At 49.5% G+C, this 55,491-nt stretch overlaps 2 protein-coding genes and 1 non-coding gene across 5 annotated transcripts; 2 read left to right on the forward strand and 1 right to left on the reverse strand.

Annotated features, from left to right (window-relative positions):
• The first annotated feature begins 1,271 nt into the window (after nucleotides 1-1,271).
• On the forward strand, nucleotides 1,272-18,198 carry LOC142856820 (protein CutA homolog). Of its 2 annotated transcripts, XM_075984466.1 has the most exons (7): nucleotides 1,272-1,538; nucleotides 8,555-8,669; nucleotides 9,618-9,763; nucleotides 11,546-11,605; nucleotides 12,930-12,975; nucleotides 13,241-13,290; nucleotides 17,752-18,198. In XM_075984466.1, the coding sequence occupies exons 2-7, from the start codon at nucleotides 8,667-8,669 to the stop codon at nucleotides 17,852-17,854; spliced, it is 408 nt and encodes a 135-aa protein (XP_075840581.1). In that variant the 5' UTR covers nucleotides 1,272-1,538; nucleotides 8,555-8,666; the 3' UTR covers nucleotides 17,855-18,198. The 2 variants fall into 2 exon arrangements, with proteins under 2 accessions (XP_075840581.1, XP_075840580.1); XM_075984465.1 differs by lacking the exons at nucleotides 1,272-1,538; nucleotides 8,555-8,669 and adding an exon at nucleotides 1,603-1,724.
• A 3,158-nt stretch (nucleotides 18,199-21,356) lies between these two features.
• On the reverse strand, nucleotides 21,357-40,623 carry Phf19 (PHD finger protein 19). 2 transcript variants are annotated; one of them, XM_075985972.1, is made up of 15 exons: nucleotides 40,445-40,541; nucleotides 38,431-38,622; nucleotides 37,969-38,050; nucleotides 33,477-33,572; nucleotides 33,008-33,108; nucleotides 32,384-32,532; nucleotides 30,741-30,836; nucleotides 29,980-30,048; nucleotides 29,779-29,899; nucleotides 27,806-27,873; nucleotides 27,196-27,357; nucleotides 26,570-26,657; nucleotides 25,783-25,868; nucleotides 24,817-24,912; nucleotides 21,357-23,634 (listed from the first exon to the last, which is right to left on the reverse strand). In XM_075985972.1, exons 1-15 carry the CDS (start codon nucleotides 40,457-40,459, stop codon nucleotides 23,292-23,294), a joined length of 1,764 nt encoding a protein of 587 aa, XP_075842087.1. In that variant the 5' UTR covers nucleotides 40,460-40,541; the 3' UTR covers nucleotides 21,357-23,291. The 2 variants fall into 2 exon arrangements, with proteins under 2 accessions (XP_075842087.1, XP_075842088.1); XM_075985973.1 differs by having other exon boundaries at nucleotides 23,198-23,634; nucleotides 38,431-38,625; nucleotides 40,445-40,623.
• A 2,120-nt stretch (nucleotides 40,624-42,743) lies between these two features.
• Nucleotides 42,744-42,849, forward strand: LOC142858099 (U6 spliceosomal RNA). The gene has a single exon (XR_012911978.1). It is a non-coding gene; the product is annotated as a U6 spliceosomal RNA (small nuclear RNA).
• The last annotated feature ends 12,642 nt before the right edge of the window (nucleotides 42,850-55,491 follow it).

Genomic DNA, 55,491 nt, shown 5'->3' on the forward strand with positions numbered 1-55,491 from the left:
TCTATTGTTAAACCACTGGAGGCTGTGAACTGCTCTCATGACCAGATTTGGTTAATGGTATGTTTTTCTGCAGTCTGAAACAATTTTTGGTTTGTTTTCCATATTCCCTCATTTTTGTTTGACAGTTTCATTTTTGTTTGACAGTTTGTTATATTATTTGAAATATAACAAAATTTATCAGTTTGTTTTTTAACTTACTGTTTGACTATTTATTGTATGTGTCTGTGGGTGTGAGTGTGTGTCACAACAACTGTGTGGAGGGCAGAGGGACTCCCTTTCCGTCATCTGGGTTCTGGGATTGAACTCAGTTCATCAGGTTTGGTGGCAAGCACCATTACTCTGGCTCAAAACTCGCCAGTTCAAGTGTCTATTTTGTTGAACTCCCCCCACCACAGAGTCATCTAGATATGAATCAGTTCCTTAGCCAGTCTATTCTGGTCCCTGTATAGCTAAGCTCTTTCCCTGGGCCGGGAGATGCCAAGTTAGGATGGTCCACACTGAAAAGCTCAGCTTGGCAGGTGAGTGCACTTGCTGCCAGCTTGGTTCCTAGGACAAACCACCTGATTGACAAGAGAGAATGGACTCATGCAGAGTTGTCCTCTGACTCCCATAGGTGCAGCGTGTTACCTGTGCCAGAACTGCACAGATACACCACAGAAGAAAATGGACAAGATGTAGTAACGTTCTTTTAAAAAGATCCAAAGATCAAAAGGAATATATATTTTTAGATTTGTTCATTTTTAAGCGTGTAAGTGTGAGTGGTGCCCGTGGAGGTCAGAAGAGGGTGTCGGGTCCCCTGGAACTGCAGTTATGGGCGGTTGAGAGCTGCTATGTGGGTTCTGAGAGTCGAACCCATGCCCTCTGGAAGAGCAATAAATGCTCTTGAACACTTAGCTATTCCTCCAACCACAGAACAAAATAATTTTTTAAAAAGTTGGAAAGCATAGCAACTGAAGACTCTGCACTCCTGCAGGACAGTGCTCAGCCGCGGGCTTACTGCTTTTCTCCAGTCTGCGCCCTCGGCGGTGCTTCTGAGTGTCTGATGTATGTACATAGGATGGTGCTGGGCTTAATCCTAGGAACGGACAACTGGCCTGGGAAGGGAGGGGTCAGTTCACTGGGGAGAGAATTAGGGAGCAAAAGTTAAGGTACAGGTAAGGAGAGAGGGAGGGAGGGACGGGGAGGAAGGAAGGACATGTGACAGAGAAGCAGTTCTGTGTGTACCTACCTCATTTGTTTGTCTTTGTGGGTGGCTTTGGCCAGTTGACAGAAGGGTTTTATCTGTGTTTTGCGTCTTCGTGTGCTGTGGTTTGTGAAGGTTTTGTTTCCTAAGGAAGATTTGCTTTATCTGTATATCTATGATTTTATATTTTGCTTGAAGATTAAGAAAGGTAGCATTCTTTTTGCCTGAGGAGAAGCTCTGGAAAGTAAGCTCAAAGAAGTGAGACCAGTGGTGGAAAAACACCCTAGTTCCCTCCAGGCCGGTCTCCTGGCCAGCCAGGCTGGGAGGGGCAGAGTGGACGTTGTCCTGGAAAAAGGTATGTGGGGGTGGAGGAGGCTGCAGTTTGGGCCCTGGGTTCCGCCTACAGCTGGCACCCTACCTAGACTGCAGATCGCAGTTACTGCCTAGAGCTACATCCCCAGCAACGGGCACCATGGACAAGCAGGAGTCATGGTGCCCTCGGCCGGGCCCCCTCAGGCTATTTGTCCTTACTTGCCTCCTGGTGAGTGCCCCCCAAACAGTCCTCTGCCTGAAGGTATTTCTCTCTTCACTGCTCTTGTGGTTTTGACGTGTGAGCAGCTTGTGGGAGAAGAATTGAGATCTTTGGAAGTCCTCAATGTCCTGGAAGCTGTCTGGTGTCTCAGGGTTACCAGCTCCCTTTCATGTCTGCCCTGTGGGGTAAGTGGGGCTGGTGTCTCAGGGTTACCAGCTCCCTTTCATGTCTGCCCTGTGGGGTAAGTGGGGCTGTCTTCTGCGAGGGCAGGACACATGAGAATGTCTGGGACATTCCCTCCTAAGCCTTTTGCTAGGATCTTTGGCTGTCCCGCTGACCATTGTGCTTTCCTGCCCTTTTCTCGGGCTGCTTTCTCATCTCTGAAATGCCCTAGGAAGTAATGTCAGAGGACAGGACTGGAGGAGAGGCTCAGGCCCAAGGTTCTCTCCATCCCGGGGTGCTCATTTGGGGGGATTGCTCCCCTTCTCTGGACATTATTTCCTCATTTGCAGAAACTGCTGTAAATCTCTTTGACGATTTTTGTTTGTTTTGTTAAGTTCTGAATTTGTAGCCAGGAAAACATAGAAACCGAATGTTGTGTTGATGTCAAGGTATCTACAAATTCCTTTAAAGTAGGTTGGTTAACAGGTTAAACCACTGGGTTAGGTGAGGCTTCCTCTGCCTCCCCGCAAGCTTGCAAAGCCAACTAGCCTCTTAAAGGCCAGGCAGATACTCCAGGACACTGAGGAAGAAGCCTAGCATGCTGGCGCACTCCTGTTATCCCACCATTCAGGAGGCTGAGGTGCAGGGATCTCTGCAAGTTTGAGGTTTACCTGGTCTACACAATGAGTTCAGTTCATCCCAGGCTACATAGCAAGACCCTGTCTCAACAAAAGGAGAATGGCTGGATCAAATAGGAATAACTGAACAGATACATAAAGTATTTTCTATAAGTGTAAAATTAGCAAAGACACATAGCAAAGACATAAAAGATATAAAGTATCCAAACTTTATCATGTAGAGACATTTCTTTAAAACAAGTTTGGGGAGGTGCTTTAGTCAGTAGGACGCTTGCCATGAACCTCATTCGGATCCCCTGCACCTATGTAAAGAAGAGCCAGGCACAGCAGCACACATCTGGGACCTCAGCACTAGGGATGCTGGGGACAGGTAGACCTCTGGAGCAGTTTGACCAGCCAGCCTAGCTGAATCACTGAACTCTAAGTTCAGTGAGAGACCCTCCTGTCTCAAAACCAAACTGGACCCTGGACAAAGAACTACCGGCAATGGAGGAATTCTGAGAACAGGAAAACTAGTCTTCCCTAGGGAGGAGCCCCTAATTGGATGGCCATTACCAAGTGGTCAGTCCTGAAACTGATCTGTCTGTCTGTCCCTCCGTTCGTCCGTCCGTCCGTCCGTCCGTCCGTCCGTCCGTCCATCCATCCATCCATCCATCCATCCATCCATGTGTAACACTAGATAGATTGAACAGGTTGTATTTATATATTTATGTGTTTATATATATGTGTGTAATAATAACAAAGAAAAGGAGGGGAAATGGGAAGGATTGGAGGGAAGAAAGGGAAGAGGAATGACATAATTATATTTTAGTTTCCAAAGAATAATTTTGTTTTTTGAGACAGGGTTTCTCTGTAGCTTTGGAGCCTGTCCTGGAACTAGCTCTTATAGACCAGCCTGGCCTTGAACTCACAGAGATCCGCCTGCTTCTGCCTCCTGAGTGCTGAGATTAAAGGTGTGCACCACCACCACCCGACAAGAATAATTTTTTTTAAAGGAAGAAGATGCCCTACTCTGACCTCCGACCTTCACAAGCGCAGTGCATCTGCACATCTATGCACGTGTGCACACACAACACACAAATTATAGCCAGGGCTTTTCCCGTTAAATTGAATGGTGACTTTGACAGTGGTCAGTATAGCCGCCTTCAGTTGTAGCAAATGTTTCTGTCAGGGAATGCATTCATTCATTTTCTAAACTGCCACTCATCATTGGGTGCACACTGACCTTATGTGCTTATGGTCCTTTGTTAGTGTTCATGAATAATTTTCACTATCCAGAGTGCTAAGGGTCTTGTCCAATGGGGTAGGTGATAGCAACTGCAGTGTATTTCAGTGTGACAGCAGTTCTGATCCCTACCTGCTAGATGACAATAGTGTCCCCTCCCAGCCGTGAGTCAGAATTGTCTTCAGACATTGCTAAGTCCCCTGGAGGACAGAAATCACCCTGACTTGAGTCTGGGCCCCCTGCCTCTAGTTACTTTGAGCTGAGGGCTGCCTTAGGTAACACGGGGTGGTCTCCTGCCTCTTAGTATGTTGCTGTGAGCTCACCTCACGCTCCCAGGGCAGTTAGTGTGAGTTTGTATTCAGCACGTGTCCCCTTTCCCCCACGCCTGCTGCCTGAAATGCCCCAGATCTTAGCTATTTCAGCAGAGGAACAGGCAGGCTGCCTCCCCCCTTTCCAGTAACATTAGTATCTTGATTCCTTTTTTTGTGGGTCAACCTTCCCTTGGTAAGTGCTCCTTTTGCTTACAGCTCTGCTCAGGACTCATGTTAGGGAACTCAGGGGTCACCAATCTCTGCCCTGGCTGCCATTGAGATGTCAATTCAAACAGCCGAATAGTGAAAAGATTGAGCCACACTGGGAAGAGGAAGAAGACCCAGGATCCCCTAAGTCCGTTCTCACTGTGTTCGGATCTGCACATGTAGGCTGTCCAGGTCAGGGTGGCTCACGCACTACTGACCCATCAGTGTCTAGGGTCTGGTCTCCAACAAGGTGATTCAACAAATGTCAGCAGTATGTGAAATCTGTTTCTGGGAGGCGTCAAGTACAGCCTTTTTCTTCTCCCAGCATGAGCATCCTGGGCAGAAGGAGAATTCTCGTGCCTTGGGTCCACTGTTTCAACAATTGTATGGTCCATTGAGGGATCCATGTAATTCTTAGAGTGGATGGTCCCCAAACCTTGCTTCCTTCACCACATTAGCTATCTTGACACCGCCATCTGACTTGCATTCCGATAGTTCATTTTACTAGCCTGCAAGTATTTATGCAGAGTCATGTGTCAAGAGGTGAACTGGGGCTATGGCCATAAAGCACAGCCCTTCCCTTGTGTTGGGGATCCCAGGCTGTGTGTCTCTTCTCATGAGAACCCGGGCACCTCGGAGTCAGGCAGTGGGGCAGCAGGGGTCCCCATCTCCACCTCTGGCACCTCAGAGTCAGGCAGTGGTGTGGGGGATTCCCCACCTCCACCTCTGGTACCTCCTAGTCAGGCAGCACGGGGTGGGGAGGGGTTCATTAAAGAAGCACAGTGATAGCTCCTTGAAAAGGCTGGTTCATTTTTGCTGCCTGGCTGTGGGGTCAGTTCTGAAGGGTAGGATGCTGTGTTGAAATGGAGGTTCTAGTGGAAACTGTAGGAGGCAAGAAGAATTCAACCAGAACATTAACATCTAACTCAGGGCATTAAAAACATTGCCTAGGGGCCTGGAGGGACAGTTCAGTGGTTAAGAGCACTGGTTGCTCTTGCAGAGGACCTGGGTTTGGTTCCCAGTGCCCACATGATAATTCACAACCATCTGTAACTCCAGTACCAGGGGAATCCTCTGGCCTTTGCAGGCATCAGATACGCACATGGTACCTGGACATACATGCACGCAAAACACCCATTGTAGCTGGCTTTTTTACTCTTTGGGGCCCACCATCCTACTCCCAAATAAATAGAAATTTATTCTTACTTATGAACGACTGGCTTTATCTTGGCTTATTTCTAGCCAGCTTCTCTAGCTTAAATTATCCCATTTCTCTTTAACTATGTTTTGCCTCTGGACTTTTTGTCTTTATTCTTATCTTTTTCTTTTTTCTTACCCCGTGGCTGGCTGTGTGACTGGGTGTCTGGCCCCTGGTGCCCTCCTCTCCTTCGCTTTTTCTCTCTCCTTGCTTGCTCTCTCTCCACCCCCAGCCTACATTTCTCCTCCTCTTTATTCTCTCTGCCCACCAGCCCCACCTATCCTTTCTCTGGCCTCGCTATTGGCCATTCAGCTCTTTATTAGACCAATCAGGTGTTTTAGATAGGCAAAGAATCACAGCTTCACAGAGTTAAACAAATGCAGCATAAAAGAATGCAACACATCTTTGCATCATTAAACAGATGTTCCACAGCACAGACAAATGTAACACATCTTAAACCAATATTCCATAACAACCCATTCATATGGAAAATGTTTTTAAGAAAGTAAAACGACAACAAAACATTCAGGGCCCATCAAGAGCTAGAGTCAAAAGCCATGTGGTAATATAACATGGAGGGAGGACAGAGGTGCTCTACAAGAAAGCATGAGTCCAGGCTGGGAAACAGGAGGGGCAGCCTTGCTCAGTCTGGCTGGGTCACAGCCTGACCTAGACGGCCTCTGTCCTTTGAATGACTCTATACTGATGCTGGAATGGAAGGTACTTCAGCTCTTCCTCCCAAGCATTGTCATGAAGATAATAAGAAAATGATAACTCAGCTTTTTTCTCCCACAGCTGCTGACACGTTGCTCAGGATCTGAGCCAGTGAGTGACTTCCTAAACAGACTGCTTTCTGGCCGGTCTCCACTCCTCACCGGCCCATTCTTCTGCTCTGATGGCCACTCTGTCCCCCCCCCCCCCCACTTCAGACCTCCACCACACCTGCACCTGACGCCCCGGTTTGACCCCTTTCTTTGTAATTCCTTCCCTTCATTCATTGTCTTCTGATCTTCTCCCTATCCATAGAAACAGGGCACTCCATACTCCATACCACTCCATACTCTAAAGGTGGTTTAGTGCCTTGGTGCCCCCATCAATAATCTGACTTACTATTTCAGATCTTATTCAAATGGCGTTTTGGTTTAAAAGTTTGCCCACAGGCTCATGTAAAAGTTGAATACTTGGTCCCCAGCTTGGGGTATGGTTTGAAGGGACATAGACTCTCTGGAGAAGGTAGGTCATTGGAGGTGGGCCTTGATGCTTACGATTTGGCTTCTCCAATTTTTGCTTCCTGGTATAGCAAAATGTGAACAACCAGCTTTCACACATTGCCTTCACCATATGTGGCTACCATTGTGTGTGTGTGTGTGTGTGTGTGTGTCCCTGCATGTGTTTGTGCAGCTGCACACACATCTGTGAAAGTCAGTGTTGAGTGTCTTCCACTCTTGCTCTCTATTTATTTGAAGTAGGGTCTCTCACTGCACCTGGAGCTGATTGCCTGGCTAGACTCTGTCCACCGGGCCCCTGTGAGTCTCTTGTCTGCCTCCTAGCACTGAGATTACAAGCGTGTGCTGTCATGCCCAGAGTTTTGCCTGGGTGCTGGGCATCCAAGTTCAAGTCTTCATGCTTGCCCAGCCAGCACATTAGCCAGTGAGCACCTCCCTGGCCTGACTGGATTCCCTTAAACTAAGTCCAAATCAATTTGGCCTCTGTTAATTTGCTTCTTGTCAGGTATCCAGTGGGAACAACGGCAAGAGAGACTAGCATGGGAAACTGGTGTGAGAAGCAACCTGTTGGTGTGCTGAGCTCGACTCTCCTGTTTGCTACGCCTCTGGAAGTGATTTGTGGGAGGAATCTGAAATGGTTTGGAGTTGTGGGCTAGAGAACCCCTGGACTGCTGTAAATAGAGCCTGTGGATCATTGTGGTGGCCGTTAAGAGGACCAGAACGACTGTGAATGTGGGTGGCAAGGATTCTACAGAGAAGCTCTTTGAACCTGAAGTTCAGGGTGGAGCCCAGCAAGGGGAAAGCAGCTATTGGCCCTCAGGAGAAATGAACCTTAGCTGCTGGGGCATTAGGAAAAGTGCCTTAGGGCAAAATCCTGCGCGTGGAAAACTTCATTGCGAATTCTTTTGAAGAGAGTGCCCAGCTGGAACAGGCTACCCAGGGTCGTGGCTTTCCAGGCTTAACCTTAAAGGCACACAGAGTACACTGCATCTGTGGTCTAAGTGGGACAGGCTACATCTGAGCTGGCAATGGAACTTGGATACTGGAGTTACAGGGTCTGTGTCTGCCCTGCTGGGTCTGTATCTACCCTGCTAGGTTTTGCTCATGCGTTGGCTCAGTTTTCCACACTGAGCCCCTATTCTTCCCTTTGTGAACAAGAATGCTCGCATTAGGGTACTGCATGCATTTTGAATTATAGGGGCACACAGACAGGAGACTGCCTTGAGTCTCCTGACTTTGAACTTCTGTAGACCTGTAAGGCTCTGAGGACTTTTCAAGATAAACTGAATATAATGAATGTTTGAATTGTGAGGTCACCATGAACTGATGGGGACAGGTATAGAATGTTCTGGGCTGATTGTGAAGTGTCCATGGTGGGCGCGTGCGTTTGAACATGTTTCCTAGCTGATGATGTGACTTCAGACACAGTGAAACTTTCAGGTAGAGGCTGTTTACTGGAGGAAGTTGGCTGCTAGGAAGGGGCCTTGTGATTTAGCTCCCAGCCAGCTTCTGTCTGGTCTCTATTTCTTGGCAAGATAACTACCACATGCCACAACTCTGCCTCTTGCTCTGCTTCCCCAGCCACACAGACCACGTGTAAGTCAAGTTGCTTCTCATCACGACAACGAGAAAAGTAACCAATAGAGAGAGAGCACCTTCTCAGCAAAGCCTGCTTGTGCTCCGCCTCCACGGAGAATCTACTTCTTGGTCATACTAATGCTTAGTCCCAGCAGCGTGTGTTGCAGGATTTTAAAACTGGTATGTTCACACTCAAGCATGCACCAACCTGGAGCAGTTAGATGGATGCAAGTAAAACTATTCACTAAAGCATTCGGAGAGATGAGTGCTTACCATTAAAAATAATCTTCACAGATGTTTCAGTGAGCGGCAGCCACAAGTACCTGCAGTAACAGTTTCGTGCAATAGAAATGGATTTGAAACCATCCAGACTTGAGTCCAAATTCCGGCTTCAACATTTAAAGCTATGGTTTGAGAAAGTTTTTTGCCTTATTGATTTGTGGTCCTCCATTTTTTTTTCCCTTAGCTATAAAACTCAGAGGAAAACATCTAGGCATGCGTACTTTGTATATGTGTGGGTAGATTGTGTGTATGGGTGCCAGAGGTCAGCGTTGGCGTATCATTTTCCAGGAGCCTTTCATCTTGTTATTTATTTATTCAGTGTGTATGGGTGTTCTGCTTGCACCATGTATGTACCTCTCCCCTGGGAGCCAGAAGAGGATATCAGATGCCCTGGAACTTGGGTTCTGAGCCACCATGTTGGGAATTGAATTCAAGTCCTCTGGAGAGATGACTCAGCAGTTAAGAGCAGCTGCCTGCTCTTCCAAAGGTCCTGATTCAATGCCCAGCAAACACATGGTGGCTCACAACCATCTGTAATGAGGTCTGGTACCTTCTTGAGGAAGAGACCTGGTCAGTTGTCCTCATCAATTTAAACCACGGAACCCAATATGGACAAGTTCAACAGAACCACCATATACGGGCTGCCATGCATGCTTCAGCATTGCCAGGGCATAATTTTCCATATTTCCAGCTTTTCCTCTGAAACAGCATTCAGTGCTCTTAACCTTGGCTTGCTTATTTATTTATTTATTGTTGGGGGTGGATAGGGTCTGCCATTGGTCTAGAACTTGATGAGTAGGTGCCAGGAATATTCTGGTCATCTCGTTAGCCCCAGGGATCTCCCAGTCTCTGCATCTTCAGTGCTCAGATTACAAGCGTGGGCCACCAAATTCAGGGTGGCGTGTGGCAATCTCATTTAACTGAGCTAGTTTCCCAGGACCCTGGGCATGAACACTCTAAGTAGTAAAACAAGATACAGACCTCAGGAATTATTTTGTGAATGGAGATGACGAGATGATTCCAGTCTGGTGGAGCCAGGAGTCACTGACCCGTGCTTTTCTTTTGTACCATACAGGTCCTGGCGGTCATCCTGACGTATCCTATGCTCAGGACCTTCACCCTCTGGTTCCACTCCTCCCTCAGCAGGAACCATGTCTCTGGCACTTACTCCATTGTTTTTGTCAACTGTCCCAATGAGCAAATTGCCAAAGATGTTGCCAGGTATAGTGCGGGACTAGGTGATGCCCCTACGTGAACGGGAAGCTACCAGGGTGCTCCTAGGGGCCACGTTGTGCCCTTCTCTTGCTTTTGGCAACCCTTTCTGTCCAAAGATGAACTCCATACTTTCTGCTTGGGGTGGGATGAGGAACCCATTGGATGTCCCTGCTCGGAATGACTTAGGGCTGATCTTCTGCTGTGCTAGGGAATGTTAAGTCATTGATGGGGCAGAAGAGGTGAGACCCATAGAGATAGGCGACTTGATGGAGGTCTTAAAGGAACTGTGAAGGCCTCCATGGGACAATTTACCCCCTCCCCCAACTGCTAGTCTAACTCCTTTTCTCATCCCCTTAGCTCAGTTCCCAAGGTCTCATGATAAGTAAGAAAGTAGAGGGCTCAAGGGAGGAACAGGGAGACCAGCCACTCCTTGGAACAGGGGAGGAAATCTACAACCCAGCCTGGGAGTAGGGTTCTGATAAGGCGTTTGTCAGAAACCTTTAAAACAAAAACAAACAAACAAACACCAACAAACAAGGGTATCACGTGGCAGTGGAGGGCAAGCATGCTGACCCCCTTTCTCTTCCTTTCCGTTTTGAAGTCACTGATGCCACCCTGGGGCCCCACCCTCCTAACTTCACTAATCACCCTCTAAAAGCTCTCTCTCCAAACTCATTAACATGATTTGTGGGGTTAGTTCTCAGCACAGGAATTCCAGGGACACACTTAAACCCTAGCATTCTGCCTTTGTGCCCCAGCATTCCTGACATTACATATAAAACACTGCCCTTCCATCCCCATAGCCCTAACGCTGAACCAGCTATAGCACTAGCTTGTGAAGCCAAACAAGCTGCCTGCTTCTAAAGGACAATGGTGAAGCAGGCATTTCCCTGGCTAAATAAGCAAGCAGTAAGGAAAGCCGGTCACGGGTGTCTTGGGGTTATCACTGCTGTGAGAAAGCACCATGGCCAAGAAGCAAGTTGGGAGGAAAGGGTTTAGTTGGCTTATGCTTCCACATCACTGTTCATCATTGAAGGCAGTCAGGACAGGAGCTCAAGCAGGGCAGGAACCTGGAGGCAGGAGCTGATGCAGAGGCCGTGGAGGGGTGCTGCTTACTGACTTGCTCATTGTGCTTGCTCAACTTGCTTCCTTATAGAATCCAGGACCACTAGCCGAGGGGTGGTGCCACCACAATGGGCTGGGCCTTCCCCATCAATACTAATTCAGAAAGTGCACCACAGTTTGCCTACAGCCCATCTTATGGATGCATTTTCTCAACTGAGTGTTTTTCTCAGGTGACTAAAGCTTGTGTCAAGTTGGCATAAAAGTAGCCAGGACCCCATGTAAGTGTAAAATTCTATAGCACTTTAACTCTGAAGGCTCAGGATAAATTCCTGGATACAGTGTGGTGGGGAAGGACTAGGTCTTGGTAGTCCAGCCTCCACAGCTTTGCTGGGCTCAGTTTAATTAACCACACTGCTGGTAGCGCTGCAGCTTTGGGTCTTGGTACTAGCTTAGTCCCGGCAGCTCCCCTAGCATTGCCTAAACGAAGACTGGCAGCTCCAATTTCCACATTTTTACTTCATTAATTACTTCCCAAGGTCCTCACCTACAGTTTCATTAAGAATTAAGTTTTCAACATAAGAATTCTCAGGGCATATGTAAAGCATAGGCTGGGGGGACACCCTAAATGATTCTTTACTTAGACTCAGATATTCACAGTAATTCCCATCCCTTCTCTTAAAACCCTGGACTTGCTCCAGTGATCATCCCCTCTCCTTGCTCTAGGGCCATATTGGATAAGAAGTTGGCTGCTTCTGTGAACATCTTGCCTAAGACGTCGTCACTGTGAGTTTTGCCAAGGCCAGGGAGGGGACTGGAGTGTTAATATCGGGCCCTAGATGACAGAGAGAGCATGGGGCAAATGTGAGCTGTCGGAGGATGTTTCAAAGGCGTTTAAATCAACACTGCACAGTCGACTTGCATTCGGAGATTTTGTTTGTTATCAGTTTATATCTCCCAAGGAAGGCAAAAATATGTTGTGTATAGAGAAAGGAGAGAAAAGTCACACTGTTTGCTCAGCTGCTCACTTTGTCTGAGCATGGCTGCTTAACTTGCCTTAACTTGATCTCTGAACCTCAGCCTAGGTCTGTGGAATTAGCCTCTCTGAGGCTGAGGCCTAAGTTTCTGAATTGTTAAAATGTTCTCTAGAGGCTTATGCATGTAGCTCAGTGCAGAGTGCTTGCTTGCCTAACATGCACAAGGCCTGGAGTTTGCTCTCCAACATAAAAAAGGAAGAGGCAAGAAAAGATGGAGGGAGGGTTGATGGAGGGAAGAATAAAGGAAAGAAAAAAGGAAGGGAGGAAGGGAGGAAGGAAAGAAGGAAAGAAAGGAGGAAGGAAGGAAGAAAGGAAGGGAGGGAGGAAGGAAGGAAGGGAGGGAGGGAGGGAGGAAGGAAGGGAGGGAGGGAGGAAGGAAGGAAGGGAGGGAGGGAGGAAGGGAGGGAGGGAGGGAGGAAGGAAGGACACCTCATGAAATCTGAGTTAGGAAACTATCTTCAATAGATAACCTTCAGGAAGGCACTGATAGGTGCTGAATGTATCTGTTAGAATATTTGGACAGACTGACCTGTGGGGCCTTGGCCAACTCTAGACTTCTTTTATGGGTTCGTAGTTAGGGTTCCTATTGCTGCGATGAAACACTAAGACCAAAAAGCAAGTTGAAGAAGAAAGGGTTTATTTGGTTTACACTTCCACATCACTGTCAAAGGCAGTCAGGGACAGGAACTCAAGCAGGGCAGGCACCTGGAGGCAGGAGCTGATGCAGAGGCCATGGAGGGAGCTGCTTACTGGCTTGCTCCTCATGGCTTGCTCAGCCTGCTTTCTTATAGAACAGGACCACCAGCCCAGGGATAGCACTACCTGCAATGGGCTGGGACCTCTCGTATCAGTCACTAAGAAAATTCTCTACAGCCTGCCTGCAGTCCAGTCTGGTGGAGGCATTTTCTCAGCTGAGGCTCCCTTCTCTCTGATGACTCTACCTTGTGCCAGCACAACGGGTTTGAGGAAGATTGTGGCGACTTCTCTTCAGTAATTTACCTACTTGGGCAGGTTTGACAATTTGCCAGGCTCCTCTTGGGTCTGTTACAATTTGATTTTGTTCTCTTCTCTAGGTACTTTTGGAAGGGAGAAATAGAAGAATCCACTGAGATCTTGTTGGTAAGTGAGGATGGGGCAGAGGAGTCTTAACAGGACAATGAGTGACATCAGGACCATTTCCAGATCCGAATTAGTGATGAGGCTGGAGTGTAGCTCAGTGATGATGTCTTACATGCACATCAATCAACCGATCGTGAAGATTGCCCCACCTGAGATGCTTGAGGTCCAGTAGCAAGCGGGTGACCTGGGCTGTGACCCGGGAGGAATGGAGGGTTGAGCTGGCCTTCAGGTCCTAAGTTGCTGATTGATTTTCTTCCTGTCACAGCTAATAAAGACAAAGACTTCCAAGGTCTCCAGGCTGTCCACCTATGTGAGGTAAGGCTTCTCACTCACGAACCACAGGACTAGGTCCGGATGTTCTGGTGGCTGCGTGAATGAATGTGGGAAGAGGGAGAGCTGGGTTTAGCGATCATCTCCTAGAGACTCCGTGTCCATCTGGGCGATGGGGAGTAGAACGAGACAGTTTACACTGGTGGCTTCAAAATATCGGTCTCGGGGCCTCCTCACGCTTTAGAAAGATTATTCAGACTCACGAAAACTGGGTCAATTTCTAGCTTGTTCCGAGTAACACAGTCACAAAGCTCACTTTGAGTCTCAGCGGTTGACAGCAGTGATCACAAAGTGAGGTCTCTTTACCTCTGAGGTCTCCAAAACTTTGATGAAGTCCACGAACATTTTCAGTCATAAATGCCAAGGATTTTGAAAACTATTTTTAGCTTACTTGACAATACAACCATTATATAGTAATAACACAAATATCATGGTTTTTGTTTGTTTGTTTGTTTTTGAAACAGGGTTTATCTGTAGCTTTGGAGCCTGTCCTGGAACTAGCTCTTGTAGACCAGGCTGGTCTCGAACTCATAGAGACCCGCCTGTCTCTGCCTCTCGAGTGCTGGGATTAAAGGTGTATGCCACCACTTCCCGGCACACAAATATCATGTTTCTATGAAGAGTAGTCATTCTTTTTCAAAACCAAGAAGTTAGTGAGAAAATGGAGTCATTCACATTTTGCAAATTGTGACTTAATAAGATGGCTGCTACGGACAGTTTTAAGTTTACAATGACAAATTCAAGGTTTCAAAATTTAATTTTTTTTTCTTGCAAACAATTCTCTCATTGGCAACAAGGACATTGTCCCCTTCTACCTCTAGTATTGGAGATGGGATCCTGTGTCTCTTCAGACTTACTGAATGGAACTGCCTCCCAAGAATCATATCTAGTGATTCTTGTCCACATTACCACTTGAAGCATTGGTCTAACCTGTTGCCTCAGTGCTGGCCATGTGTTAGATCACTTGGAGATATTTTTCAAATGTCCAACATAAGCACTACCTAATGGATTTTAACTTGGTTTGTCTGTGAGAGGATCAAATGATTCATTATTATTATTATTTTATTCTCTCATACATTACATCCCAACCTCATTTCCCCTCCTTCCACGCCTACCAGTCCCTCTTCCTACCCCTTCTCTCCCAAGATCTCCTCTTCCTCCTGTTTCCCTTCAAAAAAAAAAAAGAAAGAAAGAAAGAAAAAAGAACAGGCCTCCCAGACATATCAACCAAACGTGATATAACAACTTACAAGAAGACTGGACACAAACCCTCATATCAAGGTTGGACAAGGCAACCCAGGAGGAGGAAGAAGGGTCTGAAGTACAGGCAAAAGAGTCACAGACACCCACTTTCCTGCTGTTAGGGGTCCCACAAGAACACCAAGCTATACAAACACAACATATAAGCAGAGGACCTAGCACAGACCAATACAGGGTCTGTGTTTGTTGCTTCAGTCTCTGTAAGTCCCTATGAAGCCTGGTTAGTTGGTTCTGTGGGATTTCTTGTGGTGTCCTCGATCCCTCTGGCTCCTACAATCATTCCTCCCCCTCCTCTGTGGGGTTCCCTGAGCTCTGCCTCGTGTTTGGCTGTGGGTGTGCATCTACTCCCATCAGCGGCTGCATGAAGACTCTGATGACTGGCTAGGCACCGGCCTGTGAGTATAGGAGAATATCATTAGGAGTCATTTCATCGACCTTTTATGGGGGGGGGGGGAGGCAGTCATGCTTGGTTCTATCTGGGTCTCTGGAATGTCCAGCTTCTGGTTCCTGGCCATCCAGGCAGTGTCTGGTGTGGGCTCCCTCTTGTGGCATGGTCCTCAAGTTAGACCAGTCATGGGTCGCCACTCCCACAGGCTCTGAGCAGCCTTTGCTCCCACACATCTTGCAGGCAGGGTGGATTGTAGGTCAAGTGTGGGGTTCTTAAGGGGCACCCCAGGTGGACCGCTGTGTTGCCTGGGCTACACGCCCTTGCTCTGCATGGTAAGAATCATCTCCTCACATCTTAGGGAAACTAGGATTTTGTGGCCATAGAGCTGTAAGCTGAGTCTCAATTCTGACTTCAGAGAAGACCCTTTTGTTAACGTCAGCAGAGGCGAGGGAATAGGTAGCTTGGCTGAACCGAACTGTAAGCTGTGAGGGGCAGCTTCTGGGTCAGGAGAACTCCAGAGTTCTGCTTCTTACGTTGAAGTCTGGCTTCCTACTTGATAGTTGCACCATAATGCTTGTATTAGTATATGTGTATATTTTTGCCTCATCTGTCTATCTATAAAATGGGTACCAAACTACCAGGTTGCTGTACATATTAGACTATATGCAGTATACCTATGAAGTGCTTCAACAGTTCATTTTACTGCTAAGGTGTCTGATTCTTTGAATTCTGTATGTCTCTTTATCAAAGAAGATTCTGGCCTTGGTGTCCATGAAAGAAGCTTATCAAACTGATAATCAATCCTACTTATAAAACACTACGATTAGTTAACCACGTTAGCCCATGAGAACTTCCCAATGACTCTACTTTGATCAGAAAGAAAGCAAAGATTTATTTCGTTCATCTGACACACGAGAGACTGACGTGAGGAGGACTGGCGCTGGGCCAGGTGAATTAAGCAGAAGCAGGCGACTGAGCCAGGCTCTCAGTAAGGGCCCCGTGGGCGAAGGTCAGGGATTATTTGGCCTTGAGGCTCAAGAAAGGGGAGTTTGGTTGATCAGCAGGAACGGTGAAGATTTTCTAGGTAGGACGGAAAATACAGGCTTTGGGGAGGGGCAGTAAGACACAGCGATGTGTGTGGATGGAGGTGAAAAGAATAGTGAACATGAGTGTGTGCAACGCTGGTCACTAGCTAGTTCTCAGCAATCCAGCCAAAAAGGTGTTTTTATCCCTTTCTGTGGAGACGTTCAGAGAAATTAAATGACTTGTCCACAGTCACAGACACAGGGCAGACAGGGATCCTAGCTGGGAACGCTTGGGGCTCAGCGGATATGGGAAGTGCACGAGCAGCTGGGGAGGCTGGGATGGGAGCCGCACAGACCAGCTCCAGCCACTGTTCAGTTCACATTTGGGCACCACTTGTAATGTGAGCCACAGCGAATATATACATCAATTTACTAAGGGATGCAATGGGGAAACAGACTCACAGATACAGGACAAGGGATCACGAGTTGCAGAGTCCTTCTGTTTAGCCCAGGGAAGCTGGGGACTGATCACATGTGGTCACTTCATGCCACTTGCCCTGGTCTTCACCACCAAATAGAGAGCGGGACCCTTCTCTCTCTCCTAATAAGTAGTCATGTCCACAGACAAGAAGCACACCTGAAGGCTGGTACCCCAAAGATATTGGTGGAATGAGCTCCCACAACACACAGAACTAGTAAGGGCAGACACAGACTTTGAACCCATATGTCTAAGATTCTAAAGCATCAGTCTTCAACCTGTGGGTTGAGATTCATAACAGTAGCAAAATTACAGTCATGAAGTAGCAACGAAATAATTTTATGGTTGAGGGTCACCACAACGTGAGGAACTGTGTAGTTTTTTTTCTCTTTACTCTTTGGCTTTTGTTGGGGGCCTGCCACCCAGTTCTCAAATAAGTCACCATGGAGTCTTATTCTTCCTTATAAATACCCAGTCTTCCTTAGCTTGGCTTGTTTCTAGCCAACTTTTCTTTTTTTTTTTCTTTTTTGTTTTTCAAAAAAAGATTTCTCTGTGTAGCTTTGGAGCCTGTCTTGGAACTCAGTTTGTAGACCAGGCTGGCCTCGAACTCAGAGAGATCTGGCTGCCTCTGTCTTCTGAGTGCTGTGATTACCCAGCTCTAGCCAGATTTTCTTAAATTATCCTGTCTACCCTTTGCCTCTGTGGTTTTACCTTTCTCTATCTCTGTATAACTTTTCCTTCTTACTCCATTGCTGGCTGTGTAGCTGAGTGGCTGGCCCCTTTATGTTCTCCTCTCCTTGGTCTAGCTCCTTCCTCTTATTCTCTCTGCCATCAGCCAGCCCCACCTTTCCTTTTTCCTGCCTCACCGTTGGCCGTTCAGCTCTTTATTAGACCGGGTGTTTTAGACAGGCACAGTAACACAGCTTCATAAAGCTAAACAAACGCAACATAAAAGAATGTAACACGTGTTTGCATCATTAAATAAATGTTCCACAGCATAAACAAATGTAGCACATCCTAAACTAATATCTACAACAGAACTGTGTTAGAGGGCTGCAGCATTCGGAGGTTGAGAACCACTGCTCTAAAGGTACTGATCCAGCCCAGCACCTGCTGAATAGGAAGCAGGCTCAGGCAGGCTGAATAGGAACTAGGCTCAGGCAGGCTGGACCACGCAGGGCATTAAGCTGTGAGCTGCAGCTGCTTGCAGGGGCCTCCAGAGAGCCTGCGGGCTGGGTTTTATCAGGTAGGTTAATCCTGTCATCATCACTCAGAGTTCTGCTTTCTTTCCAAAGGTTGGCTCATCCTTTTGAAATCCCAGAGGTCTTCAGTATTGCCATGGACCACGGAGATGCTCGCTATCTGAAGTGGCTGGAGGAGGGCATGAAGGAGAACTAAGCAGAGAACTGCAGGCTGCTGGCTGCTGAGGCCTTTCCTGACTGCTCTGGGAGAAGCCGGCCTCTGCCTCCCCAGGGGTTCCTAACAGCACAGAGGTGACCTGTGCAGGCCCAAGGAAGGGCTGAGAATTTCAAGGTGTGAAGTGAAGGCCAGCCAGGTCCGCAAGAGCCAAGTGCAGCCTGTCTTGGAGTGCTGTGTATTTTCAGGCAGCCAGAGGGTGTGAGGGTGAGGAGCCGGGGCAGAGGGGTGGTGGTAGTGAGCGCACTGGGCCTACTACCATAAGTGCCCGGATGTAATCACTCCTCTGCTTCTCGTGGGGACAGAGAGCCTTTCTCACCCGTGTGTGTGTGGAATGTCTTCCAAAAAACAAACAAACAAATAAAAAAACTGGTATGTGTTCTTTTCAAAATGATGAGTCATAGGGATAGAATTTCAGGGGTCAGCAGAATTGCTTCTTTGTTAGAGAAGCTTTTGTTGCTCCTGAACTTGCAGAGGTAAGGCTGGGAAGGGGCTTCTTGAGCCTATGCAGTCTAGGGGAATATATGGGTTTCAACGCAGCCTCGTGAGCTGAGGATAAGTCCCGACTCTTACTAGACTTATTGTAACAGACATGCAAAGACCCTACAGTCAGGGTCTCAGCCCTGGGAACCTGCTGCACCAGTGTTCTTCAGCGTTGCTGTACAGTTTCTGGGGCTGACAGAGGAACCACTGAACTTCTTGAGGAATGCAGCCCCATCCATGCCCCGAGTGAAGCTGCGGAAGTTTGTAAATCATTGCTGTGATCTCCCCATTTTATGCATTATCAAGAAAAATTGCACTTCGTGGATTTCATACAGGGAGGCACACGGAATTATAGAGTCTAACAGTAGTTTCTCATCTCACGAGAGGGCACTCCAGCACCTGTTGCAGGGATCTGTAGTGAAGAGAACAGTGAACACAGGATGCAAGCCCAAGGCTCTGAAAAGGGAGAACTGAACTCTCCATGAATCTCATAAGGGAACTCCACGATGGGGGACCACAGGGAGTTGGAGTCAGGATCCAGACAACTATGGTGTCCTGGCTTCTTCTATGAGGGGGTGTTCCATATGCCAAGTGGAACATGTCCTAGTTCTGATAGCTGCTGTGTCTCCCACCTTGCGCTCCAGATACCAGATGGCGAAGGGTCTCCAAGGGCCATCAAACCACCAGAGAATTCCACTGGTACTTTTGATGGTTGAGGAATGGTGATGTCCTTGGTCTTAAACCCCAGTTTCTGATGTATATGCAAGTCTTGAAGACATTATTTAAGATGTACTAAGGACCCCGGATAGGCCATCATTGCTGCTTCTAGGTCAAGTCCAGTTTCTAGATCTTCCTTTCAGGACCTATTTCCATCAGTGTCTCAAGTCTTCCCCTCTGTGGCAGATGGGTGACCTCTCTGTGCACTGTCCCTGTGCTAACGCTGTCCCTTCTACCCGGAGCTACTCCTTGAAAGGCCTCTCTTCTGGGCTGGATCACGAGGTGCTGGAGGTCAGAGGCGTGTCTGAATCTTCTTGTTCTGTTACACAAGTCTGGGAATTATTTCCCACGCTGACATTTCAGTTTCAAGGGTTTAAATAAAAACTTTCTTTATAACAAATTTACTTTTAAATTTTGAAATAGGCAATATATATATATATATATATATATATATATATATATATATTTCTCTTGGATTTTCTTGAACTCTAAGAGAATGTGGCCTTCATTGGTTCATTTTCGGTGTTACATATACCATCACAAAAGCCTTTCTTGGTGACCTGTCTGCCACCGTGTACAGGAAATGGGAGAGAGGGACACTTGCTCCCCATCTTATCCTTGTAAGTTAGGCTTATTTGTTAGCATTTTGCTGATGAAATCTGAGGTCAGAGGGCATAAGCCACTTAAAGATTTATTTATTTATTGTGTACACAGCGTTAAGCCCCCTTGTATGCCTACAGGCCAGAAGAGGGCACCAGATCTCATTACAGATGGTTGTAAACCACCACGTGGTTACTGGGAATTGAACTCAGGACCTCCGGAAGATCAGGCAGTGCTCTTAACCTCTGAACCATCTCTCCAGCCGCCCCCCCCCCCGCCCAGTCTGATTCTAATCTAACATTCCTACTGTTTTTTATTCAGGGGCCAGTTTCTGAGAACCTACTGTAGCCACTGGCAAAGTTACTAGTCTTTAAGACATCTGTCTGTCTGACACTTGTCCATCTTTTGCGTTGTTTCTTCCTTACCATAGATCTGGAGGGTGTGACTCACTCCATGGATGAAGAGAGTAGAGTTTAGTGACGGGCCACTTTCCTACATTGTCCTCCCCAAACCAGGCTGTTGAAGACCAGTTGGGTCTCAGACTAGTGTGAATTCCCTGCTAGCAGTTCTTAGGATTCCCAGAATCTCTACAAAAGGCAACTGTGGACATGAGGAAAACATAACTATCTAAAATAACTAAATCTTACGAGGACACAAACACTGCTGCATTAAAAGATTTATCTGAGTGTGATGGCAGACCCAATAATCCCAGCCCTTGTGAGGCTAAGGCAGAACAACTTTGAGTTCAAGGCCAGCCTGGACCACAGGAGACCCCATCTCAAAACAAACAAACAACAAAACAAAGCCAAATCACCTTCACCAGGTAAAGAACAAAAGCAGGTGACTTCCAAGTGCTGAGTGGGAGAGCCTAGCCAGGACAGTTAAGGGAGCTGCCGCCGCCATCGCTCTAATCTATGGGCCTTGCTCTGAGCTGTTGCCACGGCAGTCAGTCTGCTACCATCACTGGGTTTTCCTTGCAAATTTTATATACAGTGTGTGCTTTATACAGACTCTGAGAGAGGTGTTCCAAGAGATAAAGTCTGGGAGCAAAAGGAGCACTTAAGGTGGTAATTCAGGCTGCTAATATACCCAAATGCTGTGGCATTAGAATGCTATTCAAATGATGTTCCCTGATCTTTACATTTAATCCCCAGGCTATAGTCTTTGTTTAATAGCACTAATAAAAAGGCTTGATATGCCTCAGCAAATTTCAGGTAAGCAATGAGGAAAGGAGTATGAAGGGTGAAGTATTTGATCTGGGGAATTTCTGAGAATTCCAGTTTACTCCTAAATTCATTCATTCATTCTTTTTCTTCCTTCTTTGTTTTGTTTTTCCTAGACAGGGCATCACTGTGTAACAGCCCTAGCTGTCCTGGAACTTGCTTTGTAGATCTGCCCACCTCTGCCTCCTGAGTGCTGGCATTAAAGGTGTGTGCCACTATGCCTGCTTTATTCCCAAATCCTAAGGGTAAATGTTTGCTGTTAGTAGAGGTAGAAAAAGAAAGTTCCACATTATCAAAGGGCAATAATGGTGGGAACACTGCTGAGAACATAGATGAGAATGTGGGGGTGGCTGGGTGGTCGACAGCTGGGCTCACCCCCAGCAGCCTAACCTCCAGGAAGCCAGGAGCAGCAGGCCAGGGCATACAGGCTTTCCAAGGACACACTTACACTGCAAACCAGACACGATTATAACTTTAATATAACAAATATTATTAAAAGCAGCAATTCAAAAACCAAAATCTTTTCAAAGGTGCACAGGGTTATACTGTCAGTTGACAGTAATGCAGCCATTATCTTGTGGGAGTAAAACGTTGGTGTTAGGAGTCAGGTGACCTGGTCAGGCCTTGTGCTATCACCCCCCTCCACCACCACCTTCCTGCTCCTCAGGCCCAGTAGGGAGGGGCAGCCTAGCTCTCCGTTTTCCCCACCAGCTAGGAAGGCAGATGTTGCAGGTTGGCGTGCTCACTGAAGCTAACAGGAGGCCACAAATCTGACCCCAGTTCCCACACTACCGCCAGCCTGGGAGTTGGCCTCACAACTCTCCTTCCACCTGGCCCCACTGGGGGACCTCAATGGCAGCAGCTGTGAGACTGAGAACTGGGACCAGCGCCCACCTGCTCATCCTTGCTTCAGACATGACAGGGAAGCAGAGGGAAACGAGTGGCTGTGCCCAGGTGAGAGGAGACGTCCCTTTGCAAGGCACTACAGTTGCTGAGGTTTAAGGCAAGGGCCATCTAACTTCTGAGACCCCCTGAATGCTCACAGGCAGGTATGGAGAGGTCAGGCCTACTCATGGAAACATCAGCCCCTGACATAGGACTAATGTCCCCACGCTGTTCATTTTCACCTTCCAGCTGGCAGCATGCAAAGCCCCGCCCCGCTGGAAGCCACCGCAGCAGTGAGGCTGGTCCCCATCTGCTGTCCCTGCCTCCCACCCCAAGGCACTTCTTCTTTCCAACCAAGTGAGTCAGTTTCTAATATCTCTGCAGGCAAACTAATGGCTCTTTGCCCACCTCCTAATTTTGGTTTCCCTCCAGATAGGGCTGTTTGTCCATTTTAAGGGTTCTATTTATACCATCAACGACAAAAGCTTCCTTTCTGAAGGGAAGGAACGATTCAGGCCCTTGAAAAACCCCAGCCTGTCTCCAAAGTGATTGTCAGTTCCAGGGCGAGGCAGGTGCTCTGCAGAAGAGGGGAGTCTTTTGTGCTTCTCTGTTGGGTCAAGTGTTTGGTTTTCACATTTAATTGCAGCATGTATCCTTGGAAGGGGCCAAGGACAGAAGCCAGGGTGCCAGGAGGGCGTGGGAATGTGACCGTGTGTCTGTACACACAGTGGTGTGGTGTGGGACCTTGTGATGAGTCTGAGATTCAGTCTGACCTGGCTTGGCTCCCCATCATTTCCTCTGAGATCTCAGTGTTTAAGAACACCTCTGTGCAGCAAGGCCAGGCTGTACTCCATGATGGCAGTGAAGGGTTATTGCTGGGGACAAGCTTCTGGGACCCTCAGAGCTGACTCATGTAGTCTCTCCTCTGAGCCTCCTTAAAGGACCCTGCTGCTGGCCTCTTCATCAGAGACCCAGTTCATCACCCCCAGGTTTTGGGTCCCAGGCACTCTGAACTTTCTCAGACACCCCTACCCTCCTGGTCTTAGGGGTATTGGTGAGAAAATGGGAGACCCTCGGGGTCCAGTGAGAACCCAGTGAAGGCAGTCCAGTGAGGGACAGATGCACACGTGCACATGGCCGCTGTGTGACCACACAAATACCCAAAATGGGTGAGGTAAAAAGATGGAGAGCTGGGGACAATAAAAAAACAGATTTAGGCCTCAGGATCAGGAGGGGTCACAGCCAGGGTATTTTGGAACCAGAGGAACCAATAAACAGTTTGAGGGGTGTGGAGTGTACAATGAGAAAGAGTCACTGGGGTCTTGGAGACACAGGCAATTGGTACAGCAGCACAGACTTTGGCCTGGCAGGCAGCAGGCAGGGCTACAGCCAGGCCCTTATGGCTCTGTCCTGCTTCCCTTCCACCACCCCAGCCTGGAGAAAACAGGGAGCCAATGGCTTCTCTGTCCCTCCTTTGGTTTCCAGGGATCTAGGCAGCCCCTGAGGGTTAGTCAGTAAGGGGTTGTCCCCTCCCATTCTAACAGGTACTGAACCTTGCCCTCAGGCGTGACCCTCCGAGCCAACACTTGATACTTCTCTCCACAGGCCAACCGTCCAGCTGCCCCAAAATAGTTGGTGATAGATGACTTGAGGTGGGACAAGGAGGAGTCATCTTCACTGATGCTTTCCAACGTGTGGCTGTCAATGCCTTCATCTGGCTGCTCAGGGCCCAGAGCTCCCTCTGCGCTACTGTCTGAGGGGCAGCGTCCATCCAGCTTGGCCGCCTTACGCTTTGCCCGCAGGGGCATGTACGCTTTGGCTGCCAGCTTCCTCTTGCGGCTGCCTACTGTCCATCTGTATCAGGAGGGGAGAGGGATGAGTTGGAGCAGTTATTAGATTCCTCACCCTGGGAGTCTCTTAGGTACCAAGCCAGACAGGCACTCTTAGGTACTGTGCCGGACTCTGGGCACGAATTATCTTGCTCAAACTACACAGTAGTTCTGTAATAGGGAAACTGAGGCTGCAGAGAAGAAATCAGCTGGGGAGGACAAAGGCCAGATTCAAACCCGGATATGTTCAACTTTGAAGCATATGTTCTTGGTATCTGGGAGGGTGGGTCACTGTTGTGTATACTTTTGAAGTCCCACAGTGCAGAGGCCTTGTTTAGCCACCTGGTTCTTTGTATGGGTTGGATGAGCTATACAGGGACGGGAACTGAAGGACCTTGTACCACACAGCAGGGGTGTGCGGACAACAGATATGCGAGACAAGCTGCACACTAAAGGATGCCAAGACATGTATGCCACGACCTGAAACACTAACGAGAAACCAAAGAAACGGGAAGACGAGGGGTGTGTAGCTCAGGGTTAGAGTATTTCCCTAGGGTGCACGAAGCTCGGCTTTGATCCTTAGAACCCAAATTAAAGTTCCAGAGGCACAGTCGAGGACGCCCAGGCAGCGACAGGTGAGAGTAGAGAACAGTTCCCATCTTTATAGACACTGCAGTCTTAAGTCTACCCCCACAAAATCTCTCCACACTCTAGAAGACAGAGGCGCCAGCGTGCAGAGGGGGCTGTGTCCAACAATAAGAGGGGCTATACCCTTAGTCACACTCCCCAGGGTCTTTTGCCTTCCCCTACAGTCTGCCCTCTACGTAGGCTTAAAATAAATGAATTTTCCTCTTAGAGACCCTGAAATACAAATAAGACAGCCAAGAACTGAGAGCAGGAGCTCTGCGGTCTGAGGCAGACACACAGAGGTCAAGAGGCTCTGAAAGAACTCTAATCAAGCAGTCCCAGAACTAGATTGCTTGACTAGAGGGCTCACACAGTCATGGCAGGCAAAGACTGTCCCAAGCAGAAGGTAACTTCAGCTTCCACCTTGGTAACTTGGAATAGAGGGTCCAGAGCAGACTCGGGCACAGAAGACCAGCCCCCTCCCCCACCTCTCTATCTCAAGACCTGGAAGTGCGGAATAAATCTTCATCCATCAGTGGGAGGTGGAGAAGCTGGGGACCGCTGTCCCGGCAGAGCTCACCTGGAGTCGTAGGAGAGGCTGGTGGAGGCAGAGCCCGAGGTGCTGGCGGCATCGGTGGAGTCCACATCTGAGAAGAAGGTCTGGCCTGAGCTGGCACTGAGAGGAAGAGAAGACACGCCTGCTGCTGGCTAGGCTCAGCAAGGCCTCCAGCCTGGCCCTCGGGCTCCCTGGGAGCCTCTCTGCCTTCTGTGGCTCTGATAGGCATCCTCCATCCAGCGGAGACCATCTTCTCCTCATCCTAGACCTGCCCTATCTTATTTTCCACCCGTTTAGTCTTTGAAGTTGGGAGTCAACAAAACTTGCCCTGACCAACCTTCCCTGGTGATGGACGCACTTGGTGACACAGTTCAAGAGCCACCAGGCACTTGTGCGAAGTTTCGCAGGTACAAAGTGCGTGAGGAGGCTGGGGGCTAAGGAATTTAGCTAACACTGCACAGTTAGAACTGATACACATGGACCAGAGTTCCCGGCTCACTCTAAATGCCCCCATTCCTGCTCTATGGCCTCAGTGGTCCTCAGTGATTTTAGGAACAGAGAGGTAAAAGATGAAGAAGTCCTTGCCCTTGAATCACCCAAATAGGGGTGCTATGAGCTCTAAGCAGGCTTCTAGCACAGTCCGGGAGGGCCAGTGAGGACTTCCTGAGGAAGAGATATCCTGATTTTGGGGATGGGGGAGGGCAGAGGCCTTAATGTAACCACAGTGAGAAGGTAGCCATAGACTGTCCGTCTGAGGTGTGAGGCAGGAGAAGGGGGGAGAGAGGTGGGGCACCTGGACCACTGCTTTGGAGGGCAGAGAGTGCTATGCTGCAAGCTGTGTACCATAGAGTCTCAGGCAGCCCTGTGCATCCTGGATCTTCTAGCTGAAGTTTCAGAAGGCCCGGGAAGAGAGTGTCTACACCCTCAGGATGTGTGCCTTCTTCTTGCTGGGGAGTGGAGCCCCGCCTTCAGCTCTAGAGTATCAGGTACCTTTTTAAACTCTGAATTTCATCCAGAGTGAAGTCGAATATACTGGCCAGGTGGTGGTTGGTGCTCCAGGCAGAAGTGAAGTCACTCTGTAAACATAAAAGAGATAGGATCAGTCACAGGACAATAGACCCCCCCCCCCCAGCAGCCTTATTTCCAGCTGAGAGGTATATGGGATGCGAAGGCTGCTGATCCCTTGGGTAAAGCCCGCCACTTCTTCCTGACTGTAATCTGTGACCAGAGAGCCAAGCCACCCTGTATTCTAGTCCTAACCTCCTCTACAGCCATCTGTCTGACTTCCATTCGCCTCTCTGGGTCTCAGTTGCTTCCACTGCCAAGCTCAGAGCCGGCCTTACTCAGAGCTCACAGGAAGCACCGTTAGGACTCAAGGCTGTGGTGAAAGTGTACTGCAAACTGTAAAGTGCTGGAGAGCCGAGGCATGGTTAACACTTCCGCCCACAAGGGAAGTTTCAGTGAGGATAATCAAACAAGAAAATGTGCTGAGATGGTTCTAGGCTGGGCTCAGCCACTGCCTCGAAGTGGAGTCTAGAAAGCTGCTGCCCCCAAACAGCCCTGTTTTGTCCAAACTGGGACCAGGATATTGTCTCCCCGCGCCCCACCCGTGCTCTCAGGAGAACCTGGGGTAGATGAGGCAGTCGTGGTCTTAGGGTGCCTGTCTCTTCCCTGTTTCTCTGTAACTGAAAGTGGACAGTTTTGGGTACAGTACAGGACCCCCTAGTGTATGCTGTCCCTGCACGTGGAACTGGAGAATAAGAAATCAGGAACTAACACTGGGAATAGCATCTTCCAGCAAAAACTTTGATCTTTTTCTTCTATAAACTCGCCTTTTCTGCTGCTGGGATTCATGAGGCAACAAACTGTGGAGACAGAAAAGGGAGAGGGTGGCCTTGTCAGAGCTGGAGGGCCAAGGAGGGGCTCACTGTGAGAAGCCTCAGGAATTCTGGGGGCAGTGGCCAGTATGGGGTCAGGAGGGTTTGGACAGGGCAGAGTGAACCTGGGAGCCGCCCCAGGGGCAGTGAATGTGGAGTGGCTTTAGAAAGTGAAAAAGAAAAGGTCCTTGCCCTTGTGCCCCTAGAGAGGAGGCTGTGCCCACCCAGGAGAATGAGGGCATATCACACTCTGTGAACCTTCTCTGCCCAGCCCTAATGCAGCAGGGCTGGGTCCCAGGATGAGGCTTCCCTGGAGCTAGGAAAAGAGGAGTCTGTGAGCTTCTCACTAGCTCTCCCAGAGTGCCTAGAGCTGGACCCTGCTGGGACTAGGGTCCCCAGGCTTACAGTGGGGCCACCATACCACCTGGGCCCATTGCATAGCCTTCTCCCACCTGCAGGAGGGAGCTGGGAGCTTGGACAGACAACCCACGCTGGCTGTAGCCACAGCCCCTTCACCAGCACTGACCCGGGCTTGCTCTTTCCTCTCTTACGAAGCAGCTCAGAGGCCCCTCCCTCACTTGGCATCAGCCCCCTGTCGGGAAGCAGCTTTCCCGGAGGGGTGGGTGGGACGCGGATGCGCAGGCGGAAGATGCATTTTTTCTTCTTGATCTCCTTGCCACACAGGAACCTGGGGTGGGCAGGAAAGGGGTCCGGGCTGTCAGAGTGGAGCAGGTGACCAGCAAGGCCGACGACCTCCCTGCCCACAGAATGAATCCAGCCCCCAGCCAGGAATGTGGTCAAGTGCCTCCCTGCATATATTCTGGTTGAAGAACAAAATGCATGAAGCCGGGAAACAAGAGGCAGAGGGAATGACGGGAACAAAGTGCAGGATTCACCAGATGTGGTGGCACGCCCTTGTGAACTCAGCACTTAGGAGGCTGAGCAGGAGGAGCAAGAGTTTGGGCCTGGGCCAGAGAGAGACCCAGTCTCAAAAAGCAACCAGCCAACCAATGGGTAGGAGGGAGAGTGGGAGGAGGAGGAGCCAGGCAGGGAGCAGAGGCTTCACGGTAGGGGGAGCCTTCAGACTGAGACCCCACCTGTGAGTCCCGCAGCTCACCCCGCCTCCCTGCACTCACCGGCTTTTGTAACTGTTGAGAGCGTTGAGGAGTTGAGGTCCTCGATCTGTCACAGGGGTGCTGGTGAGCTAAGGGAAGCAGGCCGGCAGGCCAGTTAGCCATACACACGCATCAGAGGAGGCACTAGCCTGACCCCCACCCCGCCCACCGCTGCCATCGGATGCCTCATCCTCCAGGTGAGAGCCATTAGCTCAGTCTTTTTACCTCTCTGAGCTCTTTTGCCCGCCTGTACCACAGAGAAAAACTCCTGGCCCCAGGGCTTCAGGAACTTTACAGGGCTGTGGCTGCAGTCTGGTGGGAGCCTGTTTGCCTAACATGCACAAGGCCCTGGGTTCATTCCCCAGTGCTGCTTTAAAATGGCTGCACTCTAGACCAGTAATGCCACCCTATGGGAGCTATGACACAGATAAAGTATGGGACACGGATGAAATTTCACACACAAAAGTGCCCAACCAGAGAGTACATTAAGTGCAACTATTTAAAAGGTTATGAAAACATCAATAATCTGGAACCACATAAAAGAGATGATCTAAAATAGCATATACTGTTTCATGGGAACCATAAAAATGTTAAGGAGCAGGATATACCCATGCTTTAATTCTACGTATTCCTCCTGAGTAGTGAAAATACGGATCCTTTCAAAGTATACTTCTGTTTTGATAATTTAAATTTTCCTTTCTTTTAGAAACATATATTGTTTTTAAAAACATATTAATTTTTATTTTATGAGTGTTTACCTGCATGTGTGTATGTGTACCGTGTATGTAGTGCTCGTGGAGGTCAGAGGAGGGTGCTGGGTCCCTGGAACTGCAGCTACAGACAGTTGTGAGCTGGCATGTGAAGAGAATGGAACTGGGTCTCGCACTGGCAGCGTAAGTGCTCTTAGCTGCTGAGTCATCTTCTAGTGCCTATGCATGATTTCTATAAGCCAGGAAAGTCATGAAAAAAATACCACCTCTAGGGGCTAGAGAGGTGGCTCAGGGGTCACTATCTTGTAGAGGACCTGGGCTTTGATTTCCACCACCAGTACGGTAGTTAAGATCCATTCATAACTCCACTTGCAGGGGACCAACCACCTCCTTATGGCATCTGTGGTCACCAGGCACGCGTGTGGTGCACAAACGTACATGTGAGCAAAACACTCACTCACATTAAATAAATCTAAAAAAATGCTGACTCTAACCTTCAAGGCTTTCTGTGTCTTATAGCTTACCAAACACTATAAATGGAGACATTATATACAACTGCATGCTATACGTAAGAATTAACTATTTTTTTCAGTTTACACTTTAGTGTGTGTGTGTGTGTATAGCATGTACATGCCATGACACATTTGTGGAGGTCAGAAGACAACTTTGGGCATGGGTCAATTCTCTCCTTCCACTACGTGGGTCCTGAAGATTGAATTCAAGCTTGGCAGTGGGTACCCTTATCTGCTGAGCCATCTCAAAGACCCTTGCTTGTTTTGTACAACCCTGCCTCATCAAAGAAGTTTTGGGTACCGAGTGAGAGACATCTCATTCTGCAGTAGTAAAGAGGACTCCGAGAAGTCGTTAGGGCAGAGGTCTACATAGCCCCGCAGAGGTGGCTAGGTCTCCCCAGCTCTGCCAGGGTCCAAGTCTGTTATTTAAGGGCACTAAGGGCCCTGGAAACACAACACAGAACCAGATCAGCAGAAGACAAACACACTGGACTTTCCAACCTAGCCAGGAAATCTTGTGCGGGCCAAATACCGTAGCGGAGAGTCCCGCTCCAGCTTCACTTGGTGCAGTGACTCAGCTCCCCAAGCTGAGTCAGTGAAGCCCCAGAAGACCACTGCTCAAACTGGAGACCAAAGCCCCTTCCCCAGCACAGGCTAGGAAGCTCTGACTCAAGGAACTGCAGCGTAAGGGTGAGAGTCAGATATCTGTATATATACTACCCTGCCCTGCAGGGTCCCCAGCAGGTATCTCTGGCACTGAGGCCTCACATACCTTGCCAAGCTGCAGGAGCTCCCAGTGTTGGTTAACAAAAGCCAGAATCTCCTCGAAGTCAAAGTACTTCTTCTTGCTCTGTACTCCCAGGTTGTAGAGGGCCAGGTGAACTATGTCCACCCTGGGCAGGAAGGCAAGGGCCAAGTGAGGGCAGGGCAGAGGGAAAGGGAGGAGCTGGTGGGGACAGTCCCATCCTCTCACCATCGCAGGGGCAGTCTCTCGATATACTCCGGGCCTTGGTTACACACGGAGCAGAAGAACAGGTAGAACCTGGGGGTAGGCGAGAAGGGGCTGTGGTGGGAAGGCACCTGACCCTCAGCCTCGGCCACCCCCTCACTCCCACCTGCTTCCTCACGGTTGGCATCCACTCCTGGGCTGTCAGCCTCTGAGTGGTATAGGGAAGAGGGACCAAGGAATATGTCGCTATCCCTGACCCCTCTCCGAATATTGCTGCCTTAGCATTAAGCTTTATTCATAGAGAGGTTGGGCTGTAGTGGTCACCATTGTCTCTTCTGACACACACGCACACATGCTCACACACACACACACACACACACACACACACACACACACACGCTAACCACCAGCCAAGACTTAAAAATGCATAATATTTGATTTCGTATATAATGCCTCCCATTAGAAGCCACCCATTTCCCTCATGGCTTCTATGGTAACATGGTAAGGCTAAGGTAGAGACTCTCTGTCCTGAGACATCTGTAGAGACTGGAGCTTAGTGAAGGCAGGAATTTGCTTAGGGTTCTGCACACATCAGTGGAAGCTAGGAATGTAGCCGAGCGTGTTCCTTTATCATCTCTCGGCCTAGCATAGCTAGTGTCTCTTTTATCTTGAGCTGTCTCCTGTAGACAGCATAGGCTACGACAGACCTCCTTTGTAGGGTCTGGCAGATGATCTGAGAAGATTGCTGTGGTCACCCCTGTCCGCTATGCCCAGTCAGCACCTACCGGTCTCCAAACATCATAGGCTCATTAAGGCACTGTGTGCAAGCTTCATGGAACCACTGCCTGCAGCGGCGACACTGTAGCATCCTCAGGTACCACCTGCAGACACAGAAGGGCTGGGTCAACCCTATCATGGCCAGGCTTCCCCCCCACAGAGACGGGGAAGAGGACCATTGCGCACAGGGACCAAGCACCGTGAAGCCAGAGCTATGTCACCTCATTGGGATCTTGCATCTAGTAAAAGAAAAATGCACCATTGGCGCTGGCCTCGATGTACACAGGGTTAACACGCACATTCCCTGCTTGGTTTCAGATCTGGCTTAGTTTTCAGAGGAGACTTTTGGAAGTGCATTTATTTATTTTTAAACAACTGCCGTATTAAACATTGGGAAGCACCGACTTATTAATGTTATATAGGTTTCCGTACACTGTTTTTCATCTGTCATTCATTAGGTCTTCCAGGATACTGGGAAGCTCGTGGGTAATTAAGGTAACTAAGCCCATCTGAGAGATGAAGCAGTTCAAACGGAGTAGTTATAATCTCTAGACAATTAGAGCTGGCCCTCAGACTCAGGGCAGGGGAAGCGGGCAGTCAGCCTTCCACAGAGGGTAGAGACCCTGCCTCTATTGTAGATAGCCCAAAGGAGCAAATTCAATTGTCCATGGATGCTCAGGTGGACAAGCAAGACCAGATCCTGCCCACAGCAGGCAAGACTGTCCTCCATGACTCCAGCACAGACCCTGCCCTGCCGGAGGTCTCCAGGAAGCCAGGGCACCCACCTGTTTCCCTGACCTCTACTTCCTGGCAGCACTGCCACCAGCAGCAGCAACAGAGTATCAATTCCCAACTCCTGTGAGTCTTAGTGTTACCTCTGCTCACAAGCGCACAAGAAAAAACTAATAAATGAACCGAGAATCAGGGAGGCAGAGCTGGCTAGGTGCTGTGCGGGTTATGGACATCTCTGTCAGGCCTAGGCCCTTAGGTGGCTCCAAGAAAATCACTCTGCCTTCTACTCTCCACTACCCTCTGGATAGGTTCTCACTCGGAGTTTACTTTCAGGGACCACCCCTTAAGGCTCCTTGACTCATACCTGCCTTTTCGCTGCCATCCGACCTGCCGGACCCACCCCTAGAAGCCTGGTCCCCATCGACCACTCTAGGTCTCCCTCCCAAATCCCCACCCCTGCAGAGTGACACGGTCAACATTAGAATCTGCTCTCCCTAAAAATGACAGATATCTGCCCCTCCAGTTCCCGTCTCCATGGCCTGACATTAGACCCCGCCCTCGCGACTATCACTCCAGGCCCGTCTCCCCAAGACCTGGCTCCAGTGCTGGCACTCTGGGTCCGCCCCTTCAAGATCCACCTCCACAGCCTGATACTGAGGCCGTCACTCTGGGTCCACCCCTTTAGGTCCCGCCTTCACAGCCTGACGCTCAGACCCCGCCTCCTAGCTGTCATGTCACTCTAGGACCCGCCCCACAGCTGTCAATCCAGACCCGCCCTCCAGATACTCAGTTCCCACCCCCGAACTGTCACTCAGGCCCCGCCCAGTGAGGTTGGGCTCTTGTGTCCGGCTGTCACTCACGGGCCTGTCAGCCCACCCGGAGCCCGGGTCTCCCGCAGTGCTCCGCCCTGCCTCCTTACTCTCCAGGCCCGCCGCAGTAGCAGTAGCATTGCTGCTGGTTGGTGCGATGGGGCGAGTCCCACTCGAGCTCCTCGGGCTGGTAGGACAACACCATCTTCACCGCCTGCAGCGTCCGGGCGATGGCGCCTTTCTTCAGCGCACCTCCTTTCTGGGGAAAAACAGGGCCCAGATCACCAACTACTCGTGTTAGCACACAGCTATCAGGAGAAAAACTGCCAGGGTTGGGGAGACCCAGGCATTTTATGAGCGTCAGAAAAGCAAGGAGCTTTTTCTCACCAATCCTAAATCCATCCTGTCTCCTTCAAAGATATTAATAGCATTAGTAGCATAGTAAGCACAACGCAGACAATAATTAACCACGCATAAGGGCCATGCAAATAGTGTCGTCCTTTAGCAAACCACCCTTTATTGGGTGCCCATTTTATGGTTGGGGAAGCTGAGGTTTAGAGAGGCTCCGAAAACTGGCCTAGGACAGAGAGCTAGAAGATGGCAGAGCATACTGAGTCTCTAAGGCCCAAGTGATGAGTCAGTGATGGGTGCTGGGGCCTGAGTCTGCGAGGCTCTGGTCTGCCCAGTAGGCAGGGAGGTACAAAGGCAGGGGCTGGGGAAAGGGGAGTGCTCACCCTCACAGCCAGGGCAAAGATGCAGCGTCGGCAGAACCATGGAGTGAGGAGGGGCCGGTTGGCACTGCCTGCAACCGGGATGTGGCACTGCTGGTGGTAACCTAGGGCAAAGGAGGGGATGGTGAGTACTCGGGCCCAAGGCTAGTTGGCCAAGGGCAGGGAGGCTAGCTATGGCAAGCCCTAGGGAGCGCTGCCTGCCAGCTTCCTGGCTACTGGCTGGTGGTACCCAACCAGGAGCCACGCTGGTACCCAACGAGGGACTAAAAGACAGTATTGGCCACTTATAGAGGAACCAAGGATGGGCTTCAGTGCCTCCCCAAACTGGATCTCTCATTGCTCTTTCTCAGCTTTCCCCAAGGCAGGGATACCTGTCTCAGGGACAGAGGAGAAACAGGAAGGCAGATGGGACCTCAGCAAGTGAGTGGGGGATGGACCCACTAGTCATGGCCTTCCCTGTTCGCCCACTCACCCAGGCCACACTTCCCACAGATGAGGATCTCATTCATTGGCCCTGATGTCTTCCCCAGGCAGATGTCACACTTGGGCTCCTCTCCTGGAACACCGGCTGAAAAAGAAGTCCTCTCAACTCGGCTCCAGCTCACATGACCAAGAAAAAGTCAAAATCCCAGACTGGGAGGTAATCTGTACTTGGAACTGGCAGAGCTCACAGGCCTCCTACTAGGAAACCTAATTCTGTTGTTTAGCTAAGTTGTCACAGCGTTGAACTGCCTTCTAAATACACATTTACACATAGACAATTACTATTCTAAATATACGTTATACTCAGACAGTTACAGAGAGGTGTCTGTTTCCTGTGAACTGCCGAGAAACAGCTGTACAAGATGCTGAGAAAAGTTACTGTTGAGGGCTCAGCTCTAAGAAGACATCTATACCATACCGTTCAAGGCTCATGAAACACTGGAAGGGGGCCCAGAAAATAACATAAGACAGCTGGAAGCTCTGTGAACTGCTGTTCTTTGAGCATGACATGGCCACTGCAATTGTGACCTCTTTTTTGTTTGTTTGTTAGGTTTTTTGGTTTTGCTTTTTGGAGACAAGGTTTCTCTGTGTAGCCCTGGCTTCCTGGAACTCACTATGTAGACCAGGCTGGCCTCAAGCTCACAGAGATTTGCCTGCCCCTGCCTCCCAAGTGCTGGGATCAAAGGTGTGCGCCACCACCGCCTGGTGCAATCATGAACTCTTAACAGTTGCAAATGACTACACTGGGTCTGCCTGAGAATGGGGCCATCAACGCCAGATACTAACAGCCTGCGAAAGAGGGAGAGGTGGAGAGCAGGGAAGGTTGAAGAGAGAGTAACAGGATTGCATACTGCACGGGCCCGAAACTGTCAAGGACTTTCGTTATGAAAGCAATAATAATAACCACAGCGCAGGAGGTGAACTCCGGCTGTGCACTGGTCTTCCCAACAGGCCCCCAAAGCTGCCTCACCGAACCTTCATAGCCTTTCAGAGGTGTCTGGTAACACGTTCCAAAGATGGAGAAACTGAGGCTCAAGAAGTTAAGGTCCTTGCTTAGATATCAAGTGGGAGAGTGGGATTCAAACCCACAGCGATCTCACCGCTAATCCTTTGCTCTTTTGATCACGTCTGGCTCCCTCTCTTACCTACTCTGACTTGTTCTGCTAGACATTTTTTATGTTAAAACACTTATTACAGGATAATAATGCAATGCTCCCATCAACTGTGAACTCACAGAAAACCCTGTTTCAACTATATTCTCTCCCACATCTATCTCCACTTGTTATTTCAAGTCAAGACCCAGACATCCATTCATTTTTCTATAACTACTTCAGATCGGAGCTCCCTCTAAACACACTCATAACCTTTATTAACAGTACCTGGAGTCACTTTTATTTCCAAATGCCTGATTAAAATGTCATTACAATTTTATGTTTTGAATCAAAGTCCAGATAGAGTACCCAAGTTAATGTCTTTGTTTTAGTTTATTTTGGAGCTGGGTTCTGACCCAGGGCCTGTGCTTGCTAGGCATGCCCTCTGCCCCCGAAGCAGAGTCACAGAATGGCTTTTCATTTACTGGCTCGTCCTCAATCTTTTTTTCACATTTGTCTTTTTTTTTGTTAAAGAATAAATATATTTTTATATCTGAAGTACTTGCGTAGTTATGTTAAATGTATTTCTTCCTTTTGAGGTGTGCAGTGGTGCCAGGCATAAAATCTAAGACTGCACACATTCTAGGCAAACCAGAGCCACTTCATCCACTGCCCACAAACACAACTTTTCAGTGTCTATACACACATACAGCTTCATGTGTGGGCAGGTGCACATTGTGCAGCCCACACTGCTCAGGGGCTAAGACAAGTTTCTCTGTGTAACCCTGGATGTTCTGGAAGTAGCCCTGAAGACCAGGCTGGCCTCGAACTCAGAGACTCGCCTGCCTCTGCAACCTGAGTGCTGGGATTAAAGGTGTGCACCACCACCACTGCCTCATTTTGTCTTTTTGAGATGGGGTGTCTCACTGAGATCTAGGGATCACTCAATAGGCTGACTGGCTAGTGAGCTCCAAGTATCTGCCTGTCTTTATGGAATTACAAGTGTGAACCACCATGCCAGCTTTCCCAGTATGGGTTTTGTCTGCATGCATGTGTGTGTGGCCTTGTGGGCCTGGTGCCTGTGGACCGGTGCTGGTGGTGGTCAGAAGAGGGTGTTGGATCACCCAGAACTGCCCTCACAGATGTTTGTGAGCCACCACGTGGGTCCTCTGGAAGAGTCGCCAGTGCTCTTAATCTCTGAATTATCACTCCAGTCTCATGTCCATTTTCTTATGTGGGCTCTAGGGACCAAATCTGGGTGCTTGTGCTAGCAAGATAAGATTTTACTGACTGACCCACCTTCCCACACTCTCCTTAAATATGTCAGAAGAAGATTTTTTATTTTATTTTATTTTATTTTATTTTATTTTAGCGCAAGAGGATTATTGGAGGAGGTGCAGGGAGACAGTGAGAGAGCAGAAGGTGCATTGGGGTGGGGACATGAGGGATGCGGGCAGACAGACGGAACAGAGAAGAGGCAAGAAACAAAAAGGACAAGAGAAGCAAGAGAGAAAGGAAGAGGTAAGAGAGGAGCAAGAGGCAAGAAGTGAAAATGACTTTTAATTTCTAGTTATGGGTATATGTGTGTCTGTGTGTGGGTGTGTGGACGTGAGTGCAGGTGCCGTAGGAGGGCAGAAGACATTAGATCCCTTGAGATGGAGTTACAGGTGGTTGTGAACCATCAGCTGTGGGTGTTGGGAACCAAGCTCAAGTTCTGCAGGAGCAGCACCCACTCCTAACGCTACGCCATCTTTCCAGCCTTTAAATGCATTTTGATGTGTTGCTTCTGTTTTGTTACTCCAGAAGGCTGCAACGTTTTGTTTTTTAACGGTTTTGAGAAAAAGTCTTGCTATGTGGCTCAGGCTGGTCTTGAACTTCTGCCTCCTCCTTAGGATGAAAGTTTTGTAAAGGCAGAAATGGTACTGTTATACCTCTGTGCCCTAAGTGCCCCGCATGGTATATGGCAGGCAGTAGATGTTCAAGATGGATCTGCTGACCTTGCCTTGTTCTACACCCAAGGATGGTGGTACCCACATGGAGTCAGCCTCCCGTTGCTTTATAAAGGGATGCATCATAACCGTGTCATGCCCAGCCTGGAGCACTCATTTCAGGGGATGCCAAGAGGTCACCGGTGTGTGGCTAGATATGGTCAGACTGTTCCTGGCTATACACCTGCTGTGCCCCTCCCCCATGCCTGGTGCCCAGTGGGGCACAGTGAGATGCTTCCCAAGCCCTGTGAAATGGAAATATCTTTCTTCTGCTGTTGGAGTTTTATGCTTTTCCTAGAAGTATAAGCAGCAGGGGATGCTCATAGCTTTGGATCCACAGAAAACAGATTAAGGTGAAAAGGACCACAGGGAAGTACCATTCTCCCCTGGCCATAGATTTTTGATGAAAAAATCTCTTTTGTTTTTAGCCCTACTATGTGTGGCCCATTTGGTCAGCCTCTTGACTCACCCTCGCAGTAGCAGATTCTTAGAAACTGCCCCCCTCCAGCGCAGTGGCCCTGAGCTGAGCAAGCTACACGATCATCTCATCTGCCAACTGTCCGGTGAAGCCTGGACTTCCACTGTCTCTTCCTTTCAGTTGAAGAAATGGGGACTCAGAAAAGGGACGTCACGGCTCAAGGCTGTGTAGCCAGTAGGAGACAGATCTGGACCATGGTCCAGGAGCTGTCTGACACTAGAACCTGCCTCTGTTCTGTTAAGGATGTGTGATATTTAATAGGGTTCTTCTCTCATGCCAGTTGTCATAGTTAGTGAATGGAGTTCCATGATAAAAATCCATGGGTGTTGTGACTAGTGACTACACAAATCTGTGCTGCAGAGCCTGAACGATCCCCACTGGCTTTGTCTGTAACAGTGTCAGCTGTCTGAAGGCCGGTGGTACCCAGCCCAGCTCTCCTTCATCCTAAAAGCTGACCCAGCTCCATCCAGGCAAGGCCATTTCACGCTCTCCTGGCTCTGCCTCACCCCCACCTCCTTGCCTAGGGGTAGAGATTTAAAGATTCCCCACCAATTTCTTCACATGCAGATAAGGAACACAGTTCACTTCTATAGCTGAAGCCCTGTCCTCTGGTCTCCTCCTCCTCCCTAGTCCTAGAGGAGCAGACCCCAAACATTCAGGAAGGACACAAACTGCAGGCCTGAGACCAAGTCCTAGCACTCTTGGCTCTAGTCCTTGCCTGAGCCCCTCCCCCATCTGCCCTGCCTCCCTCATGAAGTGTGAGCATTCAGGCAGGGGCTCAGTGTCACACGGCAGAAATCCCATCTTCATCCCTGGTGGACCCAAGGCTGGGCTACATGGGCTGGCACAGGTGCCAGGAAAAAGGGTGAAGGCAGAGAAGAAAGAGTGGACACAGGGGGAGGCCCAGGGACCTCGGACACTCACCGTGCTGTATGTCCTTCCACAGGACCCAGTATTTGGAATTATCTTCAAAAGTTACAAGGCAGCTTTGCTTAGGACTGCTGACCTGAGACAGGAGAGGGGCGGCATGAAGGAAACAGCAGGGAGGGGCGGGTCTTCCTCCAAATCCTGTGCTTTGTGCTTCTGAAGACAGGTAGGTCAGGAGAGACGGGCACTGTTCTCGCCACCTTGGAGTAGGGCCACCAGGGCCAGGGGGACAGTTGTATGGGCATGTTTTCAAGAGCAGGACAGGCTAGTGTGTCACTCATGGCCTCCTAGTCTGGTGGTTTGCTTAAGTTCTCTAGAAAACCTGCTGGGACACGCTGGCTCCTGAGGACGGAACCTGTGAAGCCAGGCTCTGGTTCCTTCCACTTTCAGCTTCTAGGAATGAGGGACAAGGAATGGACAGAATGGCCCTGACCTGGGCCTGCGGCAGGGAAGACTCACCCTCTTGATCTTGCCGAGGTAGTACAGCCCGTCCGTCCACCGACACAGCACATACTGTCCCTCTGTCAGTTTGGACATCAAGTCTTTGAAGTTCTTTTTGGTTTTAGACAGGGTCCCCTTGTTAGGGAGGTGACTGGTGGCACCATACGCTTCTCGAGTCCCTGATTCCAGAGCTTGAGTCTCCATCAGTTTCTGCTGACACCGGGAGAGAAAGAGGCGGAGGCCTTGTCCTGTATGCAAACCTCTGGGCTCAGCTCTGAGGGAGCAAGTACTTACGACTTCAAGTCTCCCCTGAATGTGTTCAGAGAAAAGCCCACCTAGCAGTGAAAACTTTTGGGGTAGCTTGGGAACAGGTGTGGCAAAGCCTTCTGTAAACACCACCCCCGTCTCTGTTCTCAGCTATTTGATGATTTCATGGACATTTAAACTTGCCCATGCTTTCGTCCACATGCACAGTGGCCATACCAGTCCAACACATCAGAAGACTTCTCCAGCCAGCGGGCTGCCACAACAGCTTCTGGTACAGTGGCCTGAGCATCCCTGCCAAGTGTCCTGCCCTCTCTCCCAGCATGCCCTGCTTTCAGTTCTGCCCTCATCTTTTTCCATCAATTAATTCACCTTTTCCAAGCCTATTTCTTGAGCCCGTTGCTTCATACTGCCTGGCACCTGGAGTGAGGAGTCCCCAGGTCACCCTGGCTTCCCCAACCTGAATCTTTCAGAAAACTTATGGTTCCTCAAACCTTAACTGGTGTTCAGCCTTATTGCCTTCTCCCCTCTGTGGGCTCACCTGGCACCATACCCCACCATACACACTCTCTTCGGGTCAAACTCGGCTTCCCTATGTTGCAGTGTGTGGGGTCGGTGGGGGCCGTCCTGCTCTGGTTCCCTCTCTCTGCCTAGGTGCTGGGCACCTGGTGCCCGGCCTGCTGACAGAAAGACAGCTTTGGGTGTGTTTTCATGTGAGTGCCTCTTCAGAGACTGCAATGACACTGTGTGGCAATGTGCCAGTCCGTCTGTGAGACTAAGTACACGTGTGCGCATGAGGGGCTCTGGGGCAATGGAGTCAGGGTGTTAGCTGTCCAGATAGCGGGTGTCTACCTCCTTTTGCTATCTCCTTCCTGTCTTTTACTCCTGGGCAGAGGCACAAGCACCAGGTAGGGACTGTAGTCAGAAATCTTGCCCTCTTCCTTGGCACTTGGCTCTTAGGGCGCTGGGAGGTCCCTACTTGCTCTGGCTGGAGCGGGACCGGCCTCGGCAGGTTCACAAACTGACATTTCCTCCCCCGCTGAGCTTTTGGGGGCAGGCCGGGTCGCTGCGCCCCCGAGGCCGGGCTGGGCCCCCGGGTAGCGGCCCCCCCACCCCGCCTTCATCCTCCTGGAGCGGGCCCCCGCGGGCTGTGATTGGCTGATTCAAACCCATCGCCACAGAAATGCTTGTTTGCGGGTTCCCGTCGGCGTCCAGTTCAAATCCGCGGCACTGGGCGCGCGGGGCCGGGCGGGGGCAGGAAGCGCGGATGATTCATGCGCCGAGGCCGCTCTGGGGCGGCCGTTGGCTTTTTAAAAGGGTGTTCTGAGGGTGGGGGGAGGACAGCTTGCAGCAGTGTCCCCTTCGGCTCCAGGCACTCCTTTCCTCAGTTGTTCCAACTGCAAACTTTCCCCTCTCCCAGTCCGTCCATAGCCTGACTTTGGACGTGAGCAAAATCCCAAATGCCCTCCTATCCTTCCCTCCACAGCTTCGTGTGGAAAAGAAAAGACGCGCGGCCACAAACGGAGACCTGTCACCCACACCCTGCGGTGGGCTGGGGATGTGGCTGGGATTCCCGCTGCCCTGAGGGTACCGCTCGGTTTCCATCTCCGTCCCCATCCCACAAGCGCGCAGCTCCACAGGACTCCACCCCCGCCCGGGGATTGAAGGACTCAACCTAGTACCGAGAGGTTTCTAGAAGAGGGGTAGTGTGCAAGGATTGAAGCGTGAAACGCGGAGTCTCCCGGGGCGCCCACGGCGCGGCACTTACCGCGAGGCAGCGCATTCGCCGGTCCCACTTGGAGTCTGGCCACCAGGCACATCGGCGGCGGTGGTGCGCTCGGCCCGCGGCTGCCCGGCCGAGTGTCCGCCCGTGGGGCCGGGGTAGGGGTCTCGGCGGGGGCGGGGCGGGGCGGGGGCGCCGCAGGGAGGAGGGGACGCAGAGAGGGAGGGGCCGGTGAGCTCAGGAAGGGGCCCCCAGGGCGCGGGGCGCCATCTTTTTCGCGTTTTCCCGCGAATTATTGACGTCCCCGCTTATGTAATTAGCAGGGGCCGCACCGGCTTCGCCATTGGAGCCCGTGGCCGGCGGGGCCCCGCAGCGCCTCCCGGGGCCGCCCCCGCGCAGCGAGCCGAGCTGGCACACGCGGAAACTCAGCTGCACAGAACCACGGCTGGGCAGGCGTGCGCACACCACACGCACAGAGTTACACCCAGACCCTGGATGACCCGGGTAGGTCGCCCAGCACCTTGATCTTACAGCACCAATATCCCACTCCACCTCCGGGAGACCAGGGCAAGCCTCAGAGAACCAGACACACTCAAAATGACACTGTCCCGTCAGCATAGGCTCCCGCGGAACCACGTGTAAGGCACATAAGTCAGCAAGGATAGAGCGCCGACACAGTAACCACAAGACCCACGCGGGCATGCCACCCACGCACTGCAGAGATACAATGCAAAAGAGGCAATCACATACACCACGTGCACAAACACAGCACGTAGGACAGATCTTATCGATAGTCTCGACAAGACAGAGTGTTCCCATCCAGACTCACTCTTGGCGCCAGGGTTGGAGAGAGTGCTGGCTGACACCCCTCACCCACATTCCTGCCTTCAGTCTGAAGTGCCCATTGCACCTGCTACCATGGTGCCTGCACACACCCCTGCCGAGTGAGGGCATTCATGGGAGCCTTCCCTGCTCATCGTCCCGTGGCCCACATTGGCCTCCTGCTCCTTGGATGTTGGCAGTGCAGCCTGAAGCTCCTGTTTGCCTCTGTCCCCTAGCTTGAGATACAGGAGTCATCTTCCACCCTTCCTCATTCCCCCTCATCCCCTAGTATCCCTGCTCCTCCTGTCTTACTGCCCTCATTCTGAGTCTTTGACCCACCCCAGAACCTAGTTATCTGAGAACCTGTCTTCCTTTTGCTGAGTCTGGAAAGGAAGTTGGTAGCAATCCCATCAGACAGGATCTTCCAGTCTAGGAAGACCAATTCAAAGGCACCTGCATTTAGTCACTTTCAGCAGAGATAACACCCGTCTGTCCAAGGATGCTCACAAGAGCCTCTAGGCTGGCCAGCAGCACCTTTAGGATTCCAGGGGCAGAGATAGTAAAGGAAGTGTGTCTCTGCAGCTCACAGGCTGGCGCCACCTATCCCCGGGTGTGAGACCCTGAGTGTGTCACTTCAGCTGTTGGGAAGGTTAGGGATCACAGTATGCAAAGCCCCTGTCAGTCCATGGGCTCGCAGAAGGGGAATAGTGTGCTTGGTCAAGAAATATGAGCTAGTTCCAGGACAGGCTCCAAAGCCACAGAGAAACCCTGTCTCGAAAAACCAAAAAAAAAAAGAAAAAAAAAAAGAAAAGAAAAAAGAAATATGTACTCACCCTCTGTCCCTCTGTTCCCTTGCATAGGGTACGACTCCGGGCTTAGGGCACACAGGTGAGTAAGAGAAATAGGGCCTGCATTCTGGTGTTGGGGCAACACATTTATGTAAAAAGAAGATCTGGGCATGGAATTGGGGAATTCTTGCCCTGAAGCTAGCACTGCTTCTGAGCTGAGGGATTGTGGGTGAGATACTCCACACGGTTTATGCGCCATATTTTTGTCTATTCAAAGATGGTGGCAACCTCCTGCCTCACAGGGCCGTTGCCCCAGTAAAGGTTGATACAAAAGGAGCAGGTGCTTTGGTAAATTACAAAGAGGCCTTGTGCGAAAAGAGAAGCAAGAAGGACGAGGCAGGACACTGTAATGCCACAAGAAAGGCGTGTCAGTCACTGTGATTTAGAGGCTTAGTTTCTGGTAGGATGTAGGAATAGGGAGGCGCGTGCTTCAGGAGGAGGGAATCGAATGGACTGGCACACACAAAATTTAAAAATCTACGTTAAAAAGTGAGCAGTGAGCCGGGCTGTGGTGGTGCACACCTTTAGTTCCTACACTTGGGAGGCAGAGGAAGGCAGATCTCTGTGAGTTCCAGGTCAGCCTGGTCTATAGAGTGTGTTCCAGGATAGTCAAAACTTCATGGTGAGACCCTGTCTTAAAGAAATCAACTAACCAATCAATCAATAAATGATCAGTGCTTGCTTAGGCAGTATATAGACTAAAATTGGAATTATACAGAGAAATTTAGTATGATCCTTGTGCGAGCATGACATACAGATTCATTATCACTCCACGTTTTCCCCATAAGAATGCTGTTTGCTAGGGGCCTGGAGAGATGGCTCAGCAGTTACAGCACTGGTTGCTCTTCCAGAGGACCCGAGTTCAATTTCCAGCACCCACAACAAGAACTGTCTGTAACTCCTGTTCCAGGGGATCTGACATCCTCACAGACATACATGCAGATGAAACACCAATGCACATAAAAAAATAAATAAATTATTTAAAAAAGAATGCTGTTTGCTGCAATTCTGTGTTCTTTGCTTGTTTTTTTTTAAAAAGGGTTGTTGATGTTGAAAAGCCTGAAATAAAACCGATTTAAAATTTAAGACCAGGCAAAAGATATCAACAGATCCTTCCCCAAAGAGGAAACCCAAATGGCCGAGATGACCAAAAATATAAAGAGACGTTCAACTTCATCAGCCATGTGGGAGATGCAAATGAGAAAGGCCATGTTGTGGCATCATCTCATGTCCCCAGGGTAGCAAAGAGTTAACATCTGCCTGTCTCAGAGAGTGGGGGTAGTTAGGGGGCAGTGCCAGGGCCTCTCAGTTTCTGCTGATGGGGATGTCAATTGCTAGGACTTTGGAGACCTGGTGGGGTAACATCAAGTGGGATTTAAGATACGGGTACTTCCAGTTTAATGGTACTCAACATATAATAGCAAACAAAAATAGAATTATATTCTGAGAGAAATTAAACTAAGACAATAGACCCTAACATACATACATACTAGGGACAGATGAGCAGGGAGGTAGGTAGGTAGCCTGGGATGGAAAATGTCCATTAGTTCATTTAAACCTGTGAGGACTACACTGTGCATAGCTTTAGTGATAGTCAGGGAGTGTAGAGGTATTAACTATCTGTGGGCAATGAACGATACCGGACTGGGGTGTGTGTGTGGCCTGAAACTGGAAAGAAGCACAAAGAGGGTTTAATCAGATCTGTACGATTTCTTTCTTAGAAAAGACCAAATATGTCCAAGTATGAGGATGTGACGGAGCTGGTGACTGGCCTTTAGTCATCTCTGCTTATCTCCTTCCCAGCCTGCGGCTCTCCCTCTGCTTCTGGACTTTTCTTCCTGGAGGGAAGAGGGAGTGACTAGGAGCCTTGAAGCCTACAGGACCCGGGAAGTTCATGAAAATGAGAAGATCTGTAATCTCTGCCCCTCTGTAAGGTCATAAAAATAGTAACGAAGGGAGCTGGGGAGCTGGCTCAGTGAGTTAAGTGTGTGACAGGAGGGAGGCTATGACTTCAAATGCCCAGAGCTCACACAGAAGCTGAGCACAGTGGTTTGCTTCTGTAACCACAGAACTCAGAGTGGAGACAGCAGACATGGGGACTCACTGGACACCTAGTCCAGCTGAAACAGCAAGCTCCAGGTTTGGTGAGAGAAAAAAAAGTGTTCATGTCTCCCAGGGAAGAGTTACAAATAACCTGGTCACTGTGAAGATGTGAGGCACCCAAGACCCCAAGGAAGTAGAGGAGGACATCTGACATTGACTCGGACGTGTGTCCACATGGGCAAACATATTTGCACACATATGACTAAAACCATCCCAATGTAGTAAACCCTATCTGGAGAGAGAAGACTTAATGAAGCTAACTGCAGGGCGGGGAGATCTAAGGGAGGAGATTTAGTGAGCTGTCACTCATAATGGAGTGGGCATTTTGGTGATGTAGGTTGTCACCCTCCTACAATTAGTGGCAATAAACCCATTGGTTCACAGCACAGGCTAGAATGGAGTCGATTCTTTGGTCTCTCCATTTGGGGCAAATAAGGTGTTGGTTCAAGTCTCCTAGGAAAGACGCACATTCCATGTTTGGGACATTTGGTCATCATCAAGATGGGCACAGGAGGTCCTGAGATGATTGCGAATGTGGAGGCTTGGGATGCAGTGCCACTTAAGTGTGCAGGGTGGTTAAGGCCACAGCTCTTCCTAGGTCTGCCATCAGTTGCCTTCCTCTTTTAAGACTTGTCACAACTTAGTGAGCCAAGCTTGACAGATGTCAGGGAGTGGGTGGAGGGGCACATACACACACATACACACACACACGCATGCACACACACGCACATACATGTACACACACACGCGCACACATGCACGCGCACGCACACATATGCACACACGCACATACACGTACACACACACGTGCACACATGCACACACGCACATGCACGCGCACGCACATGCACATACACGCACACACACACGCGCACACATGCACACACGCACATGCACGCGCACGCACATGCACATACACGTACACACACACGCGCACACATCCACACACGCACGCACACATGCACAACCATGCATCACACCAGGACATGCTCCATCCCCTCAGCTGTACCTCCTCTTCACTCAGCACTGCCCCTTATATTCGGTTAAGGAAGATGGAGAAATGTGCAAGCCACCCGCGATGGTCTCCATCTTACACTTAAATCATTTTTCCTGGAATGCAGTGCACAAATCTTAACTCGCTTGTTTCAGCACACAGTCACTAACTTACTTTGAAAAAAAAAACATCATTTTGTTTCAGAACCCTTTACTCAAGTCCTAAGCAATATCCATGAAGGTTCTATATGAAATGAACACATTTTACACACATATTGGATATTATGGTCATTCAGTCTATGGAAATAATTATCATGCAGGTGACTAATTAGATGGGTCTGTGTTCTGTGTCTGAATTTGGAGGTCAGTTTAGAATGATTTTATCATGGAGGTGTTTTCTCCTTCCTTCCTTTCTTTTTTTCTGCTTTTTGAGATAGGTTTCTCTGTGTAGCTTTGGAGCCTGTTCTGGAACTCACTCTGTAGACCAGGCTGGCCTCAAACTCATAGAGATCCACCTGCCTCTGCCTCCCAAGTGCTGAAATTAAAGGTGTGCACCACCACTGCCTGGCAGGTGTTTTCAAATTATAGTAGAAAACATGGCCATTAACACTATTTGAAAATGAGTGGGTTGGCGGGGTCAGCCTGTGACCTATTGAAGTGCCTGTGGCCTTGGTTAGCTGCCAAGCCATAAACACTTTTTACCTGTGGCTTTTGTGGGTAAATAAAAGAAGTCAAGTTGTCTATTCCTGTAGAAAGGGAACCTTTGCCAGCTCATGGAACTGGAACTGCTGCTACCCCACCCCCACGTCACTATGGAATACAGTTTCTCCATCTGTTAAAAATGAATTGGTCCTATCTGATTGGCGGTGGCACATGCCTTTAATTCCAGCACTCAGGGGGCAGGGACATGTGGATTTCTAAGTTCTAGGCCAGCCTGGTCTACAGAGTGACTTTCAAGACAGCCAGGACTACATGGAGAAATCCTATCTCGAAAAACCAAAACCAAACCAAAATAAAACAAACAAAGAAAAAATAGTTGTCTTTCGTATCTACTTTCAACATTCAACCGTCAGCGAGCCATGCTGTGGACACTTGTCTGTTGGGATCTTGGGTGTGCTATAAAGATAAAGTCCAGCCAATAACCTCAAGTTGTCCCTGGCCCAGAGCTGGTGTGGGGTGAAGCAGGACAGATACATCAGTAGGTAATTGCTAGAGATGGGGTCAGATAAGCAGGCTGGCTTTGAGCACACAAGAATGACTTCCTGTATTCTGCTCCCCTCCCCCAGTAATTGAATCATTTGATCCTGTGACCTTGGTCCTTGTGTCTCCTTTACGGTGTAACCTGAAACAAATACTTAACTAACCAGGGTTGCTCAGTGGTTAAAGTTTAGAACAAATGTGTGGTTTTCTGTCATTCATCATAAATCATCTCACGTAAATACTTGACCTGTTCTAACTTTAAGTTTTATATTTGATTTTTGTCTCTCTCTCTCTCTCTCTCTCTCTCTCTCTCTCTCTCTCTCTCTCTCTCTCTAATGGTTTTACAAGACAGGGCTTCTCTGTGTTACAGATCTGGGTGTTAGACCAGGCTGGCCTTGGACTCATAGAGATCTGTCTGCCTCCGCCTCTGCCTCCCAAGTGCTGGGAATAAAGGCGTGTGCCACCACTGCCAGGCTTTGTCTTCTTGTTTTTATGGTGTGTTGTCTCATTTTGGTCTTGAGGAGATGGAAATTGAGGTTGTTGTAGGAATTTAGCAGAATCTTTGTATCAGGGCAGACATCAGAATGAAGAGCTGTTTTTTAGAAGTGCTCTGACCTTGAAGAATCCTTGTGGAAAAGCAGTGATTGCCCAGCTGAAGGGGCTTTGCAGCCACCTCACCTCGTGACTTTGGTCATGAGAAGCCTCAGGCATACCAGAAGCTTTTGGTATTATTGTGTATTGCAAGCGACACATCATAAAGGACTAGAGCCGTGGGGGGCAGCGTGTGCCGCTCTCCTTCAGAAAGACACGTAAATTGGGGTTAGGGACTTTGGTACTAGGAAACACTTTGTGTAACTGTCAATAAAATAAGCCTTTTTATGGCTGTTTGGGGTTCAGTCCTTCAGAGAAAATGGACCTGCTTGCTGCCACACAGAGCTTAAAATTTCATCTTGGAGTACCAACCTGCGCCGCACAGAGCACCCGACGAAGCAGTTAAGCCATCGAGCCCAGGGCCTCCTCCCCAGCCCTTAACGTGTGGCCTGCCTCAACGAATGTCCATTTGCAGCCTAGGACACCTTTGATATTATGGTATTTCACCTACATGCTGTCTCACCCCACGCCCACAGCTGCAGGGTGAGCAAGGCTCCAGGAAGGCAGAACTTCCTCACCTGTGGCTAAGGAAGCTACGTGACATATTCACAATCACACAGATGGACGTTAGACATGGCCACTGGGGCCAGGGAGCTAGCTGAGAGGACCTCCCATGTCAGCTTCTAAGTCCCCATTTTCATGTGGGGGAACTCTCTACAAGAGGCTCCTTCAAGGACAGGGAAGCAGGGAAGACTTTCAGGCTGAGTGGGAAATCAGTGCAGAAGCCAGATCTGCTGGCATTGTCTTGTCAGCTCTCAGGCAGTCCCTGGAGCCTTTTCTTTTAAATTATTTTTATGATTTAGTTAAAATATAATTATATCACTTTCCCCTTTTCCTTTCTTCCCTTCCCCCTTCACCTCTTCCTAAGTCCCCCCCCTACTCCTTTGAGGTCTCCCCCATCTCTGAAGTCGATCCCTCTTCTTCTCCAATCAGTATTGTTACATATATATGTAGATGCAACATATTTATATATTTATATACGTGTGCACAAATATATAAATATATAATCTGCCGAGTCTGGTTGATTGTTTGCTTTTGTTGTTTTTTCAAGACAGGGTTTTTCTGTAGCTTTGCAACCTGTCCTGGAACTCACTCTGTAGACCAGGCTGGCCTTGAATTGGCATAGATCCTCCTGTCTCTGCCTCCCACATTAAAGACCTGGTGGCCCAAGTCTGTTTTCGTTGTTTGTGTGTGTGTGATTTCAAGGCTGACCACTTTGTATTGGACACAAATTAAGGGGTTCCCCTGGGAGAAGCTAGCTCTTCCTCTTTCTTTTTTAATCTAATGTGTATAGGGTTTTGCTTGCACGTATGTCATACCATGGAGGCCAGAAGGCAACAGGTGTAAGAGCAGTCACACTTTTACCTGTTGAGCCACCTCTCCAGCCCCTCTAGTCTTTCTACCACCAATGTTTGTTTTAAAAATTACGTGGTTAAATATTCTGTGACATGAAACAAATTTTAAAGGGAATCCTTGCTGGAGTGGGAAGGTATGAGTAGCCCTTGGGGACCCCTTTCTGCTGGGAGAGCTATGAACCTGTCGTCAGGATCCCAAGGTTCTTCAGAGACAAAGAGCCTTTACTCTTGCAGCAAACTCTTGCCTTGCCCCATCTTTTGTCTCTTCTGTTCCCAATATTGGGGCAATAAGTTTAAGAGGATTAGCTGGGGCCTTTTGGCTTCTTCTAAGACCACAGTCTGGGTCCCTTGTCCTCCCACCTCAGAGGAGAAGAAAGATCCAGTTAGAGTTTCACGTTGGGAGGGGTGGTGCTCAGTGTGTGGGAGCTGTCATGAGGTAGGAACCCGCTAAGCGAGAGTGCATTTTCATGCGGTATGTTTTAAATCACAGGATGCCCCAACCATGAAGCTTCGACAAGCCCCAGGGCAGAGTATGGCATGAGAAGTTCAGGTGGTCAGGGGACAGGTCAGCAAGTTATCTAAAGAGACTGGTCTGCAGGGGAGACATTATGAACAGTGTAGAGTTGGGAATAGTGGACACAGTTTGAAAGGAAGTCACAGCAAAGAGATGCCAAGGCAGGGAGATAAGAAACAGGAGACCGGGAGCCACAGAGGGACATGCCTCTCCGGAGACAGCCTTAGTCTGCACAGAATACAGGGGAATCAAAAGGGAGCGAGAGGGACTGAAACCACAGGTAACATGCTCACCCAGCCTTCCAGGCCCATCCAAGTACTTGGTAATGTACTTCGGAGTGACTGTGGTTTCTACATGACTGGCCATTCGCCCTAGCATTTCCTATGTCCATGATTAGTCCACTCAGCTTGCAGCCTCCTCTGCCCATCACAGGAGGTGTTGCGTGGGCTTCCTTCTCTGTGTTGGTTATTGGCAGCTTTGGTGTCAACTTGCTTAGGCTGTGTGGCCCCACTGTGTAATCAAATGCCAGTCTGGGTGTGGTTGTGAAGGTGACACCGTGCACACCGGTTAAGTTAAGGAAATGACCCTCCCTAGTGTGAGCGGGCCCCACTCAGTTGAAGGTGTTCAAAGTGAAAATGATATACTCTGCAGATTCCAAGCTTGCCGCCCCGATACAGCCTTCCCAGCTAATTCCACAAGTGTCCCTTTATGAGTATTGCATTTGGACATGCATCTGTCTCATGTTGTCCCCAAATCAAGTGAAACACACACGTTTGGAGTCTGTGAGGGCAGAGGCTGCTCAGGCTCCTCAAGGCTCATCGCCTGCACCTCACAGCAGGTGTGGGTCCTGTCCTCCTTTCCAGTCTTGCCTTCTGTTCAAAGACCCCACACTTTTCTTCTTCATCCCACCAGAGCCATGGCTTTTCCTGTAGTCACCTTCTCCACAGCCATGACCTTCCAAAGGCTAGAAGGGCCCAGATAGGAACGGAAGGACCAGAGGAAGCTTCGGGCAGATCCGGAAGCTGGCCCTGAGCCACAGGTGAGAGACTAGGCCTGGCTTCTTAGGACATTCACACCTATGGTAATTCACACCTATGGCCCTGTGTTACCATGGTGAGAGAGGCTGTGCCAGCATTTTCACATTGTCCAGAGGGGTCCAGAGCACCCCAGGAACTCATTATTCCGTCAGCCCTGCAACAGGATGAAGAACTAGGACCTGAGTGCTGTCTATTCCTGCAGAGTCTTGCTTAAAGCCCCCAGGCCGAACTCTTCCCATCTTAGGCAAAGTGGGATCTTGCTGAAGGACAGCAAGGGCCTGTGGTGCCAGCAAGTGACTAGATAACAGTCTAAGGCAATGACCCAGGGAACTGCAGAACTCCACCTAAGTGAGACCCAGTGTACTCCAGGGTCTTCTCCAGGGGTCAGCCGGGGAGACTGATCTGATATCATTTGCAGCTGCTTTCACCCATGCCTGTTTGCTCTCCAGGGAGACACGGCAGTCTTTATCGTGATGCCAGCCGGGCAAGGTAAATGTTAACTTCCCATTCCTCAAAATGTGGGATTGTCCCTAACAGAGTTTTAAGGTTTATCTGGGTACTGGGAAGATTCCAAGTGACAACTACCCTCTTGAAGCAATAGCCCAACGTAAGCTAACGACACAGAACCTAGAGTTAGATACATCTTGATTCAAGACCAAGTTGTATGTACCACCTACTAGATGAAACGTTGGTCTTGAAGAACCATGATTCCCTCCTCTGAGAAATGAGGGTACTGAACCTACAAACACTGTAAATGAAGAAAATATTTTGAACCTTGTGGGTGGTAGGAACGGGCAGTGATGGCCAAGGCAGCTTCTCGCCTTGGTGTTCTGCTCAGGGTGTCCAGTGTTTTCTGGGTAACTTTATAAACAAGCCATCATCGTTGTCCTCATTTGACTACTGCCATTGTTCTAATTTGACCACCGCTTTTGCCAGAACAAGTAAACAAACAACAACAACAACAAAACTCAAAAAAGAGGCTGGAGTGTAGCTCAGCTGGTAAAGTGTTTGCCTTGCTTGAACAAGATCCCAGGTTTGAGCCTTAGCACCACATAAATTGGACATGGTGGCACACCCTTGAAATTTTAGCTTCCAGGAAGTGAAGATATGAGGATTAGAAGTTCAAGGTCATCTTCATCTACAAAGCAAGTTTGAGGCCAGCTTGGATTCCATAATACCCCTGTCCTAAAAAATCAAAACAAACAACCAAGGATATCAAATAAGGAAACCAACATCTATCACCAACCTAACACAATGGGCAGATGTCACCATACCCACTGTGCCCACCATGCCCATTATGATGACACTGCACCACTGTGCTGCCACTGTACCCACCATACTCCCTGTGCCCACTGTACCCACTGCCACTGTGATCTCACTGTACCCACTGTACCTACTGTGCCCACCATATTCAATGTACCCACTGTGATGCCATCATAGCCACTGTGATGCCATCATAGCCACTGTGATTCCACTGTACCCACCATACCCACCGTACCCACTGTACCCACCGTACCCACTGTACCCACCGTACCCACTGTACCCACTGTACCCACTGTACCCACCGTACCCACTGTACCCACCGTACCCACTGTACCCACCGTACCCACTGTACCCACCGTACCCACTGTGATTCCACTGTACCCACCGTACCCACTGTACCCACCGTACCCACTGTACCCACCGTACCCACTGTACCCACCGTACCCACTGTGATTCCACTGTACCCACCATACCCACTGTACCCACCATACCCACTGTACCCACCATACCCACTGTACCCACCATACCCACTGTGCTCACCATACCCACTGTACCCACCATACCCACTGTGCCCACCATACCCACTGTACCCACCATACCCACTGTACCCACCATACCCACTGTGCCCACCATGCCCATTATGATGCCACTGCACCACCGTGCTGCCACTGTACCCACCATACTCCCTGTGCCCACTGTACCCACCGCCACTGTGATCTCACTGTACCCACTGTACCTACTGTGCCCACCATATTCAATGTACCCACTGTGATGCCACCTTACCCACCATACCCACTGTGCCTACTGTACCCACTGTACTCACCATACCTACTGTGCTGCCACTGTACCCACTGGCCCATTGTACCCACTGTGATGCCATCATAGCCACTGTGATTCCACTGTACCCACCATACCCACTGTACCCACCATACCCACTGTACCCACCATACCCACTGTACCCACCATACCCACTGTACCCACTGTGATGCCGCTGTACCCACCGTACCCAGCTTTTGTGAGCTACTGCCTCATAAATGAGCCCACAATGTTTTCTTTCTAGCAGCCCTTTTGACATTTTCATTTTAAGTATGTGAAATTTGGCTACTTGTCTTCGGGAGAGTTTATGGAAAAAGAACTTCCAGCTGGCTTTGGGGCAGCCCATAAAAATGTCCTGAAAACTTTGCCCAGTTAGAAATGAGAAACTGCTGGCGGCAGAGCCAGTGACGCCACAGGCCACGCTGAGGCCCCTGGACGGCACTCGTTAGCAAGAGGATCCTCCTTCATTCCTCCTCGGTGTCTGGTCTAACTGGAGGATGGGGCCCAGGAGCTGGTAAAGAGAAACCGCAGCTTTCAAAGAGCAGATAAACACATCCTTTACACAGACCGTCTGTGATTCAGACTGTTTGAAAGGGTGTGGACTGAGGAGGGAAGCAGCTTTGTAGCATTAACTGAAGAGGCTGATGGGACCCTCATTTTCTGCCCCTATCTCTTCCTTGTCTCAGGCTCGATTTCTTTCCAGAGTCCTCTTTGGTAACTCTGTCTCATCAAAGGCCCTCCAGAGGAGCCTTCCGACTGTAGCTGGCTTCAAAGTTACAGCGCTGGCTTCACCTCCCCAGTGCTGGGATTATAGGCACTGTGCCACTATGTCCAGTTACGAGACTTTGTAGAATATAGACCTGCCCTTCTCTGTGTCTTCCCATACTCTCTAGCCCACCCTCGATCCAGCTGTGTCCTCAATTTCCACTCAGAATCTTGGACTACACTCCACCTTGGCTGGGACATACTGCTCCCTTCTTCATGTCTGGATATTCACTTCCCAGACAGCCCCAGCCTCTCTTGTGGTTAGGATCCAACAAGCAGGGTTCGATTCCCCCGCCTGTGCATCCCGCGGGGTGCCTCAGTTCTCTGCCCATCTCATTTCTCCTAACAGACAGCTTGTATGGAAGTGCCTGGTTCAATGTCCCCCCAATACAGCTTTCTGTTGAGCTGGTCAAGGGTATGGCCTAGGAATGGGATTGGAGGCTGTGTGTTGAAGAACTTCCTCTAGGTCGTTCTCCTGTGAAGTCATGAAGAAGTCCTGACAACATGTGACAGGAATGACACAGCCATTTATAGGACCTATGCCCTGGACTTCCGCTTTATCTCACAACCTCTGAAGCCCCGTGATGTGTTGAAAGAAAACTCTCCGTCCATTTGCTTGGACAGGCAGGACTATGCGCTTGTCTAAGTGCTGCCCAGCCTCTCCCGGTCTGTCCTGCCACAGCCAGCGACAAGAAGAAGGAGACCTGGATAGAGGTGGGCGGTCCTTGGGCTTCCCACAGGTCAGGGAACCCTGATTGCTCTTCGAGCAGATGAGGGAGGGTGACTTGATCGGGGGGAGGGGGAGGGAAATGGGAGGCGGTTGCGGGGAGGAGGCAGAAATCCTTAATAAATAAATAAATAAATAAATAAATTAAAAAAAAAGAAGAAAGCCTGTATACCTCTTGCCACTCCAGTCCCAGGAGCCTGACCTGGGACCCTGGGTACCTGGTGTTCTGATACACACGGCATCCTAAGACTGGCTCCAGGTAACTTGTGGAGCTGGGGAGGGGCATTAGAGGCCAACAGGACACTCACAGAACCTTGGAGAGATGGAAAATGTGGCTATAATCATTTCTTGTCTTTTGAGAATACAGGCTTCTTTTTGTCAAATTTCTCCTTTTAAAAGAGATTATCGGGAACTCACCAAGGCCAGCTGGCCTGGGTCTGAAAAAGCATGGGATAAAACCGGACTAGCTGAACATAGCAGACAATGAGGACTACTGAGAACTCAAGAACAATGGCAGTGGGTTTTTGATCCTACTGCACGTAATGGTTTTGGGGGAGCCTAGGCAGTTTGGATGCTCACCTTACTAGACCTGGATAGAGGTGGGCGGTCCTTGGGCTTCCCACAGGTCAGGGAACCCTGATTGCTCTTCCAGCTGATGAGGAAGGAGAACTTGATCGGGGGAGGGGGAGGGAAATGGGAGGCGGTGGCGGGGAGGAGGCAGAAATCCTTAAATAAATAAATAAAAAAGAGATTGGCAACAATCTGTATTTATGTATGCATGTGTGAAAAATTCTAACTTTTTTTGTTGAGGTTTCAATTTTGACTTTTTGAAACAGGGTTTCTCTGTCTAGCCCTGGTTGTTTTGGAACTCATTCTGTAGACCACGCTGGCCTCAAACTGCCTGCCTCTGCCTCCTGCCCACTGGGATTAAAGATGTGAGCTGCCACTATCCAGTGAAAAGTTCTAACTTCTTAAGGCTGACAATTAATTCAAACAATTCAAAACAAAGTTCAGGCTAATAACAAGCCCCTTGTCATTTCCTACCAATGTGTGCTCTGACCGCCTGCAGATTGAACTAGAAAGCGATGCGCCCGCCTCGAAGACTCTGGTCTCCGTCCGGAGAGCCTCCTCGGTGGGTCCGCACAGTCCCCAGAGATTTGTGTAGCGTGTGCCAGCTGGAGGTTGTTTGGGGACATGACTACTCAGGATTAGCAGTGTCCTCTTAGACTCCTGGTCTGAGGGCCCCTGAGAGTTTTATTTGGCCTCAGTAACAGTGTGTGGGAGTCTGTAGACACCAGAACTGCACTGTGTAGTGTAGAGCTTTGCTGGTTAGAAAGCTCTGCAGGAGGGCGATTTGTGGCCTCCCCCAGAGAATGCAGGCCTGTTCTGGGAGCTTGCATCTCCTTCTGGTCCCTCTGCCTTTTGTTCTCCACGTGGTCACAGCCGAGCTGTCGAGCCTGTAATCCCTTTCCACCGAGGACAAAAGTGCCTTCTGGAAGGCAGTGTGTTATAAATAAATGAGCCTGACAAACAGTAAGAACTCCAGAAAAGAAAAGATGATTAAAGAAGAGACTATGAGAATGAATCACTACTTGAATGAAGCACCCAGCACTTCACACAGAACAGGTGCTCCGGAAACGGGGTGGGGGGGGGCAGGGGGCTGAGTGCAGGGGGAGGGTCGAAGAGGCAGGGACAGGGGAGTGGAAAGCAAAGGCTTATAGTTGATATACAATAGTCCTGTCATTTCCCAGGGACTGAGACCTCAGCCACTGTATCTATGTTCACCTCGGTTTCCTCAGCTATACAGATGATGATGATGATGATAATAATAATAATAACAATAATAGCAACAATTATTGCCTGTTTCATTAGAGTTGTTGGGAGGACTGGATGTGATGGTAAAGAAAAAGTGTCTGTCCAGGGCAACCACCTGATAGGAGGCAACTGAGATTGTTTTAAAAATGAGCACATCCTGGGGCACGACCTTCACTCAGTCAT

The sequence above is a fragment of the Microtus pennsylvanicus genome, chromosome 9 (assembly GCF_037038515.1).
Source record: "Microtus pennsylvanicus isolate mMicPen1 chromosome 9, mMicPen1.hap1, whole genome shotgun sequence".
NCBI lineage: Eukaryota > Metazoa > Chordata > Mammalia > Rodentia > Cricetidae > Microtus > Microtus pennsylvanicus.

Coding starts and splice junctions, on each gene's coding strand:
- LOC142856820 (XM_075984465.1), top strand. CDS start 1,656: ATGGACAAGCAGGAGTCATGGTGCCCTCGGCCGGGCCCCCTCAGGCTA. Junction 11,606..12,929: donor TTGCCTAAGACGTCGTCACT/GTGAGTTTTGCC, acceptor TCTCTTCTCTAG/GTACTTTTGGAAGGGAGAAA. Junction 12,976..13,240: donor AATCCACTGAGATCTTGTTG/GTAAGTGAGGAT, acceptor TTCCTGTCACAG/CTAATAAAGACAAAGACTTC.
- Phf19 (XM_075985973.1), bottom strand. Junction 27,874..29,778: donor AGCTCCTGCAGCTTGGCAAG/GTATGTGAGGCC, acceptor TGCTTCCCTTAG/CTCACCAGCACCCCTGTGAC. Junction 25,869..26,569: donor TGGAAGATGCTATTCCCAGT/GTTAGTTCCTGA, acceptor TTATGTTTACAG/AGTGACTTCACTTCTGCCTG.